A 72089-nucleotide genomic window follows, 5' to 3' on the forward strand; every position below is an offset into this window, starting at 1 on the left:
AAAAAATCTCATAAAACTCAGTATCAAAAAGACATCCCGCCCAAACCCAAAATAGAAGAGCTGAATAGACTTCTTCAAAGAGTACCTACCCATTAATAGTAGGCGTCATCATCATTATCATCATCATCATCATCATCATCATCATCATCATCATACTGTTTATCATCGAATTTCTTGAACGGTCTCAGTAATGTCTCCATTCATCCTAGCCCTGAGATTTTAGAAGCCTCTCTCTACTCGCCCTTCCCAATGGTGCCGCATTGGAGGCACTTTTAGGGTTAGGGGAATGAAACCCATCATTGTTACTGGTTTTGGCATATGAATACACCACGGGGAGCTTGCCAGGCTCTCTCTCATGAGGGCAGGAAACTCTCAGTAGCTTGCCATGTTCTCTGAGAGGGAGAACGAGGCTATAAGATGTCATGGGCTGCTTTGTAGGCATAGTAGACAATAAACTCTTCTTCACTTTTATTTGGAAGTTCAAATAAAAGTCAAAAGAGGGCTTGTTATAGCTCAGTGGAGGTAAAGAAGATGAGTTGTATAACAAGGAGCTCAGTTTAATTTTGTGTTCCACATCTATAAATACATAATATAATAACCTTACCATCACTTCACACTGAGAAGGTCGTATGTATCACAAAGATTAGAAATATCAAGGCTTCATAAATGTGCCATATAAAGGGAATTATTGTACAGTGTTGGTGGACTTAAAATTGACCCTCCATCTTTATAGATAATGTAATCATTTTTATATTATAGAAATAATCTAGGTGTTGAAAACAAAAGAGAGGATAATGATCTTTTGGTAATTCTGAAAGTTGGATTTAAATGTGAAGTGCCATGTATTTGTACCTGCTGTTCTATTTCCCCTATAGCCTTTTTATATTTTACTATAGAACAATGTTGTACGGGGGGCAGCCTATGTGTTCAATCTATAGTCTACTTTCAACACGCATCTCCCATCCCGAGCGGCTTCTCCAACCACATTTTACTTGGTGTTCCCTTCTCTATCTGAGCTGCCTTTTCCCCCAGCATGTGAGGCCGGCTTCCAAGGTATGGAGCCAACCTCCTGGTACATATCCTCCTGGTACATATTTCTACTATTCTTGGGTGTTAGTCTCCTATTCTGTTATTTTATATTCCACAGATGAATGCAATCTTTCTATGTCTGTCTCTCTCCTTCTGACTCATTTCACTTAACAAGATACTTTCCAGGTTAATCCACTTATATGCAAAGTTCATGACTTCATCTTTTCTAACAGCTGCATAGAATTCCACTGCATAGATGTACCGAAGTTTCTCTTTAACCAGTCATCTGTTCTCGGGAACTCGGGTTTTTCCCAGATTCTGGCTATTGTAAGCAGTGCTGCGATGAACAGAGAAAGCCCCAGAAACTACCTTCTGTGAGCACGCCAAAGAAGACTTCTCTGCCTTTGTCACTATACCATTTGCATATTCTCCATTGATTATGCATACAGGTGGATATAGCTCTGTGACTCAATAATGGATTCCCATTTCTGCTGACTCTGGTGCATCCAGGAAAATGAGAAGTGAAAATACTGTGAGGACAGCTATTTAAAATATTTTCTCCCTGTCCGGCTGTGAGTTTGCAGGGGACACAGGTAGGCAGAGAGCCAAGCAAAAACCCTACCTTCTCTATTTTCTCACTGGCCTCTGAATTTTGATCTTGCTGGACTCACGTGGCTGCCAGTTTGAATAACATGGATGTTGCCCTAGGACAAAAACACGGAAGTGGCTTTGGAAATAAACTTGATATACTTCTTTACTTTGTGTTCCTCTTTTAGGTGGAAAACTGACCTCTATTTTCAGGAAGAGTGTCTAGAGATTCAGCTTTGTTCTGAACTTTTCTCTGTCCCCTGCAGAAGGACCCTTGGAAGAAGTGCAGTCGGTGTGGAAGGTTGGCTTACTAAGTTTCCCACAATTTCCTGTGAGTTCTTGAATAGAGACCTGCTCTCAAATGAGACCACAATGTCTTTGGTGTCATGAGCACTCTGGGGATGTGTCTCAGAGTTAGATCTGATGAAACCTCCATCTCAGCTGTGCATATCCACCCCCATGTGGTTCACTTCCCTGCTTGTGGTTATTGTGGATTCTCTGACTGTCATCTACCAGGGCAGCAACAAAGCAATGGGAGTTAGCTCAGTGAAGATTTATAATTAGCAACAAAGTGTACATTACTGATCTGAGATTCGTTCTCACTCCAAGTTGTTAAATTTTGCATTATCATGGCAAAAGTAATTTTCTTTACAATTCTCCTTTTAATTTTCCACAGAAGTTTGTCATCTCATATGTAATAGGCTGATCCTAATTCCAGAATTTGCTGTTTGGTTCACTTTTGCATCAAAATTCTTTTGCTATGATTTCTGATTTAAATAAGATATACTCTTTTTTGCCACTTGAACTGGGGAATCATTTTCATTCATATATAAGATCTAAGTGTATGGCAGGAGATCTTGAGATTTTCAGATATTTAATTAAATTTTATTAAATGTCACACATTTTCTTCCAGTTTTGATGTAGTTTATTTACAGAGATGTTTGTGCCTGTGCCAAATCCATAATACAAAGTTTACACATGTAGAAATATTTGTAGTATTATCACCAGAAGTAAATGTGTCCAACACACTGAATAAAGTGCAATGCATATGAACAGTCAGCTCCTATGTAGCTGTATAAAAATTGTAATATATTGATTTGGAATAGTTTCTAATTTAATACTCTATTTTGTTAAAAGTGTGTGAACCACGCATATAAGGAATTGACAATCCAAAGATCTAAAACTATCATAAAACTGAAGGTCATAAACACATGAGTCCTATCTCAAATTTGAAGAGTTGAATAGACTCTTTCGAAGAGCACTAACAATTAAGAAAAAACTGAAAATAGTTCTATTTGTTTCTTTTTCTTATTTATTTTTTACTTCTTTTTTAATTTTTTGTTGTTACTGTTGTTGGCATATCGAATACGCGATGGGTAGCTTGCTAGGCTCTGCCATGTGGGCATGATACTCTTGGTAGCTTGCCGGGCTCTCCGAGAGAGATGGAGGCTTTGAGGGCAGCCTCCAATCACCCTTAGAGGTGTTATCATGGTTCACACCAAATTTGAAGCCTATCCAATATGCTGCGGGAATAATGGGTATTAAGTGTTTTATGGAGAGAGGCCTGGAGCATGGTGGTGGCTGGGTAGTGGATGTAGGGGGGGTTGGCTAGTGAGGTATTTATCTGGCCGGGTAGGGTGGGGGGCCGTTTGGGTTTGACCACTCTTTTAGATGGCAGAGACTGGAGGAGGCAGACAAAGTATCTTGTTTCCAGGTCTTCTTGAACCTGGAAGTTTCAAGGTCGCAAATTTCTGCTTACCTGGTTTTGCAGGGCTTCACTCGTGCATGAGGTTCGGCCCAAGTGTCCGGAGAGTGGCCTGGAGCATGGAGGTGGCTGGGTAGTGGTAGAAGAATCAAAAGAGCTATGCTAGGAATATCATGTCTCACACAAGTGAGAGAAATAATTTGGAGTTCTGACCTCCGTCAACGGTCAAAAATCAGGGACGCTGGCTTGTTTGCCAATCAGATGGGCTGGTCATGTAATGCGATTCAGAGACGACTGCTGGACTAGAGCTGTTACTGACTGGATTCTATGGGACATCAAAAGACCATGTGGCCGCCCACCAACTAGATGGTCATATTCTTTCGTCAAATCCCTGAATGAACGATTTGTGGCTCTTCCTTTTCCTGGAGCAAGCAGATATCATTGGGCTGCACTAGCTCACGACAGGGACAAATGGAGACATTACTGGTGCCCGCTCTAGTAAATCGAAGATCAACGGGACTACAAGTGATACAAGTGATTTTTATTTTTTAATTAAATTTTCATAAAGTTGTTCACCAAAATTTATTACATTAAATATTACAACACCATTTCCACCACTATTAGAACATCCACCACTATTATTTCATATTTTCTCACCAATACGCAGCCTGCCCCAGGCAGATCTGAAATAATTTATTTTGTATTGCTCGTTCTGATAATACTCAAAACATGATGCTAAAAGTTTTCCTTAGAGAAAAGAGGGTAAAATTATTGTATCTCACCTTGGATCCATTAAGCCCTTGTATAGCAGAGCGGCTAGCGCATTTACCTTGCATGCAGCTGAACCGGGTACGATTCTTCCACCTCTCTCGAAGAGATGGGCTAGATACTGAGTGTATCTCGTATGCAGGGCAGAGCTGGCAAGCTACCCATGGAGTATACGATATGCCAAAAACACTAACAACAAGTTTCACAATGGAGATATTATTGGTGCCCATTCGAGCAAATTTGTGAGCAGCAGGATGACAGTGATACAGTGATAAGAAATTATTAAAATGTTTTTACAGATAGAGTCTTCTGTGTTAGTATATGTATATATACATACAAGTATATTTATATACATATATAAACACCCCATATATTTACACAGACTTCATCAAAATTGGTAGCCTTATGCTTTGCACAACATCAAATATGGTGTGCTATTCTTGGTACATTAGTTGCTATAATTCTGAATTTGTGTTTGTTGTAGATTGAGTGTAATGTTGAAAATATTGGGGGTTTTGTTTTGTTTTTGCATGTGTGCGTGTTTGCCTGCGTGTGTACGTTTGTGTGTGCGTGCGTGCGTGTGTGTGTGTGTGTTTGCAGGTGTGGGTGTGTGTATGAGTGTGTGCATGAGCACACACTTCCCTTTAACTGACAAGCCATGTTGAGTGGTCTTGGACCATTGCTTTTCCCCTTTGTGAGTCAATACATAGTGCTGCTGTGTGTATTTTTTTTCGTGTGTTTTGCTAATTTTTATTAATTCTAGTTTCTCATTAAATAAAGTTTACTTTCTTTTCTGTAATTCAGTTTTTTCCTTTTTTTGTACCTTTTTAAAGTTAGTGTCTTTTTGATATGAATAATTGTTCATGGCAAAGTTTATACACGTTTTCGTACATATTTTCTTCCCATTAATCAGTTCGTTAGGAATATTACAAATTCAGCTATTTTATGAAGATACGCATTCCGTAAAGGAAAGGTGACATGGGAAGAATTACCAGACACTCAAAGCAACAATAAGATTGTCTTTTTGTTTTTTTCCTCCAGTTCAGAAACACTTTCAAACTTACTCTTTGAAAACTTAGGGAATACTATTAAAAAATAGTCAGGTGTTCCAACCCCCAGTATCTTGGGTAAATCACATGTTTTAAATTTGTTCTTGTATTGGTTCAAAAAAAGCATCATTTAACACAGTGTTTGTAATTAAAAGCAAATCAATTGTTATAAAAAAAAAAGGCAGTTGGCAAAAAAATGTTTTTGGTCTTTTATAATTCTCATTAAAAGAATATCTGGCAAAAAAAATAAAAAATAAAAAAAGCAGTGCAGGGCTGTTTTGCTTCAGAAATTCGAACATTTTAAATGAGTGATACAGCTGGAGTTAAATTTTTAATGGATGGTCACTTCGGGGTCTGGAAGCATCTCTACTATTGTTCTCTTCTGATATTCATTTGTGAGACTCTTGGTCAATGCCATTAATGATCTTATATTGCACCAAATGCAGTTCCTGGGCATGACTGCCAGGCTCCTGGAAGGAAAAGGAGATGGGGGAGAGTCACCCAATACTCACTCCAGGAGAGTCTGAGGATTTCAGCCACAAAATTCTCATACCTGGGTTTCTCAACAGAGTCATTTTCATGCGTGAGGTGCTTGTCCTGAGCCTGAGAAGATCAGCTGTGATCATTGCCTCAATTGGGTTCTGGAGGCTTTTGGCTGCCAGGACTCTCTTGAGGCAGATGGTGGGCTCAACAGCACCCTCTGAGGTGTCTTGGATGAACTCAGCCTGGCCTGGGTCCTTGAGGCACCTCTAATAGCTTGTTGTTCTCTTCTGAGATTTATTTGTGAGTTTTTGGATCATGCCCATTAATGACCTTATATGTTGCCAGACAGTTAGTGGGTGTTGTTTCTTTTTTTACACGAAAAGCTAAAGTATCTGTGTGACCAACATAATTCTGAGAGGAAGAAGAATAAGGAAGATGCATCATAATCTTTGACTTCAAGAAATAGTAAAAAAGTAGAAATTTAAACAATGGCATTGGAATAAAAACCCACACATAGACCAGTGGGTTAACATTAAGCCCCCAAAATATATTTTTATACAGCCTGAATGGCATGATTTCAGAAGCACACAACCCAATCTCAGAACACTGAGGCTGCTGGCAGAAATGCTCCTGGACTGTGAACTAAGCTATGGCCCCGTTCAGCTCCAGGAGACAAAGAGTTTTTTTTCCCTCGGCCTTTTCCCCTTTGCTGCATCATGGAGACTGCCTCCTTTCAGAGCCAATTGGACAGAGGTCGGAGCTTGCATTGATGGGGCGTGCTGGAATTCTCTTGATGGGAGTCGGGAACTGGCCCTGCTCCCTGCACAGGCGAGACCCCAAGTGGCCGCCCACAAATGGCTCCTCTGCTCCTGACAGGCCATGATCCCAGAGGCACACAAACCAATCTCAGAACACAGCGACTGCTGGCAAAAATACCTCTGGACTTAATTACTAAAATAACTGAATTGAAAAACAAACGACATCATATGCTCTTCATCATCAGCAATAGAAAACAAATTAATGATGCTTTTTCAGCAGGTCTGATTTTTTGGGGAAAATTCCAATAAATAATAGTGGGATTTCTGTCGAAAACTGAATGTAATCAAAGTAAAGAGAGAGTAAAGTGAAAATCATCTGCCACACAGGCAGGGTGGAGGGTGGGGGGTAGTGGTACCTAGTGTTCTTGCTGGTGGAACATGTGCACTGGTGAAGGGATGGGTGTTTGATCATTGTATGACTGAGAGTTAAACCTGAAAGCTTCGTAACTGTTCTCATGATAATTCAATGAAAAATAAAAATGAAAAGAAGAAATATATTTTTATGCAAATGTGAGTGACTAAATTTTGTTACTTTATTTGCTTATTATATTTCATTAGATATTGTGGTACTGTGATATACATAGTTCTACTGGGCAGTGTCAGGCATGCAATGTTTCAATACCACCCACCAGCAGTGCTGACTTCCCTCTGCTGATATCCCCAGGTATTTTTCCCAACCTCCAGTTTGCTATTTTGATGGGCACATTTCTAAATGTGATTGTTTGAGTCTTGATGAGAAATGTCCATACTGTTTTATTTAGAGTAGAACTAATTGAATGAGCCATAGATGAGAGTTCATTTTTCAACGAATCCCCAACCTCTGTCTATCTCCATCACAGAAGTACTTGTTCATTTTTCTTCAGATGTTTGGATAGGGCATTTGGAATATTTTCTGTTGTTAATCTGTGTGTTTATATATTTAAAATAAGAAAATTTAATCTGGTATTGTTTGAATACAGCTTGTTTTTTCCTGTTCATTTTTGGTCTATTAGTTTTAACCCACATATCCTTAGTTGTATAGAAGAAATCTTCAAGTATGATGAGGTTTCATACGTGTATTTTCATTTCTGTTGCTTTGAGTACTTAATTAATAAGAAATGGGGTTTGATTCAAGAGAGCAACATGTGGAAAACAGGAAGTCTGAGCACTGATACCATGTAGTAGCACTGTAGCACTGTCATCCCGTCGTTCATCAGTTTGCTCAAGCGGGCACAAGTAACATCTCCATTGTGATACTTGTTGTTACTGTTTTTCAGCATATCAAATACACCGTAGGTAGCTTGCCAGGCTCTTCTATGCAGTGGGGATTCTCTTGGTAGCTTGCCGGGCTCTCCTAGAGGGATGGAAGTATTGATCCCGGTGGGCCGCTTGCAAGGCAAACGCCCTATCCGCTATGATATCTCTCTGCCCCAACACCATGCAGTAGATGTAACAAACATATATAGAACCAAGCCCCTAGAAAAGACAATTGAAATTACTCCTAGAGTTCCATATGCCACTACTTTCATATTAACTTAATTTTCCTTCTGGTTGTTCATTTGTGAAAAATACAAACATGTCCTATAAACACTCAAAGACGTTTGTCAGTAGCAAGTTTATTCTGTGTGTACAGTAGAAAAAATAGACTATTTACCTAAATACACAGAACACAAAGTAAATAGTGACTCACTTATATAATGAAATACTATTCAGCTTTAAAAACTGAAAAATACCAGATATCTGAAAGTGCAGTGACAAAATTTCTGAAAATTATGACTACATTGTGATTGAGTTAAGACAAATGAGTATTTTCTGACATCTCCAGATGTCAGAAAAGGAGGAGGAGGGCTGCCTTACTTCCATTCTCATCAAGAACATCCCTCAAAATCCTCTGAAGGATTATTTTGAAGCTTCTTCTTTGCTGCCTTTTTCATCTGCCTATAGAGCAAACAAAAGAAGTAAATGATGGGATTAGCAATTTTTTTGACACAGGTTAATATCTTTGTAACTCGAAAAGATTTTAAAGTGTACAAAGTATAAGTAATAGTCATTAAGCCTAAGAGGAAGCCCTAAGGCAGTTCACAAGAGGAAGGCCAGCACAGTGAACCTGATGTGCACACACAGCCTGGTGAGCTTTAGTTTCTGGGAGCCACATGGCAATCTGATCATCTGTCCGATTCAAAGAGAAGCACAAAGGCACAAATCAACCACGAGGCAATGATGAAATCAATTCACTTGTATCACTTGACTTGTCATCCCCTTGTTCGAGCAGGCATCAGTAACGTTTCCATTCATCCTGTCACATACTAGTGTAGCCCAATGGCATCTCCTCGCTCCAGGAAAATAAAGAACCTCAAATCGTTTCATCAGGTTCTTGAGGAAGAATTCTGACCATCTCATGGGTGGGCGGTCATGCATTCTTTTGATGTCCCATGGAACCCAGTCAGTAATAGCTCTAGTCCAGCGGTCATCTCTAAATCGCTTTACATGTCCAGCCCATCTGATTTTGGATGCCTTGGCAAATGAGACAGAGTCCCTGATTCTTGATTGTTGATGGAGGTCGGAACTCCGGGATTCCTTCTCTCACTTGAGTGAAACATGATACTCCAAGTGTTGCTCTTTGATTCCTATTTGGGATACTGAATAGCGTTCTCATGCTATTTTTCTAGGACCCAGGTCTCTGATGCATATGTCAGTGCGGGAAGAATGGTAGAGTCAAAAAGATGTTTTTGACGGAGCTGGAGGTTCTTCATCCTCTTAATCAATTCTCGACGCTCTTGAAGGCATTCCATGCTGCTCTCTTTCTCCTGTGCAGTTTGGGTGCAAAATCAATTAACTTCCAGAAATGTATATTAGGTTCTCCAAACACAAAGCCACTGAATTCCATTCTCAGGATGCTCAGAAGCAGGGACAGGGACAAGAGCAGGGTTCACATGGCAGAGGACATGTGTTATGAGTGGTGGCAATGATACCATATGGGCTGTAGGACAGACAGGCAGTGCTCAGTGCTAATGGCAGTGAGAATGCTCAGGCCTGCAACATAGGGAAAGACAAACATTATCCAGAAAACTTGTAAATGGAGATGAAGTATAATTTGAACTTTGTGGCAAAGCATTTTATAGAGTACAACATCTGGATAGGTAGACAGACAAAATCAACTCCTGCCAAGTTGAGGATGCAGAATGTGAAAACATTCCTCTGCATGCAGAAACACAGCAGCCAGAGCACCACAGCATTTCCTGCCAGCCCCGTGGGGGAAGTGATAAATTTCACAAGGTCTGTGATCAAGAAGTCCATATGCATGTCACATGTTCTATCAAAGTCTAGCCAGTTACTTTAATTTATCATTTGTTTCTTTTATTTGTTAAAATTTTATTGAATCATCATGCAATACAGATACAATTCTTCATGCCTTCTCTTTCAGTTTATGAGGCAGTCTGCATTGGAGCAGTATTCCTACTCCTGTCTCTAAGAACCTGATTTTCCCACTAGTTTCCTAGCCATGTCCCATTGCACACTGTCTGGAGGGGAGTTTTCCCGGTAGGATATAAGGGCAGCAGCAGGAAATCTGAGCCCAGCCTTCTTCTGTTCTGGGCCTTCTTTTCTTCAGAAACATGAACTATGTGATATGTCAGTAACTGAAAATGGCCCACTGACATGCAAAGAGGCCACAAGGAGTTGAAGGAATATGACCCAGGAGTTCCTGGTCTGTGAGGGCTCATGGGCCAGCGATCTGAAAAGAGTGACCTCTAGCTCATATTCATTCACGTTTCCTAGAGGCTACCATTTGTCAGGCTGAAATGCTTTCCAACTAAAAGATGAAAGATGAGTGTTTAACATATTTTTTTAAAAATTTAGTGTTTATAAAAAAATTTATAATACTGTTATTTTAGGGCTTCACACTTAAAACATTCCCACTGTGATTCCACTTTCCATCGTCATTGTCCCAGTGTCCAACCCCCTCCATTTTATCCTCCCTTATCTCCTCAGCATCATGGGTTTCCTACTAGATACCAGTTTTCAGTTTTTGTTGGTTTTGGGCATTTTTTATTCCCTTATTATATTTCTTTATAAGACAGATTATTCTATATATGACCTTCTCCTTCTAACTTCACTTACTATAAGATCCATCCACATAGCAAGCAGTGAATTGAATGTTATACGAAGCCTCTCTAGAAAAATGCTCAAAAGCACAAGTCCCTTCCTGCTAGGAAAAGACAACCACTATTCTACAAAGCAGAATTGTCAAGTGGTTAGAAGTTATCCCCTTACCCAGAGCAGTGAAAAGAGGACTCATTTTCATAGAGATGCTATATATATATATATATATACTTTTTTGGTTTTTTGGGTCACACCCGGCGATGCACAGGGGTTACTCCTGGCTCTTCACTCAGGAATTACCCCTGATGGTGCTCAGGGGACCATATGGGATGCTGGGATTAGAACCCGGGTCGGCCGCGTGCAAGGCAAACGCCCTGCCCGCTGTGCTATCGCTCCAGCCCCAAGAGATGCTATATAAGCCACCAAATCACTCTTGGTTTCTGCATTCTTGATGGCCTGATGAGAAGAGGTAAAGTACAAATATACGGGGTACATATCCTATTCATTCATGTCACTGGACACCAATGTCAGTTGTCATAAGTGCTTGTCTAGTTTTGTTTTTTGAATCACCTGGGTCTAGAGCGATAGCCATCTCTCCAGTCCCCATTCTCCACCACCAATGTTTCCAGTATTCCATCCTCAACCCCACACATCTCCGTCCCATTCTGCCTGCCCCCACACATTTTTGGCAGGCACTTTCCTTTTACTCTCTCTCCTTTTGTGTCTTAATATTTGCAATAAAGGTACTAAGTGTCCATCATGTTTGTTCCATAGTGTACTTTCAGCACGCATCTCCAATCATGAGCAAGCCACCCAAGCATCATTCACTTAGTCATCCCTTCTCTATCCTAGCTGCCTTTTTGCCCAGCATTTGAGGCCAACTTCCAAGCTGTGGAGCTATCCTCCTTGCCCTTATCTCTACTATCCTTAGGTGTTAATCTCCCCCTTTGTTACTTTGTATTTCCAAATCATTAAAGTCATTCTTTGTCTGTCCCACACCTTTCAATTAGCATGAATCTCTCCATGTTGATCCACATGCAAATTTCATTTCATCTTTCTAACAGCTGCATAGTATCCATTAGATCTACACAATGGAAGCTTGTTTTTTTTTTTTGGGGGGGGGGTCAAACCCAGTGATGCTCAGGGGCTATTCCTGGCTCTGCACTCAGGAATTACTGCTGGCAGTGCTTGGAGGACCATATGCGATGCTTGCTGGAGACCATACTCGGGTAGGCTGCATGCAAAGCATATGTCCTATCCCCTGTGCAATTAAACAGGCTCAAGGCTTGTCTTTTTTTGTCCCTTGAAAAAAACCTTAGAAACATGAACCATCCTCATGTTTGTTGTGGTTTGTAATAATGTTGATTATTATAATCTTATGTAATACTATTCATTTGACTATTTATTGCAATATTCTTATAAACACAGAAGAAAATAAATTCAGGAGAATAAATGACTTGGGATCTGAGTAGGTGAACATAGGCCCTCACCAGGTGCAATGCCTTAGGAATTCCATGTTTTCTGCCACATCATATGTAATGAGATGAGCTTCCATAGAGACTGCAGTTACCCTCTATTTCTATTTTTCTCAGAAATAATATTGAGGATGTTGGTACAGGTCTGCCTTATTCTGAATGGTACCAAGCAACTGGACCCTGTCATTATTGAGCACCTGCTTTGAGGAGGGATGGATTAAGGAACCGACTCCTTGAGTTCTGCCTTTCTTTTCTTTCCTTGGCTGGTTGCTAAAAGCCACAGAGAACCACACAGTGTTAACACAGTTTGTTCTTTTTAAAGGGGGAATACACAAAAATCAGAGAGGTATGTGTTCTCAAGACTCAGATTACTTTTAGTAGTTGCAGTTCATTCAAAACATAATTGCTGGGGCTGGAGTGATAGCACAGCAGGTAGGGCAGTTGCTTTGCATGTTGCTGACTCAGGTTCAATTCCCAGCATTCCATATGGTGCCCCAAGCACTGCCAGGAATAATTTCTGAGTGCAGAGCAGAAGTCAACCCTGTCCATCACCGGATGTGATCCAAAAAGCAAACACTAAAAAGCCAACCAACCAACCAACCAAACAAACAAACAAACAAACAAAAACACAATTGCTATTCTTTCTTCACTGTATCACTATCATCACGGTCATCCCATTGTTTCTCTGTTTTTTTGAGAAAGACACCAGTAATGTTTCTACTCCTCCCAACCCTGATATTTTAGCAGCCTCTCCTTACTCATCTTTCCCAATGATTGGAGGGTCTTTCCTGGTCATGGAAATGAGACCTATTGTCACTGTTTTTGGCATATCGAATACATCACTGGTAGCTTGCCAGGCTCTGCGCGGAAAAGACCATACTTAGAAAAAACCCTGTTTTTAAAATGTGCTCTGGATGAGGGGCTGCAGTGACAGTACATGGGCAGGACACTTGCCTCCTTTGTAGCTGAGACAGGTTCATTACCCGAAACTCCATATGGTTCCCCTAAGCCCACCAGGAGTGATCATTGAGCACCACCAGGTATGGCCCAAACAAAACCAAAAACACCACAGATGTGATGAAGCAGAGGAAAAATCACAGAAGAAAGGTTCATAGATGTTTGACAAGGCAACAGAAGTGACTCAAAACTGAGGGGCAGAAAAGAGAGGACAGCAGGGATAATGTCTGCCATGCACGTGGCCAACCAGGTTCGATATCTGGCACTCCCTATAGTTCCCCAAGCCCACCAGGAGTACAAGAAGTTAGCCCTGAACACAGCTGGGTGTGGCTCCAAAACAAAAAACTGAGAAGAAAAGATATTTCTTGGAAAATACCCAGAGCACCAATGGGCCATATAAGCTCACACCACATTTACTGGGAATGATGCTGCCCTTAAGAATAGGGAGATTTTGGGGCTGTGACCTGATGCCTTCTAAGACTACAAGCACCTTGAGGGTGCTCTTATAATAGTTGAAGCAAAAACAGAGATAATTTTTAGTTCCTCCCAGATATAATTATAGCAGATTTATTTTGCATGAAGTCTAATGAATTCATCTACTGTATAGCCCTCTTTCTGCTTTTCCTTAATTTAATATGTACAATGTAGATTCTCTACCCATGATAGATGAACTACACAGCAATGACAAAACTATCTCATAAATTTCTCAATACTTAGAAATTAATACACTTAAGAGGAAAAAACATTGCCTGAATATTAGAAAATATTTTATAGTTTTCAGAAAGAAATTATTGATATTAATTGCTTTTTTTTAGGTTTTCTACAAATTCTCAAATCTATAACCTAAGTTGTTTTTTTTTTAGTTTATTTTTAATTAGAGAGTCATCGTGAGGGTACAGTTACCGATCCATACATCTTTGTGCTCATGCTTCCCCCATACAAAGTTCAATAACCCATCCCTTCACCAGTGCCCATTCTCCACCACCCGTAAACCCAACATCCCTTCCCCCCTCCCCAGTCCCTTCTACCCCCACCCCACCCTGCCACTATGGCAGGGAATTCCCTTTTGTTCTCTCTCTCTGATTAGGTGTTATGGTTTGCAATAAAGGTGTTGAGTGGCCATTGTGTTCAATCTCTAGTCTGTATTCCGCCCGCCTCACCCTTCCCCCACATGACCTCCAACCACATTTTACTTGGTGGTCCCTTCCCTGAGTTACCCAGAATGAGAGACCAGCCTCCAAGCCATGGAAACTATCTCCTGGTACTTATTTCTACTATTCTTGGGCGTTAGTCTTATAGTCTATTATTCTATATTCCACAGATGAGTGCAATCTTTCTATGTCTGTCTCTCTCTTTCTGACTCATTTCACTTAGCATGATACTTTCCATGTTGATCCACTTATATGCAAACGTCATTTTTTCTATCAGCTGCATAGTATTCCATTGTATAGATGTACCAGAGTTTCTTCAACCAGTCATCTGTTCTAGGGCACTCGGGTTTTTTCCAGATTCTGGCTATTGTAAACAGTGCTGCGGTGAACATATAAGTGCATATGTCACTTCGACTATACTTTTTGGCTTTTCTGGGATATATTCCCAGCAGTGGTATTGCTGGGTCAAATGGGAGCTCAACCTCTAGTTTTTTGAGAATCGTCCATACTGTTTTCCAAAAGGGCTGAACTAGCCGGCATTCCCACCAGCAGTGTAGAAGGGTCCCTTTCTCCCCACATCCTCTCCAACAGCGGTATAACCTAAGTTTTGGCCTCAAAACTTAGAAAAGAGAGAGGCCAGTATTCTGAGAATAATGCAATTGGTGGCATATATAATTATCATTCTTGAAATCAACAGCGAAGCATCTGAGCTGAAAGTCTCAAACACATCATATGAAGCCTGGGCCTGCCATCATGTCTCCAAGACTCCCCACCAAGAACCAAAGCTGGAGGAGAGAATGGCACTGTGTGACCATGCTCCTTCTTAATGTCATTGAGGTCACTTAAAAAGACATTTGAGGTTGTCCAGTTATGCCCGCACCATTTGTTAAAGAGGCTTTCCTTGCTCCACTTCACAATTCTTGCTTCCTTATCGAAGATTAGATGATCATACATTTGAGGTTGTGTGTAGGGATATTTCACCCTTTTCCACTGGTCTGTGGCTCTGCCTTTGTTCCAATACCATGCTGTTTTAATTGTTTCCGCTTTGTAGTAACATTTAAGATTGGGGAGGGTGATGCCTCCCATCATCTTTTTCCCAAGAATTGTTTTAGCTATCCATGGGCATTTGTTCTTCCATATGAATTTCCAGATTGCTTGACCCATTTCTTTGAAGAATGTCATGAGTATCCTTATAAGGATCGCGTTGAATCTGTATAATGCTTTAGGGAGTATTGCCATTTTGACAATGTTGATTCTCCCTATCCATGAGCAGGGGATATGTTTCCATTTCCTCATGTCCTCTTTTATTTCATGAAGTAGAGTTTTATAGTTTTCTTTGTAGAGGTCCTTTACTTCTTTAGTTAAGCTGATTCCAAGGTACTTGATTTTCTGGGGCACGATTGTGAATGGGATTTTTTTTTTAATTTCCCTTTCCTCTGTCTCATTGTTTGCAAATAGGAAGGCCATGGTTTTTGGGTATTGATTTTATAGCCTGCAACTTTACTGTACAGGTCAATTGCTTCTAAGAGTTTCTTAGTAGAGGTTTTAGGCTTTTCTAGTTATAGTATCATATCATCTGTGAATAATGAGAGTTTGATTTCTTTTTTTCCTACCTGGATGCCCTTAATATCTTTTTCATGCCTAACAGCTATTGCAAGTACTTCCAGTACTATATTGAACAGCAACGGTGAGAGTGGGTATCCTTGTCTTGTCCCTGACCTTAGAGGAAAGGCCCCTAGCTTTTCCCCGTTGAGGATAATACTTGCCATAGGTTTGTGGTAGATGGCTTTGACTATCTTGAGGAAAGCTCCTCCAAACCCCATTTTGATGTGAATTTTCATCATGAACAGATGTTGGTTCTTGTCAAATGCTCTCCTGCATCTATTGATATGATCATATGGTTTTTTATTTACTTTTGCTGATATGATGGATTATGTTGATTGATTTCCAAATGTTAAACCATCCTTGCATTCTTGGGATGAATCCCACTTGGTCATGGTGACATCGACCTGACACTGTGCATGAAAATCAGATCAAAATGGATTAAAGACCCTAACATCAGACCACAATCCATAAGATACATCTAGGACAAGGTCAGCAAAACCCTCCACGTTATTGAAGCTAAAGGTATCTTCAAATATGACATGCAATTGACCAACCAAGTGGAAACAGAGATAAACAAATGGGACTACATTAAACTAAGAAGCTTCTGCACCACAAAATATACAGTGACCAAAATAAAAAGACAATCTACAGAATGGGAAAGGATATTCACCCAACACCAATCCAATAAGGGGTTGATATCAAGGGTTTATAAAGCACTGGTTCAACTCTACAAGAAGAAAGTATCCAACCCTATCAGAAAATGGGGTGAAGATATGAACAGAAAATTTTCCAAGGAAGAGATATGAATGGCCAAAAGACACATGAAAAAATTCACTGTATCAATAATCATCAGGGAGATGCAGATCAAAACAACTATGAGATACCACCTCACACCACAGAGACTGGCACACATTCAAAAAAACAAAAGCAACTGCTCTTGGAGAGGATGTGGGGAGAAAGAAGATCTTCTATACTGCTGGTGGGATTGCCAACTGGTTCAGCCCCTTTAGAAAACAGTATGGACTCTACTAAAAATATTAGAAATTGAGCTTCCATTTTATCTAGCAATAGCACTTCTGGGAATATATCACAGAAAAACAAAAAGGTAAAGTCAAAATGAGATCTGCACTTATATGTTCATCGCAGCACTGTTAACAATAGCCAGAATCTGGAAAAAACCCGAGTGCATGAGAACAGATAACTGGTTAAAGAAACTTTGGTACATCTATACAATGGAATATTGTACAACTGTTAAAAAAGATATAGTCATGAATTTTGCATATAAGTGGATCAACATGGAACGTATCATGCTAAGTGAAATTAGTCAGAAAGAGAGGGACATAGAAAGATTGCACTCATCCATGGAATATAAAATATCAGAGTAGGAGACTAACACCCAAGAATAGCATTATATAATACCAGGCGGTTGGCTCCATGGCTTGGATGCTGGCCTCACATGCTAGAGGAAAGGCAGCTCAGATAGAGAAGGAAACACCAAGTAAAATGTGGTTAGAGATCTGCATGGAAAGGGAGATGCCTGCTGAAAGTAGACTAGAGCCTGAACACGATGGCTACTGAGTACCCCTATAGCAAACCAGCCACCCAAAAAGAGAGAGAAAAAAAAAATGGAATACCCTACCACAGAGGCGGGGCGGGGGGGGGGGACGGGATTAGAGGTTGGGAGGGATACTGGGTTCATTGGTGGTGGAGAATGGACAGTGGTGGATGGATGGGTTCTCGAATATTGTATGAGGAAAACACAAACACGAAAATGTGTAGATTTGTAACTGTACCCTCACGGTGACTCACTAATTAAAAAAATAAATTAAAAAAAAGACATTTGACATGGACTTTAATGCAGCACTTACTCATTAAATACCACTAGAGGGCCAGGCATAGTTGTAGGCTGTAAAAAATGTGACTTATGTTGGAATGGTCACCTCTACCTTAAACATTTTGCTCAACAATTATTATTTCGAGGCTTTAGAAAACAGATCAACTTTTTCTAATAAAGCAACTATGGAAAGAGAGCCATTTCCCATAAGCCTGATTTGTTTATAAAGATACTATTCATTTTCCTTAGATATTGTTCTGAACTTTACTCTCAAGGATACAATTCTTTCTTACAAATTCAAATATCATGGAACCCGAAGTTTTAAATATAAATATTTATAAATTATTATAAAAACCACTATGTTTTCAAATAAAAAGCAAATTATACTGGCAATGAAGTATCTTTAAGATATTGTTCCAGAGAAATTATACAGATATTGGTATGACAACAAGGAAGTAAAGCAAACAATTTGATGGGATGTATAGTAGAGTTCCATGACCCTGAAAAATCCCAGAAACTTCCTTATCTGAAACTGCAAAGGAAGATAGACTCTTCTGCCTTTATCATAAATCTATCTGCATATTCTCCATTGATTATGCATCCAGGAGGAAATGTCTCTGTGCCTCACAGAATGATTCCCATTTCCTCTAACACTGGTGCATCCAGGAAAATGAGACTGAAAAAATTTTGAGGACAGCCATTTGAAATACTTTCTCCATGCCAGGCTGTGAGTATGCCATGAGTGAGGCAAACATCCTATCTGCTGGACTATCTCACTGGCTCCTGAATCTCTGTCTTTTCTTGGTGCACCCAAGAGGCTCCCAGTTTGAGGTTTATGGATGTGCCTTAGGAAGAAAACACCGTTTGGCTTTGGAAATAAGCTCAATAAACTTATCTCTTTTGCATTCTTCCTTTAGGTGGCAAACTGACTCCCGTTGACAGGAACACTTTATAGAGATTCACCTTCATTTTGAATCCTTCTCTGGTCCAGAAGAAGACTCCTCAGAAGGAGTGGAAGTTGGTGAGAAGGAGGCTTATCAAGTTTCCCGTGAACATCTATGGTTTCCTTTTCAAAGACCTGCTGTCCAATGAGACCCCAATGTCCTTGGTATCATGACCCCTCTGGGGATGTCTCCGCATTAGATCTGATTAAAACTCTCTCTCAGTCTGTGCATCTCGACCCCCATGTGGTACACTTTCCTGCTAGTGGTTCTTGTGGATTCTCTCACTGACAATGTGCCTGGAGAGCACAAAAAACAATGGGATTTTAGTCTGTGAGGATTAGAAATATAGGACACTTTGCTTATCTGAGACTCAAACTCTACTTGACTCTTTTAAATTTTGTGGTATTATGGTAATAAGTCCTTTAAATTTCTATTTTCCTTACATATGCTACAGAAGCATATCAACTCATATAATTTACTGATCTCATTTCCAGAAGGAGTGGTTTTTCATGTTTGCATCTAAATTCTATTTCTATGACTATTGATTTGAATAACATTTAATATTTCTTTTCGTTTGTCAGTTGGAACTTGAGAATCATTTTTCTTCCCATATGAGATTATAGGATATGACAGGAAATTCAGAATTTTTAAGAGTTGTAATAAAATTTAATAGCACAGCGGTAGGGCATTTGCCTTGCACGTGGCTGACCCAGGTTCTATTCCTCTGCCACTCTCAGTGTGCCTGGCAAGCTACTGATTGTTTCTCGCCCATATGGCAGAGCCTGGCAAGCTACCAGTGGTGTATTCAATATGCAAAAAACATTAACAACAAGTTTCAAAATGGAAATGTTACTGGTGTCCGCTTGAGCAAATCAATGAGCAATGGGATGACAGTGACAGTGACAGTGAATAAAACTTAGTTGTCAATAATATGATAATGCTTTCAAGAATATTGAATAATATTCAAAATAAACTAAGTATGGACAATTCGAAGCAGTTCAATTTCACATTTTTCAATGACTTACTTGTTAATTTAAATTTTTCACAATTGTATTTTTTTCCACAAGAGAAAAAAAAGTGCAAAACATTTCTTCGTCAGCCATGGTGGCAGTGTGGGTTGAGACATTCTGTCACATTTTTGACAGAAGTAAAATTTGACTGAATCAACAAAAAGGGTCATTTAAAATATGTATAAAGACATATAAATGTGTATCAATATGTGTAATACATAAAATGTATAAGTATATACACATAACATATATATGTGTACACATGTATATATTTTACGTTTATTAATATGTATAATTACATACAAATATAAAGACCTAATCATAAAATAGAAAACTTTATCTGATTTTTAATGCACATATTTTTTCCCTCTTCATTTTGTTTCTATTAGTTTTAGCCCATGTTTCCTTAACTGTATAGGAATATTTGATATTGATTTGGTCTGATTTTTTTTGTTTGTTACTATTGTCTTGAGTACTAATTTATACGAATTAGTATTTTGTGAAAGAGAGCAACTCATGGATAAATAGTTAGTCAAATCACATACAGCACACAGAGATGTATAAAACAGATATAACCCTCCCTAAGAAAACGCATTGGAAATTTTTCCTAGAGTTTCACATGCAACTTCTTCCATATTATCCAGATTTACCTCTGATAGTTATATGTGAGAAACACAAACATGTCATGAAAACACTCAAACATTAATGTTAATAGCAAATTTATTCTTTGTCAACACTATACAAATATAGATTTTTACCTATATGCATTTTTGTATATATAGACCATGAAAACAAATGATGGTACAGTTACAATATTCAGCTGTAAAAATTGAGGATGTGGTATCTGAAGGCAATGGTAAAATTTCTGAAAACTATGTCTACATTTTTCAGTACAGGGTGGCCTGGGCCTGGATCGCCTGGACCCTCCCCACCTGACTGTGGTTGGGGCTCAGCTGTTCCGCCAGCCCAGTGCAAGCCGTGCTCTCCCGAGTGCCAGAAATGGGCTCCCCACTTTATTCCACGGAGGCAGCATGCCTGGGACTCCTGGGGGGCACCACTCCTCATCCCCGACCCAGACCAAGACTGAAACATCATTAATAAAGACCTCCCAGAGCCCAAAAGAAAAAAAAAAACTATGTCTACATTTTGATTGAGTTAGGCCACATGAGTATTTCCTGAAATCTGCAGGGTCTCCTGAGGAGGGCTGCCTTGGATTCTATCCTCCTCAGGAACATCCTGCAAAGCTCTCTGCAGAATTTCTTTGAGGCTCCTTCTTTGCTGTCTTTGCTGGTGTCTATAAGAGCCAACAAAGAAGTAAATGATGGGATTGGCACAGCTGTTGACGCAGGCTAATACATTCGTCACTACAATTATATTAAAGCTGACATAGAAAGAAACAGTTGGCATCCAGTATAAGAGAAAATAACTGATTCCCCAGGGCAGTCCACAGAGGAGGAAGACCAGCACTGTGAGCCCAATAGTCACATACAGCCTGGTCAGCTTCCTCTTCTGGGAGCCACACAGCAATCTGGTCAGCAGCACCAGGCTGGACCCGAAAAGAAGCACAAAGGAGAACACCAGCCATGTGACAATGCTGAAATCAATTCGTCTACACAAATCCTCATCATATTTTCCAAACAGTAAACCACAGAACTTAAGTTCTAGAATGGTCAGGAGAAGGGACAGTGCCCAGATGAGGGCACACATGACAGATGACATTTGTTTTGTGTGGTAGTAACGATACCATAATGGTTTTAGGACAGACAGGCAGCGTTCAGTGCTAATGGCAGTGAGAATGCTCAGGCCTGCAATATAGGGAAAGAAAAATGCTACAGAAAAATTTAATATCTCCTCCTTGGAGTATAGTTTGCTATATTTGACCAAAATCAACATGGAGACTACTATGTGGGTGCATAGACAGACAAAGTCAGCTCCTGCTAAGTTGAGGATATAGATGGAGAAAGCATTCCTCTGCATGCGGAAAGCCAGGAGCCAGAACACCACAGAATTTTCTACCAGCCCCGCCAGGGAAATGATAAATTCCACAATGCCTGAGATCAGGAAAGCCATGTCTGGTGGTCTGTCAAAATCCTCCCGATCACTTGTATATTGAGGTGTGCTTTCAGTCACCCAAGGTGTGGCAGTTACATCCATGCTCAGATATGCTCTGCTGGTGTTCCTGGAAACACAAATGGAAAGAATTTTCAGTATGACCATGGATTCTCATGGCCATACAGGTAACTGAGACCAGAGAGAAGCAGCTTAGACAGTTTAAGCAGGCCACACAGCTTCAACATACTATATTTATACTCTGCCTGATAAAAACTCTCTCTGGGTCTTCTAAGAACAGATTCAGTTAATAAAACAAAACTGGTGACTCAGTGAGGCTGACAGGAGTGCTGAGTAGATAGTCATTTTGGTCATGGGATGACACTGAGATCCAGGAGGTGGGTGGGGTGAGTGAGTAAACTATGTAAAGGTATAAAATTAACCCTTAAATGTCATATCTAAGTCACTGACACCATTCAAAACAATTGCAAGAAGAATTAAAATGCTAAGTATTAAATTAAATTAAAATGCTATCATTTCTATATAGTATCATTGAATTACTGTCATCCCATTGCTCATCCTTTGCTTGAGTGGGCACCAATAACATCTCCATTGTGAGACTTGTTGTTACTTTTTTTGACATATCGAATACACCACAGGTACCTTGCCAGGCTATGCTGTGTAGGCGAGATACTCTCAGTAGCTTGCCAGTCTCTCTAAGAGGGATAGAGGAATTGAACCGGGTCAGCCATGTGCAAGGTCCTACCTGCTGTGCTATCGACCCAGCCCCATTTCTATATAAAGAAAATGAGAGCACAAAGGGTTTGCGTGGTAGGTACCTAATTCCATGCATACAACTGGTATAGTGCTGTCCTGAATATCGAGGTCTGAGTCAGCTACTTTTCCTTTACCAACTCTAGAGAGCCACTTGTAGAATGGAATGGCACCTACTTAAAGAAAAGGGAGAGGGCTGGAGAGATAGCACAGCGGGTAGGGCGTTTGCCTTGCACACGGCCGACCCAGGTTCGATTCCCAGCATCCCTATGGTCCCCCGAGCACCGCCAGGAGGAATTCCTGAGCACAGAGCCAGGAGTAACCCCTGAGCATTGCCAGGTGTGACCCAAAAAGCAAAAAAAAAAGGGGGGGGAGAGAAAAATACCAGTAACACTTCTACAGATCCAGGAGGAATATATTGATTTGGGGTATTTTTTGCATATCCTGGATTATATAATTTCAAATGTTAAAGATATTTTGTAAGAAATAAAGAAAAAGTGTTTAACATTTAAAACAATCTTTTTTTGCTTTTTGGGACACACCTAGCGATGCACAGGGGTTACTCCTGACTCTGCACTCAGGAATTACTCCTGGCAGTGCTCAGGGGACCATATGAAATGCTGGAAATTGAACCCGGGTCAGCTACGTGCAAGGCAAATGCACTACCTGCAGTGCTATTGCTCCAGCCCCTTAAAACAATTTTTAACATTCCAACATCACACATGCGCAGAAGTTTCACTTCCCTCCATCATTGTTCCAGTGTCCCAACCCCTCTATCTTCTTCCTCCCTTATCTCTTCAGTTTAATACATTTTTGTACGAAAGTCCAGTTCTCAGTTTCTGTTGGTCTTGTGCATTTATATTGCCTGACATTATTTTGTTATATGATACAGATTATTCTATATATGCCCTTCTCCTCACTTCCTTCCAATCAGATCCATCCACATAGCAAGTGATGAATTGAATGTTATTCAAAGCCTCCCAAGAACAATGCTCAAAGGCTCAGGTCCCTTGCTACTAGGAAACACAAAAACACAACATTGCTTTGGAAATAAGCTTGAGAAACTTACCTGCTTTGTCTTCTTCCTTCAAGTAGAAAGCTGACATCTGTTGACAGAAAGAGTTTGTAGAGATTCACCTTTGTTTTGAACTCTTCTCTGCCGTACAGAAGATGCCTTAGAGAGAGGGGAAGTTGATGAGAAGGAGGCTTATCAAATTTACCAGGAGCTCATGTGAGTTCCTGTTCAGAGACCTGCTGTCAAACGAGAGCACAATGTGTTTGGTGTCATGCCCTCTCTGGGGATGTGTCTCAACATTATATATGAAAAAAAACTCTATTTCAGTCTGTGCATCTTCATCCCTATATGGTATAATGCCTTGCAAGTATTTCTTGTGGATTCTCTCACTGTCAGCCGTGTGCCTGGGCAGCAACAGAAAGCAATATGAGTTGGCTCTGTGAAGATTTATAAGTAGTAATAAAATGCACTTTCCTCATCTGGGACCTATTCTATATCTGGATCCTTTAAATTTTGTGTTATCATGGTAAAAATTCATATAGTTTCTAGTTTTCCTTACAATTAGCTATAGAAATAGATCAACATATATATAATCTTCTAATTATATTTCCAGAGCAGCAGGTTGGTTATCTTTTGTATCTAAATTATTTTTCTATGATTACTGATTCAAAGAACACGTATGTTTCCTTTTATTTGTCAACTGAACCAGGGAATACTTTTTTTTCACATGTAAGATTTTGGGGTATGAGAGGAAATTCAGAATTTTTCAGGTTGGAAATTAAATTTATTTGTAAATACTATGTCACTAATTTCAAGGAAAACTGAATAATATGCAAAATAAACCAATTATGGACAACGAGAAATGATACAAAATCACAGTTTGCAATGACTTAAATGCAAATTAAGATGACTAAGAATTGTATTTTTTACCCCTGAAGAATAAGAGTGCAAAACATTCCTTTGTCAACTGTGGTAACAGTTCAGAATGAGAATACTTACATATTTTTTATGAATGTGAAATTGGACAGACTCTCAAAAGTAAGGCTAGTCAAAATATGTGCAATGACATATAAATGTCATACATTTTCCTCCCTTAGTTTCTTATGTAATATTTGATTTACAGTGATGTTTGTGCATGTGCCCGACATAATATAGATGGATTATTTTACACATGTAATTTACACATGTAGTTCACTACATCACTGGAGCAATAGCACAGTGGGAAGGGCGTTTGCTTGCTTGTGGCTGACCCAGGTTCGATTCCCAGCATCCCGTATTGTTCCCTGAGCACGCTAGGAGTAATTACTGAGTGCAAAGCTTGCTAAGCATCACCAGATGTGACACCAAAAGCCAAAAATATAGATAAATAAAAATAAAAATATAATAAATCTCAATGTCAAAAAGATATCCAACCCAATCTCAAAATAGAAGAGCTGAATTAATTTCTTCAATATTCACTGACAATTTTCAAGAAAACAGAAAATAGCACTGTTTGTTAGTTTGTTTTTCAATGAACAGTTCATTTTGTGTTGATGACGTAGTTCTGAGAGTAAGAATAAAGAAGATTCATGATAATCTTCAACTTAGGCTGTAGTATAAAAGTAGCAGTAAATTATAAGGGTGTTCAAAAGGAAAGAGAGTATCAAATTGGAATGCCCTGCTACAGAGGCAGGGTGTGGTGGCAGGGGTGGGACTGGGGTGTGTGTGGGAGGGATACTGGGTTCATGGGTGGTGGAGAATTGACACTGGTGGAGGGATGGGCTCTTAAACATTGCATGAGGGAAAAACAAGCATGAAAATGTGTGAATCTGTAACTGTACCCTCACTGTGACTCACTAATTAAAAAATAAATAAATTAAAAATAAATAAATTATAAGGGTATTGGAACAAAACTCCAAACACAGACCAAAGGGTTAAAATTAAGTCTAACAGAAATAAACTTATACACATATGCGACTGACAAACTTTTGTTATTTTATTATATTTCATTAGACATGATACCATGATGTACACAGTTATTTTTCGCAGAGTTTAGGCATGCAGGGCTTCAATGCAGTCCCACCAGCAGTGCTGACTTCCTCAACTGTTGTTCCCAGGTTTTCTCAAAACCCCAGTCTGTGATTTTGACAGGTACATTTCTAAATTTGATTGTTGGAGTTTTAATTTCACATTATAATATTGTTGGCTCTGAAGTATAAATTCATATCTCCCATTTCAACACTAAAAATGTGCTCAAAGCCCCAAACCTTACTCCTTTTCCCTCCCATTCCTGTAGACTTACGCCCCTCATTTTCTCCCTTTCCTGTCCTTGTCATTTCTATATTCAGTAGCCAAGGGTAGAATGGGTATCCCCACTGTAGACCAGGCATTCTCTCTTCCTGGTATTCTTCTATAGACCACAGATAAGTGATATCATCTGGTATTTGTCCTCCTGAAGATTCACTTCCTTTACGTGGTATGCTCCAGTTCTGTCCAAGTTGTGGTAAAATGCATGATTGCTTTATTCCTTTCAGCTTGAGTGTATAAGTTTTTTATGTAATCTATCACACTTTCATTATTCACTCATCTGTTCTTGGACACCTAGGTTTATTTCACATCGCAGTGTATTATCACCTCTGCCCATGGTAACTCTATATTTACTTCTCTGAAAAATTCCCATACTATTTTCCTTGGGGTTGGAGTAGTTGAATCAGCCATGGATGAGAGTTCATTTTTCAATGACTCCCCACCCACTCTCTATCTACTTCAAAGAAGTAGCTGCTCATTTTCATTCCATAATTTTCTATAGGGCTTTTACATTATTTTCAATTTTTAATGTATGTGCTTTATACATCTAAAATAGAAAGACTTTATCTGATGTTGTTGTATGCACATGCTTTTTCCTGTTCATTTAGTGCCTAGTACTTTTAGCCCCTATTTCCTTAGCTGTATAGAAATCTTTGAATATGAAAGGTCCCATAGGTTTAGTTTTGTTTCTGTTGTCTTGAGAACTTAATTTATAAGAAATGGGCTGTGCTGCAAAAGAGCAACATATGGAAAACAGGACTACAAAGCACTGAGACCATATAGTAGATGTAACAAATAGATATAGAACTACCACTCTAGAAAGACTTTTGAAATTACTCCTAGAGTTTCACATGCAACTTCTTTTTTTTAATTAGTGAATCACCATGAAGTACAGTTACAGACTTACAAACTTTTGTGCTTACATTTCAGTCATACAGTTGTCGAGTGCCTCCATATCAAATTCTTTCATATTAATCAGATTTATCTTCTGGTTGCTTATCTGTGAGAAATACAAACATGTCCTAAAACACTCAAAGATGTATATTAGTAGTAAATTTATTCTGCATGAACACTAGACAAAAATAGCCTTTTTCTATATATACAGACCAGAAAAATAGTGACTCACTTATAGAATGAAATAAAATTTAGCTTTAAAAAGTGAGAAATGCCAGATACCTCAAATGCAATGGCATTGATGAACTTTATGAAAAAAATCCTACATTGTGATTAAGTTAGGACACATGAGTATTTCCTGATATCTCCAGAGTCTCCTGGGGAGGGCTGCCTTGACTTCCATTCTCTTCAGGAACATCCTGCAAAGCTCTCTGAAGAATTAATTTGAAGCTTCTACTTTCTGTGTTTGCTTCTGCTTATAAGGACCAACAAAGAAGTAAATGACAGGATTGGCAGGACTGTTGACACAGGTTAATATCTCTGCAACTAGATAAAATTTAAAACTGTACGTAGTATAACTAATTGGCATTAAATCTAACAGGATTCTTCAAGACAGTCCACAGAGGAGGGAGGCCAGCACAGTGAGCCTGATGGTCACTCATAGTCTGGTCAGCTTCTTCTTCTGGGAGCCACAAAGCAATCAGGTCATCAGGACCAGGCTGGATCCAAGGAGAAGCTCAAAGGAGAAAATCTGTCACATGGCAATACTTTATCAATTAACTTCCACAAATGTATTTAGGCTCTCAAAACAGAAAGCCACTTAATTCTAGTCACAGAATGCTCAGGAGCAGGGTCAAGATCAGGGCACACGTGACAGATAACATGTGTTTTGGGTGATGGCAACCATACGAGATTGGTTTTAGAGCATACAGGCAGTGCTCAGTGCTAATGGCAGTGAGAATGCTCAGACCTGCAACATATTGAAAGACAAATATTATTTAAAAATTTTTGTAAACAAAGATGGGAGCAATTTTATATCTGTGACAAAACTAACTATGGAGAATACCATGTCAGTGGTTAGACAGACAAAATTGCCTCCTGCCAAGTTGAGGATGTAGATGGAGAAAGCATTCCTCTGCATGAGGAAAGCCAGGTGCCAGAGCACCACAGCATTTCCTGCCAGTCCCACTAGGGAAATGATGAATTCCACAATGCCTGAGATCAGCAAAGCCATGTCAAGTGGTCTGTCAAAGTCCTCCCAGTCACTTGCATACTGCAGTGTGCTTTCAGTCACCCAAGCTGTGGCAGTTACATCCATGCTCAGTTACTCTCTGCTGATGTTTCTGGAAACACAGATGAGAAAGAATTTTCAGTTTCATCATGGCCATAAGTGAGACCAGAGAGAAGCAACTAAGACAGTTTAAGCAGCCCACACACTTTGCCATTCTATATTTGGGTTCTCTCTTTTCTTTCTTTTTGTTTTTCTTTTTTTCTTAACCCTGGTGATGCACAGGGGTTACTCCTGAATCTGCATTCAACTATTACCCCTGGCAGTGCTCAGGGAACCATATTAAATTCTGGAAATCGAACCCTGGTCAGCCGAATGCAAGGCAAATGCCCTACCTGCTGTGCTATTGCTCTAGTCCCAAGTCTGATCTTTATTATTAAGGCCTGTCTTTTATCTATTGAATCGCAGCTTTTCACAAATATGAACTCTTGCAAGGTCCTGATTTTCCCACTATTTTCATAGGCCATGTCCCATTGTACAGTGTCTGGAGGGGAGATTTCCTGGAAGAATGCAAAGACAGGAGTGACACTCTGAAGTTAGCCTTCTTCTGTTCTGGGCCTTCAGAGGCATGAACTATGTGACATTTCAATGACTGAGAATGACCCACTCAAAAGGAAAAGGACACCAGGATTTGAAGTGTAGGATAACATAGCCTCAGTAGTTTAGGTTTATTGGGTTACTCCTGTTACAGTGCTCCTATTCCTCTTTGTTTATTTGTAGCTTCTTTCTTAGTGTTCTGTTGACTTGTAAATAATGTTTTTCTCTTCTCCTTGAGTCCTTTGCATAGTTTATTCATAGCAAGTCCTTTTTGTATGGACACAGGAAGACTTAACAAATGTTATGCTTTTGTAACCTGGGAGTCATTTGACTCTACATGATATTTTCCTCCAGGGCATCTGTTCTCTTGACTTAAGCCTCAGCTGCCCTTACTTCCTAGCACCCCCAAAGCATGGTCCCGATGTGGGACAAGAAGGACCCAGGGCAAGTGGTGAGTTGTGTGCTACCCTGGCATCGAGATGGGCCTGGCCAAAGTGCCTAATGCTTAACTCTAAGTTAAGAGCTTGATCATGGACAAATGTTGTCATGATCCAAACAGTGATAACTAGATTTGGACCCTGCTAGGGTGAGGAATGATTAATCTGGCCTGAGTGCTGTGGTCTGAGCCTGTGGCAAGATGTTGCCAGGAGAGCTGCCTTGCAAGCCTCAATGTATCCCTTGCTATGTCCATACAAAAATAACTAGTATTAAGATGTTAATAAGTTCCTGGACTAAGGAAAAGAAAAAAACCTTTAGAGTGAGGAAGGGCTTTGGAGTGCCCTGCCCTCAGGAAGGCTTTCTTATGTTGATTTGGCTACCTGGCTTGTTGTAGCCTAGAGGGCAAGGTTGGGAGAGACAAGTAGGAGGAGAGAGAGAAGCCAGGGAGAGGCAGCAGTTGAGCAGTGGATCCAGAGAGAGGCCTGAACAGGGAGTGCGGGAGATGAGAAAGATGGAAGATTGAATAAACTGTAACTAATCAGCAACTAGCTTGGTCCTCGTTCTTCTTTTGCCTGTCCTTGACCACCGGCCGTCCCGATCCAGCCCACACACTGCGGTTCCAGGGCACCGAACGCGGGCGGTGAGACAGAGCCGCCCGGAGAGCCCGCGAGTGCACTCGCCCCTCCGCTAGCTTTAGTTTTTTACATTGAAGGAATATGACCCTCAAGTGCATGGTCATTTATGTCAGCTCTCTGAAAACAGTGAGTTCTTACTCATGTTCATTCCTGTGTCCCAATGGCTAACGTTTGTCAGGGTCACATGGATCATTACTAAAATAGATAACAAATGAGTGGAGGATGGTTGGAACTAACCACACGTGTGTGTGGGTGAGGGTGGATAAGATAGAGAAGATACAACAAGGATAATGATAGCTGGGAATGATCACACTGGAAAAGATCTCGGGGTTAAAACTAGGTCAGGCATATTCTTGATAATATTTCGGTTTCAATATTACAACCACAAGGAGAGAGAGAGAAAGAGAGAGATAGAGAGAGAAAAAGAGAGAGAGGAAGAATGAGAGAAAGTAGAAAAGTGTCTGCCATAGAGGCAGACAGGGAGCCATGAGATGTGTGTGGGCATGATGTGAAAGAACCTGGAGACACTGGTTCTGTGAATTCTACACTGGTGGGCTGACGGATGTAGGAATACTGCATGACGGAAATCCATTCATGAGCGGCTTTGTAATGGTCTAAAAAATAAATAAAAGAAAAAAAAACCCAAATGAGTGAGGGGAAATTTTAATAGCAAGGAAAATGGAATGACATGCATAAAAACTGCAGAATGGAACTGTCACCAGAGTAAGCATGCCAAAAATGAAATATCTTTACTTATCCTTCTTCGTAAAGATTTTACACGTGAGAGTACTCATTATACATGTACAATGACTAGCTCTGCCTTCTTGTGAGCTTTAGAGATAAGAAACTCTAGAGAGGAATGTAGCTACCAGTAGATTAACCTATACCTGTGGGGAGAGTACATCAGCATCCTGATAGTGCCTTTAGAATTCCTGATACCCCAAAATTGCCAAAGTGTTTTTGCCAGACCCCGACAATGTGGAACCAAGTTTACCAAGAAATTAAATGGAGAAAAGCTAGGTATGGGGGAGCCACACCCATAAACAACCTCTGGCTCAGCTATTCAAGTTCATTTATTGACTTATTTCAGAGGCCTATAGATTAATCTTGAAAGCAATGAAAAGTCGCAGTTAAGTTCGAACTCGCACATGGTTGAACAGATTGGGTTAAATCGGAGAGGTGACTTGGTGACCCGCCCGAGCAAAGCCCCCCGCAAACACTTACTTCCACTATCCAAAATCAGCACCATACCCGTGGCCTGAATTCACCATCTCAGGACAAACCTCACCAAGATATAATCTGCTGAAAATTCTGGTATGTGGTTTTGTGACTTAAATTTCCAGGCTTTCTCAGAGTTGGGGTGGGCTACCTCCCCCCAAATCCCAATACATATATATGGAAACATTGGCAATCACTCCCACGAACCAACTCCAGAGCTACCGTGTAAGCTCTACTACCACCTTGCTTCAGAGACCCCTAAATATTTCTCGAAAGAGATCAAAAGCTGCAGTTAAGCTCAGATCCGTAAAGGGCTGAAGAGACCAGGGTAAACAGGAGGGGGGCAGGTTGGCCTATGCCCGCGAAAGCAAAGCCACCGTCAGCCACTTCCAAAAATCACAATCCAAAATCACCGCCATACCCCTAGCCTGGCTCCACCATCTCAGGATGGACATCACCAAGATATAATCTGCTGAAAATTTTGTAATGTAGATCCTAGCACACCAACAGCCCTAGCCCAGAGACACAGCAGTAGTGAGTCCTGGAGGACACTGCAGAGCTGGAAATCTCTCTGGACCCCATACCGAGCCAATTTCTCCAGGGTACCCCAGATGGAGCAGGTGCAGTCCGCTGCCTACTCCAGATGGAAACCTCTGTGACCAAGAGCTTCCACAAGCAAGGCCCAGACATGCCGGTTCCAGGACCATTTGCCTCCCCGCACCCTCTTAGCACACCAACAACCCTGGCCCAGTGATACAACTGCAAGTCCCTGAAGAAACAGCAGCTAGAGATCGCTCTGGGCCCCATAGGGAGTCAATTTCACCAGGGCACCCCAGATAGAGCAGGTGCAGCCTCCTAGCCTACTCCAGATGAAATCCTGGTGACCACAAGCTTCCACAAACAAGGCCCCCACTATGCGGGTTCCAGGACTAAATCTCCAGGCAGCATTGTTGCAGAGAACTGGTGCTGTCTTTTCCCCGGATCCCTGCCTGCCCATTAGACTGGCTGTCAAGCCCATAATTTGCTCTGGGTGCCCTCTTAGCACACCAACAACTCTGTCCCAGATACTCCCAATTGAATCCCAAAATGGATTAGTGCCATACAGAGATGTCTCTGGAACCCAACCATATGCACCCTAGAAATTGACATTTACAATCATGGCCATGCAAGTTATCATGATATTCAAAATGAGCAACAGAAAAAAAATTATCTAGCATCTGCCCCTGGAAGGTTGGCTGAAATGGTAGTGGGAAAATTGGAGCAAGACATTATGCCCCAATTTAGATAAGAGAGAATTTGGGAAATTATCTGCCATAGAGGCAGGTGATGACTGGGATTTGTAGGCGGGGTGGGGATATATAGGACATTGGCAGTGGAAAATATGCTGGTGGAGGGATGGGTGTTTTATCATTATATGGCTGAATCTCAAACATGAAAGCTTTATAACTATCTCACAGTGACACAATAAAATAAACAAAAAGTAATGTGGACTTCATGTCTAATTCAATCAGATTAATCAATAGCTGAACGAAGAGCAGTACTCCTACATGATTGAAAAAAGGTAAGAGACTCCAGTAGGTATCTGCTAATTCTAAAGGATATTGTTTATCATGATAAATAAACACTCAATGAAATTTTAATATTTCAGTATGGGAAAAGGCATGTAATTAATGGAGAGAGGAAGCAGTGGGGGGCTGAATTAGTGACTTCATTATTTATTTAATACTGGTGCATATGAAAGTTTAGAAGAGGGATGAAATTTGCAGTTTTTTAGTATGCATTTCTATAGAGGATTCTTTGAGGAACCGGTTAGAATATTAATTTTTTGTTTTGTTTTATGTCTCTGGCATCCTTGGTGATTTTCATGGGTTATAACCGGTTATATATGCAGAAATGACTCCTCTACATGCTTGGGGGATCATATGGGATCCTGAGAATAGAGCCCAGGCTGGCCCCATGCAAGGTGAATTACCGACTGCTGTACTATCACTGGGCCCCATGGAGACTGGTTATGGGTAACATGCCTTTTACCAGAGTGACTTGTGATGTAAGCACAAATGCTCATTTGAACTTCAATTTGGGAAAAGCTGAAAAATCAAGTGAAGAAGAGCTGCTGGTTTAGTTCTAGTCAAGAAAAAATTCTCTCTTTGGGTTTTCTCAAAAATAAATTGAGTTAACAGATCAAAACTGGTGACTCTGAGAGGCTGACAGGAGGCAGAGTAGAGGGCCTTTTTGGTCATGGGATGACACTGAAATCCAGCAGTGGGTGTGCTGAGTGAGTGACCTATGTAAAGGTATAAAATTAAGCCTTGAATTTTATATCTAAGTAACTGAATCCATTCAAAACTAATGTAAAAAGAATGAAAATGTTAAGAAAGTACTATCATTTCCATATAGAGAAAAGAGAATGGAAGCACAAAGGGTTTGAGTGGTAGATACCTGATTGCTCAAATACAATTGGTGTAGCGCTGTTCTGAATATACAGGTCTGGGTCAGTTGTTTTTCCTTTCCCAACTGTACCGATCCACTTGTAGAATGGAATGGTGCCTACTTAAAGAGAAGGGAGAGAAAGATGCCAGTAATTTTATATAGATCCCAGGAGGAATATAATGATTTGGGAGGTTTATTTTATACCCTGAGTTATACAATTTCAAATGTTAAAGATATTTTGAAAACTACTGAGAAAGTGTTTACCATTTAAAATAAATAAAGTTTTTTTTCTAGCTTGATAATAAAATTACTGTCTGATTTCATGGATTAAATATTCTAGCACCACACATGCACTGTGGTCTCACTTTTCTCCATCTTTGTTCCAGTGTCCCAATCCCTCTGTTTTTCCTTCCATTATCTTCTCAGCATCATAGTTTTTCCACTGATGTCCAGTTATCAGCTTCTGACAGTCTTGGAGATTTGTTATTCCCTTACATTATTTCTTTATAAGAGACTCTCTATTCTATATATGTCTTTTATTTTTAATGTCATTACAAAAATATCAATCCACATAGCAAGCAATGAATTGGATGTTTTTTGAAGCCCCCCAAGAACAATGCTCAGAGGCACAAATCCCTTGCTACTAGGAAAGGAGAACCATGTTCTAAAAAGCAGAAAGCGTAAATAGTTTGAGGACAACCTCCCCTGAACAAGTCATACAATGAACGGAGGACGTGATTTCTCATAAAAATGAGACGTGAAAAAATCAAAGGACAGCCATTTGAAATACTTTCTCCCTGACAGTCTGTGAGTTTGAAGTGACACAGGTAGGCAGTGAGCAAGACAAAACATCCTACCTGCTGGAATATCTCATTGTCTCCTGACTTTCTGTTTTTTTCTTGGAGTATTCACAGTGCTCTGATTTTGAGGTTCATAGATGTGTCTTACAATTAGAAAACAGCAGTGACTTTGGAAATAAGTTTGATAAATTTACCTGCTTTGCATTCTTCCTTTATGTGGCAAGCTGACTTCTGTTGGCAGAAGAGTCTAAAAATTCACCTTTGTTTGAAACCCTTCTCTGACCAACAAAAGACCCTTTGAAAAAAGTGGATGTTAGTGAGAAGGAGGCTTATCAAATATCCCAGGTTCTTCTTTGAGTTCCTGTTCCAAGACCTGCTGTCAACTGTGAGCACAGTTTATTTGGTGTCATGACCACTCTGGGGATATGACATTAGATCTAACCCCTATCTCAGCTGTATTTCTCCACTGAAGTTCATGTCCCTGATAGTCCTTCTTGTGGATTCTCTCACTGATAGCTCTGTGCCTGGGAAGCACACAGAGCAATGTCAGTTGAGTTTGTGAAGATTTTTAATTAGGTATAAAGTGCAAATTCCTTATCTGAGACTCAGACTCTACCTGGCTCACTTAAATTTTTTTTGTTATTATGGCAATAAATTACTAGCTTCAATTTTTCTTACAATTGGCTGCAGAAGTTTATCAACTCATATAATATCTACTGATCTCATCTTTGGTAGCACCATTCTGTTTCATCTTTGCATCTAAATCCTTTTGCCATGATTATTGATTTGAATAATTGGCATATGTGTTTTCACCTGTCAGTTTGAACTAGAGAAACATTTTATTGATATAAGTTTTTAGAATATGACAGTAAATTTAGAGTTTTTCAGATTTATAATTAAACTTAGTTGTTGATAATTTGCTAATACTCTAAAGAAAAATTGAATAATATGCAAAATCAACCAAATATGGCTAATTAGAAACAGTGCAAAGTCATCATTTTCAATGGCTTAAATGTCAATTTAAATCACTCACAATTACCAGGAGGTTGTCTCCATGGCTTGGAGGCTGGTCTCTCATTCTGGGCAACTCAGAGAAGGGAACACCAAGTAAAATGTGGTTGGAGGTCATGTGGGGGCAAGATGATGCAGGCCGAATATAGACTAGAGACTGAACACAATGGCCACTCAACACCTTTACTGCAAACCACAACACCTAATCAGAGAGAGAGAGAACAAAAGGGAATACCCTGCCATAGTGGCAGTGTGGGGTGGGGGGAGACGGGACTGGGGAGGGGGGGAGGGATGTTGGGTTTATTGGTGGTGGAGAATGGGCACTGGTGAAGGGATGGGTTATCGAACTTTGTAAGGGAGAAACATGAGCACAAAAATGTATAAATCTGTAACTGTACCCTCACGTTGACTCACTAATTAAAAATAAACTATTATTTAAAAAAATAAATAAATCACTCACAACTGTATTTTTCCCCTGAAGAATAAAAATGCAAAACATTTTTTGTCAGATGTGGTGAAAGTGTGGGTTGAAACATTCTCTCACATTTTTGACAGAAGTAAAATTTCACAGAATCTGCAAGCAGGGCCATTTAAAATATGTATAAGGACATATAAATATCATTCATTTTGCTCCCTTACTTTCTTACGTAGTAAATGATTTACAGTGATGTTTGTGCACATGCTATACATAATGCTGAGTTTACATATATAGAATTCTTTGCTGTATTATCACCAAAAGTCAAAGTGCTCAATACACAGAATCAATTGCAATGTATATGAAAACCAGCACTTCTGTAGCTGTATAAAAATTGTAATATTTTGATTTGGAATGGTTTCTAAGTTAGCACTCTTTTTTTAAACATCTGTGAATCATGCACATTAAGGAATATCATAACTGCAACATCAAAAAAACTCATAAAACTCAGTACCATAAAGACATTTAACCCAATGCCCAAGACGAGGAGCTGAATAGACTTCTTCAAAGAGTACCTACCCATTACTAGTAGGAATAGCAGACAAGAAACTCTCTTCACTCTTACCTGTAACACCATAGCTCATAGTACCATAGTCTGGTTGTTCATTGATTTGCTCCAGTGGGCACCAGTAACGTCTTCATTGTGAGACTTGTTACTGTTTTTGACATTTAGAATATGACATGAGTAGCTTGTCAGACTCTGCCATGTGGGTGGGATACTCCTGCTAGCTTACTGGCTCTCCAAGAGGGACAGAGGAATGGAATACAGGTCAGCCGTGTGCAAGGCAAACACCCTACCCGCTGTGCTATCGCTCCAGCCCTCACAACAAGCAATAAAAAGTGAATTATCTATAATCTGCCCTTTTCACAGGTTTGAGTTGTTGCAGGAAAATTCAAAAAATTGTTTGTGAGAAGGGGAAGGTATAATGGTAATGTAATTACAATATTGAATGTAATCCATTATTGTGAACAAGTTTATGAAAATTTAAAGACAGAAGAAGGAGACAGAGAAACACAAGAAGACAGGAAAGACAGAGTAGGAGACACACAAGAGGACACAGAAGAACAGAGAAGACACAGAAGCAGAGACAGAGAGAGGTCAGAAGAGACCAGAGGAGAGAGTACAGAGACAGAGACAGACAGACAGACAGAAGAGAGCACAGCGGCACACACAGAAGCAGAGCAGAGGAGCCATTCGGATCTAGTCCTTACACAGCGGCTCAAGAACACCGAATGTGAGCGGCACGTGCGAGAGAGAGCTGCCCCTAGTGCCCGCGAACAACAGAACAACACGACACATCATTGTATTTCCCCATCCTGCGCATGCCGCCATTGTGATTTTTTACAGCGTACCAATGATAATTTTTAAGTAAACTAGAAATAGATAAAAGTTTTTTTAATCAAATGTTAAAGTTTCTATGTGAACAATATAGCTCTGAGAACAAAAAGAAAAGAGCAGACATACCGTAGTCTGACTTCAGACTACAGTACAAAGGTAGCAATTAAAACATAATGGTACTGGAGCAAAATAACACACAGACCAATAAAATAAAATTAAGCCCCAGAAGATACATATTTATGCACTTGTGTAGCAACTAATTTTTACTAATAGATTTTAAAAATTAGATATTATGGTACTAGATATACATAGTTATTCTTAGCTGAGTTTTAGGCATGCACTGTTTTAACAATTCCACCACCAGGGCTGACTTTCCTCCACCAATGAACCTAGGTGTTCTCCCAACCCCATGTCTGCCTTTTTGATGCGCACATTTCTAAAGTTGATTGTGGAGTTTCAATTTCATACTTAAAGTATTGTTGGCTCTGTAATATAGACATATACTTATATCCATTCCATCTCTACACTACCATTGTTCTCAAAGCTCCTGAACCTTGCTCCTATAACTTCCTTTAGACTTAGCTTTTTAATTTCTTCCTTTTCCTATCCTCATTTCTATATTCAGTGTTTGGAGTGGTCTGGGTATCCATGCTGAGAGAACAGATATCCCTTCTATTTTGTTATGTAGATCACAGATAAGTGATTGAATCTTGTATTTGTCCTGCTATCACTCACTTCACTTACATGATATTCTCCGGTTCTACCCAAGTTGCAAAAAAGATGAATTTTTTCATCCCTTGCAGCTGCTGTATATAAGTTGTATGTATAATATATCTTATTTTCATTAAACTTTCTTCTGTTTTTGGACAGTTGGGTAATTCCTCATTCTAATTATTGTGCTGAGACTGTTATGAATAATGGTGAGCATATGTCCTCTTGAATGAATGTTTTGTCCTGGGGATAGATAGATAGATAGATAGATAGATAGATAGATAGATAGATAGATAGATAGATAGATACCAAGAAGTGGAGCTGTTTGATCCTATGGCAACTCTTTCTCCCTCTCTTTATTTTAGGCCATACTTAATTGTTTTCAGGGCTTCCTCTTGCTCTGTCCTCATAGATCACTCCTGCCAGGATTGGGGGAGCATATAGGATACCAGAAATTGAACCCAAATTGTCTGGCTCTCTACCCACTGCACTATTGTTTCTATCCCATGCTAACTCTATATGTAATTCTCTTAGAAATCTCCATATTGTTTTCTCATATGCTTGCACTAGCTGAAACCACAGAAGAGAGTTAATTTTTCACCAGATACCCACCAGCAGAAGCAGATATTGTTTCCAGCTTTTGTTTAATTTTGGTTTTTGTTACTGATGTGTGCTAGTCACATGGGTTTCAGATGATATCTCATTGCCATATTCATTTGTATTTCTCTGATATTAAGTGATGATCAACAGTTTTTTTCTTGTCTACTGCCTGTTTCCTTCACAAAACTGCCTGATCGAAAAACTTCTCTCTCCATTTTTAGATAGAGCTTTTGAATTATCTTCTGTTGTTGATCTTTGTGTTGTATCTCAGATAGGAATTCTTTATCTGATGTGTTGAATGCAAATATTTCCCCTTTTTCTGTTGATATCTATTTGTTTTAGCCTGTGTTTCCTTAGATGTGCATAAGTGTTTGAGAATGATGAAGTCCCAGTTAGGCATTAAATCTCTCCTTGTTCTTGAGGCCTTGGTGGTCAGGTGAGAAGAGGAAAAGTACAAATACATTTAGATGTATCAGGTGATGTCCTGTCTATTAATGTCACTGAAAATTAATGTCAGATAGATGATCGGCAACTACACCAACTCTGCTTCACTGATGACATCGTTCTAATAACACCAATCATTAGCCAAGTGGCATGAATGCCGACCATCTTCGACATTGAGTGTGGAAAGGTCAGGCTGCAGGTGAATCTCACAAAGACATTGTTCATGAAAAATGGACTAGTTCCTGATGTTCCATTTTCCCTCAATGGAACGAACATCTCTAAATGCAACAGTTACTCAAAAGATACTCAACAGTGTATCTAGTTTGAGAACTCAACATGACAAACTATCTGGCATCTGAACTACACAGAAGGAAGAGCGGTGTGGAACACTTTCAAGAGAGTCAAAGAAATAGTTAAGAGCACGAATAACCTTCGGCTCCAGGCATATCTTTTTGGCTACAGCATTCTTCCTGCACTGACATTTGCCTTAGACACCTGGGCCTTACACAAACAGGATGAGAACGCTATTCGGGTATCCCAAAGAGGATTCAAAAGAGCTATGCTTGGAGCATCATGCTTGACTCAAGTGAGAGAAAGAATCTGGAGTTCTGTCCTCCACCGACTATTGAGAATCAGGGACATTGTATCATTTGCCAAGGAGTAGAAAATCAGATGGGCCGGACACATAATGCAATCTGAAGACAACCACTGGACTAGAGTCATCACCAACTGGATTCCACAGAGCATCAAAAGACAGCATGGCCATGCACCTTCGAGATGGTCAGACTTCTTCGTCAAGAACCTGAACAAATGGTTTGATGCTCTTTGTGTTTCTGGAGCGAGCAGACGCCATTGAGCTACACTACCACACAACAGGGAAGAATGGAGACGTTACTGGTGCCCAGTTAAGCAAATCGATGAGTAACAGGATGTCAAGTGATCAAGTGATCAAGTGAAAAGTACTTGTCTTGGTGTCTCCTGAAAAATTCTTAGAAACTGGAACCTAATTCATGTTTATTGTAGCATTTAATGTGCATAACTGTAATATCCACACGTACCACTAATTTCTATTCATGTAATGGCCTCATAAGCATGAAGAAGATAAATGTTAATGAGAATAAATGATTCTCCTGGGATACAGGTTGGCCAGTTTAGGCCCTGATCCTGGCTCTCTCTATATACAATTTTCACTGTTTTCTGCCACATAATTTATCAGGAGAGGAGCTCCCATCAAATATCTCTGAAAGGGGCTATTTCTGAGGAAGTATCAGGGTTGTGGAGACTGCAGTTACTCACTATTTACAATCTCGTCAGAACTATATTTTTCTGAGGTTTGGGAACAGGTTTTCTTGATTCTGGATTATATCAGGCAATTGGGCCCTCTCATAATTGGATGCCTGCTCTGAGGAGGTCAGATAAGTCACCGAGTCATGAGTTCTGCCTTTCTTTACTTCCAATGGGCTAACTGCTACATGCCAGAGAGGACCATGTAGTGTTAATGCAATTCTTTTGATATTTTTATAGGAAAATTCACGATGGAAGGCAAGTGGCATGTCATGTTTCATGTCATTTTTTATTGTAGTTCTTATAAAACACATTTGTTATTCTATGTTCTAAAATCAAAATAATGAACACAAAGTAATTCTAAATATCTGCCTATCATCATCGAATAAATTTCAGGTTATACTGACAATGAGTTATCATAAAAGTCAGAAATCATTCCAAAGAAGTTATACTTATGGTGATATGACAATCAGAAGAGGAAAGCAAACAATTTGATGGAATGTAGTGAATAAGAGATTTATCACCCAGAGAAAGTCCCAGAAACTACCTTCTGTGAGCATGCTAAAGATTTCTCTGCCTTTGTCACTATATCTCATTTGCATATTCTCCATTGATTATGCATCTAGGAGGAAATATATCTGGGATCAATGATAAAATCCCATTTCCTTTGACTCTAGTGCATTCAGGAAAATGAGAAGTGAAAAAACTGTGAGGACAGCCATTGGAAGTACTGTCTCCCTGCCAGTCTGTGAGTTTGCAGGGACACAGGTAGGCAGAGAGCCTGGCAAAAACCCTACACACTGTACTTTCTCCCTTGCCCCTGAACATCTGTGTTGCTGCACACATGTGACTCCCAGTTGTATGTGCCTTAGCACAAAAACACAGCAGTTGCTTTGAAGTAAACTTGATACATTTACTTTGCGTTCTTCTTTTAGGTTGCAAGCTGACTTCTGTTGACTGGAAGTGTCTACAGATTCTCCTTTGTTTTGATCCCTTCTCTGTCCCCTGCAGAAGAACACTTGGAAGGAATGGAAATTGGTGGGGATGTTGGCTCCTTAAGTTTCCCACAATTTCCTGTGAGTTCCTGTTCAGAGACCTGCTGTCAAACGAGACCACATGTCTTTGGTGTCATGAGCACTCTGGGGATGGCTTAAAGTTAGGTCTGAGGAAACCTCCATCTCAGTCTGTGCATCTCCATCCCCACAGGGTATACTTACCTGCTAGTGGTTCTTGTGGATTCTCTCATTGACAGTCATGTGCCAGGGCAGCAACAAATTAAAGGAAGTTGGTTGTGAAGATTTTCAATTAGCAATAAAGCACACATTCTTTATCTGATATTCAGTCTCTCTCTGGGTTGTTAAATTTTGCATTATCAGAACAACAATTCATGTATTTTCTTTACAATTTTCCTTTTAATTCAACACCGACGTTTGTCATCTCATATGTAATCTAATGGTCATTATTACATAATTTGCAGTTTGGTTCACTTTTGCACCTAAATACTTTTGCTATGATTTCCCATGATTTAAGTAACATATTCTTCTTTTTGTTTGCCACTAGAACCAGGGAATCATTTTTATTCATGTATAAGATCTTAATGTATGGCAGGAGATTTTGAATTTTTCAGATTTGTAATTACATTTAATTTTAAATATTATACGAATATTCTCAAGGAAAGTTGAATATGCAGAACAAACCAAGTGTGGGCACCAGAAATGGTACACAAATCTCAATTTTTAATGATTTAAATATAAATTAAAATCACTTATGTATACATATTCACTGAGATAAAAGTGCAGATCATATCTTCATGAGCTATGGTAACACCGTGGGAGAAGGCATTCCCAGATATTTTTGATGGATGTGAAATTTCAAAAAATCAGCAAGCAGGGCCATTTCAAATATTTATAATGATATATCAATGTCATACATTTTCCTATATTTTTTGATGTAGTATTTATTTACAGAGATGCTAGCGCCTGTGCCAAGTAAATAATACAAAGTTCAACATATAGAAATATTTGTATTCTTATCACCAAAGGTAAATCTGTCCAACACACTGAATAAATTGCAATCCATAATAACAGTAAGCTCCAGTCCAACTATGTGAAAATTATAATACATTGATTTGGAAAGGTTTCTAAGTAAATTCTCTACTTAGTTAAAAGTGTGTCAACCATACAAATAAGAAGTTGATAAAAAAAAGATGTACAAATTTTATAAAACTCAATATAAAAAACACAGTGAGTCCAATCCCAAATTTGAAGAGTTGAATAGACTCTTTCAAAGAGTAATAACAATTTTCGAAAAAACAGAAAATAGTTCTTTTTGTTTATGTTTTATTCATATAATTTTTAGTTTTTTAAATTGTATTTTCATAACGTTGTTCACAAAAATTTTTTACACTCGATATTCCAACACCAGTCCCTCCACTATTTGTACTTCCCAACACCATTATTTCGAATTTTCTCACCAACATCCAGCCTGCCCCAAAGGCAGATCTAAAATAATGTATTTAGTAGCGCTTGCTATGAATAATACTAAGAACATGATCTAAAAATGTTTCCTTATACAAAAGAGTGTGAAAATTGTTGTATCTCAATTTGAAGCCATTAAACAAACCCTTATATAAAAAATTACTAACAAGTTTTTAGATTTTGAGCCTCTGTGCAATATATATATGCATATATATGTATGCTTGATCAAGATTGGTTGACTTCAACTTTACAAACAGTCAAATATGGTGTGCTACTCTTGGCACATCAGTGGCTTAGAAAATTAGATGTTGCTTCAGAAATTCTAAAATTTGAAGTAGAGTGATATAGCTGGAGTAGTTTTTAATTGGATGGTTACTTTGGCGTCCAGGAGCATCTATCTCTGCAGCTTGTTGTTCTCTTCTGATATTTATTTGTGAGTGTCTGGGTCATGGCCATTAATGACTTTATATGGCACAAGTGGCAGTTTCTGGGCATGACTGCCAGGCTCCAAGAAGAATCAGGAGATGGGGATATGTTGCCCATTCCCCACTCCATGAGAGTCTGAGGATTTCAGTCACAAAATCCTCATACCTGGGTTTCTCAGCAGATTCATTCTTACGCATAAGGGGCTTGTCCTGAGCCTGTGTAGATTGGCTGTGAGCATGGCGATAACTGGGTTCTAGAGGTTTATGGCTGTTGGGGATCTCTTGGGGTAGATGGGGGACTCACCAGCCCCTCTCTGAGGTGTCTTGGATGAACTCAGCCTGGCATGGGTCGTTGAGGCACCTCTGCAGCTTCTTGCTCTCTTCCAAGATTTATCTGTGAGATTCTGGATCATGATCCTTAATGAGCTTATTTGATACCAGAGGCATTTAAGGCTGTTGTTTCTTTTTTACCTGAGAAGCTCAAGTTACTATGTGGGTGATGTAGTTCTAAGAGCAGGAAGAATAAAGAAGATGTATATTTGACTTCAAGAGAGAGTTAAAAAGCTGTAATTAAAACAATGTTCACTGTCACTGTCATCCCATTGCTCATCTATTTGCTCGAGTGGGCACCAGTAACGTCTCCATTGTGATACTTGCTGTTATTGTTTTTGGCATATTGAATACGCCACAGGCAGCTTGTCGGGCTCTCCGAGACCAGTGGAGGAATTGAACCCGAGTCGGCTGCATTCAAAGCAAATGCCCTACCGCTGTGCTATTGCTCCAGCCTTAAAACAATGGCATTGGACAAAAACCCACACACAGACCAGTGGGTTAAAATTAAGCCTCAGAAATATATTTAAACGCAATGTGAACAACTAACTTTTGTTACTTTGTTTTTAAATTATATTTCATTAGATATTGTGGTACTATGATATACATAGTTATTCTTTTTTTTAAAGTTTTTATTTTATTGAATCACCGTGAAAAAATACAAAGTTTTCAGGTTTAAGTCTCAGTCATATAATGACTGAAATCTCATCCCTTCACCAGTGTACATGTTCCACCACCAAGAACCCCAATACACCCCCCTCCCACCCAGCCTCCACCTAAGTAGCTAATGATCTTCACTTTATTATCTCTATACTTTGAATACATTCAATACTTTAATAGAGAACTCACTATTATTGTTTGGAATTTTCCACAACAATCAGGCCTGCTGAAAAGGCATCATTTAATAATTTCTTTTCATTACTGAGAATAAAGACTCTATGAGCTTACTGTGTGGGTGATGTAGTTACAGTGGCAGGTTTTGGATTTCTGATATTTTAATTCAGTTCACAGTCTAGATGCATTTCTGTAAGAAGCCACTCTGGGTGCCAAAATAGGTTAGAATACCTCCGGGGTCATAGTCTTTAGGAGCAGAGGGTCCGTGTGGCGCACAACAGCTTCAGATCTTATCTGGGCCGAGGACTTGCCGGTAATGCCCCCTTCCTATGATTGCCTATGAGCCACATTACTGCAAAATTCATACCCCTGGGTGGGAGTCTTAGGAGGTGGCTCTTGCCACGTGGATGATGCTGCCGCCACCATATTCCGAGCAGAAAAACAGGGTGGCGAGGGAAAATCCCTCCCTGGGTGGCACGAAGTTGTAGCACATCTCACAGTCTAGATGCATTTCTGTAAGAAGCTGCTTTGGGTGCCAAAGTGGGTTAGAAGAACTCCTGGATCATAGTCTTTAGGATCAGAGGGTCCCTACATAGTTATTCTTATCAGAGTTTGAGGCATGTAATGTTTCAATGCAATCCACCATCAGTGCTGACTTTCCTTTGCTGATGTCTCTAGGTATTTTCCCAACACCCAGTCTGCCTTTTGACAGGCACATTTCTAAATTTGATTATTGAAGTTTTGATTTTATACTTATAGTATGGTTGGTTCTGAAGTATAGATATATACATATATCCCATGTCTGCACTAAGAATATGATCAAAGTCCCTGAACCTTACTCTTGTTTCCTCCCCTCCCTCTAGACTTATCCCTTTCACTTTTCCTGTCCTTGTCATTTCTACATTCAGCAGTCAAGGATAGTCTGGGTATTCCTGCTGTGAGACCAGGCATTTTCTCCTCCTGTTATTCTTCTATAGAACACAGATAAGTGATATAATCTCATATTTGTCCCCTTTGTGACTTACTTCATTTGCCAGATATTCTCCAGTTCTATCCAAGTTGTGGAAAAATGCATAATTTCCTAAATTCTTGCAACTGCAATGTATAAGTTGCATTTATAATATATCATACTTTCATCATTTGTTCATCTATTCTTGGACACCTAGGTTGATTTCATTCCCCACGGAACTATCACTCCAGCCCCAAGGTAACCTTATGTTTACTTCTCTGAGAGATCTCCATACTGTTTTCTTTAAGGGTTGAATTAGTTGAACTAGACACTAGACGGGCTGGAGCAATAACACAACGAGTAGGGCGTTTGCCTTGCATGTGGCCACCCCTCTCAGAGACCCGGCAAGCTACTGAGAGTATCTCACCTGCATGGCAGAGCCTGGCAAGCTACCCGTGGTATATTTGATATGCCAAAAACAATAACAACAAGTTTCACAATGGAGATGTTACTGGTGCCCGCTCAAGCAAATCAGTGAAAAATGAGATGACAGTGACAGTGGCAGTGACAGACACTAGACGCCAACATAGACACTTTTTAGTATAGTTTAATTTTGATTTTTGTTTTGATGTGTGCTAGTATGACTGGTCTCAAATGACAGATCATTGTTGTCTCAATTGTATTTCCCTGATAATAAGTGGTGATAAGCTTTTTGTTATTGTTGTTCATGAGAAACAAACTTGTTTCTGACGTTCCATTTTCTCTCAACAGAACGAACATCTCTGAATGCAACAGTTATGTGTACCTGGGTGGAGAAATCAACATGACAAACGACTTGGTGCCAGAACTGTGCAGGAGGAAGAGAGCAGCTTGGAATGCCTTCAAGAGCGTGAAGAAGTGGTTAAGACAATGAAGAATCTCTGGCTCTGGGAACATCTTTAAGAGTCCACCATTCTTCCTGAACTAACAGAGGCCTCAGAGACCTGGGCCCTATGAAAATAGGATGAGAATGCTATTTGGGTCTCCCAAATATGAATGAAAGAATTATGCATGGAGTATCACATTTCACTCAAGTAAGAGAAGGAATTCAGAGTTCCGACCTCCATCAACCATCAAGAATCAGGGACGCTGCCTCGTTTGCCAAGGCACCCAAAAGTCAAATGGGCAGGACTCATAATGCAATTTAGAGATGACTGCTGGACTAGAGCCGTTACTGACCAGATTCTACAGGACATCAAAAGAACATCTGTCCACCTACCTACCAGATGTACAGACTTTTTCAAGACCCTGAATGAATGGTTTGAGGCTCTTCGTGTGCCTGGAGTGAGCAAAAGCCATTGGGATAAACTAACATGTGATAGGGATGAATGGAGATGTTACTGGTGTTTGCTTGAGCAAGTTGATGAGCAATGGAAGATAAGTGAAGTGAAGAGTGAAACTTTTATTAAGTCTAATTGTCTTCTATCCATCTCCTTCAGAAGAGTGCCTATTTATTTTCTATTCAGATTTTAGATAGGGCTTTTGATTATATTCTGCTGTCATCTCTATGCTTTATATATCTCATAGGAAACCTTTATTTGATGTTGTTGAATGCATATACTTTCTCCCTTTTCATTAAGTTTCTATTAGTTTATGCCCAAGTTTTCTAAGATTTACAGTATTGTTTGAGTTTTTTTTAATAATAAATTTATTTGTTTTTAATTAATGAATCACCATGAGGGTACAGTTATGGATTTATACACATCTGTGCTTATGCTTCCCCCATACAAAGTTCGGGAACCCATCCCTTCACCAGGGCCCATACTCCACCACCAGTAAACCCAGCATCCCTCCCATACTCCCCAATCCCATCTCTCCCCACCCCACCCTGTCACTGTGGCAGGGCATTCCCTTCTGTTCTCTCCCTCTAATTAGCTGTTGTGGTTTGCAATAAAGGTGTTGAGTGGCCACTGTGCTCAGTCTCTAGCCCTCATTCAGCCCGTAACTCCCTTCTCCCACATGGCCTTCGACTACATTATAGTTGGTGATCCCTTCTCTGAGTTGCCCTTTCCCCAGAATGTGAGGCCAGCCTCCTAACCATGGAGTCAACCTCCTGGTAGTTGTTTCTACAATTCTTGGGTGTTAGTCTCCCACTCTGTTATTCTATATGTCATAGATGAGTGCAATCTTTCTATGTCTGTCTCTCTCTTTCTGACTCATTTCACTTAGCATGAAACTTTTCATGCCGATCCACTTAAATAAAAAATTTGTGACCTCCTTTTTTCTAACAGCTGCATAGTATTCCATTGTATAGATGTACCAAAGTTTCCTCAACCAGTCATCCGTTCTAGGGCATTCGGGTTTTTTCCAGATTCTGGCTATTGTAAACAGTGCTGCGATGAACATACATGTGTAGATGCCATTTCGATTATACTTTTTTGCCTCTCTGAGATATATTCCCAGCAGTGGTATTGCTGGGTCAAATGGGAGCTCAACCTCTAGTTTTTTGAGAATCGTCCATATTGTTTTCCAGAAGGGCTGAACCAGTCGGCATTCCCACCAGCAGTGTAGAAGGGTCCCTTTCTCCCCACATCCTCTCCAACAGCAGTTGCTTTTGTTCTTTTGGATGTGCTCTAGTCTCTGTGGTGTGAGGTGGTATCTTGTGGTTGTTTTGATCTGCATCTCTCTGATGATTAGTGATGTAGAGCACTTTTTCATGTGCCTTTTGGCATTCATATTTCTTCTTTGGTAAAGTTTCTGTTCATTTCTTCAGCCCATTTTTTTGATGGGGTTGGATGTTTTCTTCTTGTAGAGTTCAACCAGTGCTTTATATACCATTGATATCAACCCCTTATCTGATGGGTATTGTGTAAATATCCTTTCCCATTCTGTACATAGTCTTTGTATTCTGGTTACTGTATCTTTTGCGCTGCAGAAGCTTTTTAGTTTAATGTAGTCCCATTTGTTGATCTCTGTTTTTACTAGATTGCTTAGTTCTGTGTCACCTTTGAAGATACCTTTATCTTCAATATCGTGGAGGGTTTTGCCGACCTTGTCTTCAATATACCTTATGGTTTGTGGTCTAATGTTGAGGTCTTTAATCCATTTTGATCTGACTTTTGTGCATGGTGTCAGGTCAAGGTCTACGCCCATTTTTTTGCATGTGGTTGTCCAGTTGTGCCAGCACCATTTGTTAAAGAGGCTTTCTTTGCTCCACTTCACATCTCCTGCTCCCTTATCAAAGATTAGATGATCATACATTTGGGGTTGTGTGTAAGGGTATTCCACCCTGTTCCATTGGTCTACGGCTCTGCCTTTGTTCCAGTACCATGCTGTTTTAATTGTTACTGCTTTGTAGTAAAGATTGAGATTGGGGAGGGTGATGCCTCCCATCGTCTTTTTCCCAAGAATTCTTTTAGCTATCCTTGGACGTTTGTTGTTCCATATGAATTTTAAGATTGCTTGATCCATTTCTTTGAAGAATGTCATGGGTATACTTATAGGGATCGCGTTAAATCTGTATAATGCTTTGGGGAGTATTGCCATTTTGACAACATTGATTCTCCCTATCCACGAGCAGGGTATATGTTTCCATTTCCCCATGTCCTCTTTGATTTCATGGAGTAGCGTTTTGTAGTTTTCTTTGTAAAGGTCTTTTACTTCCTTGGTTAAGCTGATTCCGAGGTACTTGATTTTCTGGGGCACGATTGTGAATGGGATTGCTTTTTTTTATGTCCCTTTCCTCTGCCTCATTGTTTGCATATATGAAGGCCATGGATTTTTGGGTATTGATTTTGTAGCCTGCAACTTTACTGTATAAGTCTATTGTTTCTAAGAGTTTCTTAGTAGAGGTTTTAGGCTTCTCTATATATAGTATCATATCGTCTGCAAATAGTGAGAGTTTGATTTCTTCCTTTCCTATCTGGATGCCCTTAATCTCTTTTTCTTGTCTAATAGCTATCGCAAGTACTTCCAGTACTATATTGAAGAGGAGTGGTGAGAGTGGGCATCCTTGTCTTGTGACTGATCTCAGAGGAAAGGCCCTTAGTTTTTCCCCGTTGAGGATAATGCTTGCCGTAGGCTTGTGATAGATGGCTTCGACTATCTTGAGGAAAGTTCCTCCAAACCCCATTTTGGCGAGGGTTTTCATCATAAAAGGATGTTGGATCTTGTCAAATGCTTTCTCTGCATCTATTGATATGATCATATGGTTTTTATCTTTGCTTTTATTGATATGGTGGATTATGTTGATTGATTTCCGAATGTTAAACCATCCTTACTTCCCCAGGATGAATCCCACTTGGTCGTGATGTATGATCTTTTTGATGAGTTGTTGGATCCTATTTGCCAGTATTTTGTTGAGGATCTTCGCATCGGTGTTCATCAGGGATATTGGTCTGTAATTTTCTTTCTTAGTGGTGTCTTTGTTTGCTTTTGGTATTAGGGAGATGTGTGCTTCATAGAAACTGTTTGGGAGATTTCCTGTTTTTTCAATTTCCTGGAAAAATTTGAGGAAAACAGGCAGCAGATCTTCTTTAAATGTTTGGAAGAATTCGCCAGTGAAACCATCTGGGCCTGGGCTTTTGTTTTTGGGGAGGTTTTTGATCACAGTTTCAATTTCCTTAACATTGATGGGTCTATTCAGGTATTCCAAGTCTTCTTTGTTCAGTCTTGGGAGATTGTAGGAATCGAGGAATCCATCCATTTCTTTTAGGTTCTCCTGTTTTGTGGCATATAGACTTTCGAAGTAGTCTCTAGTGATCTTTTGAATCTCACTGGTTTCTGTTATGATGTCCCCCTTTTCATTTCTGATTCGATTTATTAGGGTTCTTTCTCTTTCTTTCTTTGTGAGTCTTGCTAGCGGTTTATCAATCTTGTTTATTTTCTCAAAGAACCAGCTCTTTGTTTCATTGATCTTTCGGATTGTCTTTTTGGTTTCCATGCCATTAATTTCTGCTCTAATTTTTATTATTTCTTTCCTTCGATCTGGTTTGGGTTCCTTTTTCTGGTCCTTTTCTAAGGTCTTGAGTCGTGAAGTCAGGCTGTCTATGTGGTGGGCCCTTTCTTCCTTCCTGAGGAATGCTTGGAGAGCTATAAATTTTCCCCTTAACACGGCTTTAGCTGCGTCCCATAGGTTTTGGCAGCTCGTGTCTTCATTCTCATTCGTTTCTAAGTATTTTTTGATTTCTTCCTTGATTTCCTTCCTGACCCACTCATTGTTCAACATTGAATTGTTTAATTTCCAAGTGTTTGACTTGATTCTCCGTGTCAGTGAGTGGTTAGCTTCTATCTTCAGCACATCGTGGTCTGAAAAGATGGTTGATACAATTTCTATTTTTCCGATTCTATTGAGGTATGTTCTGGGGCCCAGTACATGGTCTCTTTTAGAAAATGTTCCATGTGCACTGGAAAAGAATGTGTATTCTTTCTTTTGGGGGTGTAAGGCCCTGTATAGGTCTATTAGGCCTCTCTCTTCAATTTCTTCTTTCAGAGTCAGTGTTTCCTTGTTGAGTTTTGTTCTTGTTTATCTATCTAGAGGTGATAAGGCCATATTGAAGTCTCCGACTACTATTGTGCTGTTAGTGATGTCCTCTTTGAAGTCTGCTAGGAGTTGTTTTAAATATTTAGCCGGTCGTTCGTTAGGAGCATATACGTTTAAGAGTATGATTTCTTCCTGTTGTACATATCCCTTGATAAACAGAAAATGACCTTCGCTGTCCCTTTTAATCTTTTTCAACCTGAAATCTATGTTCTCGGATATTAGGATGGCCACTCCAGCTTTTTTAAGGGGGTTGTTTGCTTGGAGGATTGTTTTCCATCCTTTGACTTTGAGTCTATGTTTACTCTGTTTGTTCAGGTGTGTTTCTTGCAGGCAGCAGAATGTTGGGTTTAATTTCTGGATCCATTTTGCCACTCTGTGTCTCTTGATGGGTGCATTTAGGCCATTGACATTGAGAGAGATTATTGTGATAGGATTTTGTGTCATATTTCTGTGGTATTTGTTGTTTTTATGTGGCTCCACCTTGTCTTTCAGTAGCCCCTTTAGACCTTCTTTCAAGATTGGTTTTGAGTCTATGAAGGACCTGAGCTGTTGTTTATCCGAGAAGTAGTGTATGGTTCCTTCGAGTTTGAGTGAGAGTTTAGCCGGATAAAGTATTCTTGGTGAGGCATTCATTTTGTTGAGTCTTTTCACTATGTCCCACCATTGTCTTCGGGCTCGGAGGGTTTCCTCTGACAGGTCTGCTGTAAATCTGAGGGGTGCTCCTTTGTATGTAATTTCCTTCTTTGACCTTGCTGCTTGCAGAATTGTGTCTCTATCCATAGCATCCGTCATTCTGACTATGATATGCCTTGGAGTCTTTTTATTCGGGTCTCTTTTTGCTGGTACTCTTCGGACTCCTTGTATCTGGATGCCTGCCTTCTCCAGCTCTGGGAATTTCTTAGCAATGATGTCTTTGACTGTGTTTTTTTCATTGGGGTTACTTCCCTGTGGTTCTGGTACTCCAATGATTCTTATGTTGTTTCTCTTGAAGTCATCCCTCAGGGCTCTGATTCGCTCTATAGCCATTTTGAGGTCTTTGGCCATGATTTGTTGTTGTCTATAAGCTTTCTGCAGCTCATCTTCCAGGTCGCTGATTCTTTCTTCGGCTGTAGTCATTCTACTGTTGAGGGCATCTAGAGAGATTTTTAATTCGTCTACCGATTCCTTTATTTGTGTGACTTCCATTCGTATGTTTGAAATTTCTGTTCTCATTTCTTCCTGTATTTTCTTGGTGGACCGTTCCAGTGCTTCATTCATCTCCTCCCTTAGTTTATTGGATGTCTGTTCCATGGTTGCTTGGAGTAGGTCGACTCTCCTACAGATCTCCTCTCTGAATTGTTTATCTGAGAGGTCGTAGATGTGAGTAGCCCCCATTGATGTTTCTGGAATTTTTTCTTCTCCCTCTCTTGGTGGAGGGGATTTTCGCTGCTTCCTCATATTGTTACGAAAGTATGGAGTTTGAACTTTGTAGTTATTTATTCCTTTTTCTTCTTGTGGAAAGAAGGTTTTCTGATCGTGCTAAACTTCCCTTATTAACTGACAGCTTTTATAGTGTCAGACTAAGCTAATGGGTATTTTGCGTGTTTGAGATCGCAAAAGTGAATTTTCAAAAAAATACAAGTACCGATTGAGCTGAGGTAACAAAGAATAACTGAGGCCGCGTTAGTGGCCGACGCTCTGAGAGTAGTGCACGCCCACTTTAGACCACGCCCACTAAGATACGGGGCACGCCCCCAGTGTCTTCCTGTGAGGGCAGGCCGCAGTTAGGGGGCCAGGTCAGGAGCCGGGGCGCAGAGGACACAGGCTGGGGCAGCTGGAGGGTCTCCGGGAGTCCAGGCGGCGGGAAGCGGGGCCGGGAGGGCGTGGCCGAGGGTCTGGGACGGTACCTGCAAGGGCGGGCCGTAGTTAGGGGACCAGGTCAGGAGCCGGGGCGCGGAGGACACGGGCTGGGGCGGCTGCAGGGTCTCGGGGAGTCCAGGCGGCGGGGATTGTTTGAGTTTTATGAGCTCCATTTTGTATTTTTTTGATTCTGCTTTCTTAAACACTAATTTTCAAGAATTAGTATTTGATTGAATAGAAAAGCTCATGGAGAAATAGTAAGTCCATATCACTGACAGAACACAGAGATGTATAAAACAAATATAGAACCACTCATCTAGAAAATGAATTGGAAATTATTCCTAGAGTTTCATGTGTAACTTCTTTCCTATTATCCAGATTTACCTTCAGATTATTCTATGTGAGAAATACAAACAAGTCATGGAAACACTCAGAGACTAATGGTAACAGCAAATTTATTCTGTGTGAACACTGTATAGATATACATAAGTAGCCTTTTTACCTATGTAGAGAGAGCATGAAAATAAATGGTGGATCAGTTATAATATTCAGCATTAAACGGTGAGAATATAGTATATGAAAAAGATGTCTACATGTTGATTGAGTTAGGTCATATGAGTATCTCCTGACATCTCCAGGGTCTCCTGAGGAGGGCTGCCTTGGCTTCCATCCTCCTCAGGAACATCCTGCAAAGCTCTCTGCAGAATTACTCTGAGGCTCCTTCTTTGCTGTCTCTTCTGCTGTTTATAAGAGCCAACAAAGAAGTAAATGAAGGGATTGGCACAGCTGTTCACACAGGTCAATAAATCTGTCACTGCATGTACTATAATGATGTCTCTGTAAGAAACAGTTGGCATCCAGTGTAAGAGTATATAACTGATTCCCCAGGGCAGGGCACAGAGGAGGAAGACCAGCACTGTGAGCCCGATGGTCACATAAAGCCTCGTCAGCTTCATCTTCCGGGAGCTGCACAGCAATTTGGTCAGCAGCACCAGGCTGGACCCAAACAGAAGCCCAAAGGAGAAAATCGGCCACAGGACAATGCTGAAATCAATTAACATACAAAAATTTCTATTAGGATATCCAAACAATAAGCCATTGCACTCCATGTACAGGATGGTCAGGAGCAGAGACAGAGCCCAGAGCAAGGCACACATGACAGATGACATGTGTTTTGGACGGTGGCAACGATACCAGATGGGCTTTAGGACCGACAGACAACGCTCAGTACTAATGGCACTGAGAATGCTCAGGCCTGCAACATATGGAAAGACAAACATTACAATATAAGCTTGGGACACGTTGCTGGAGTCTAGTCTGCTATCTTCCACAATATCTAGTATGGAGAATATCATGTGGGTGGATAGAAAGGCAAAATCAGCTCCTGCCAAGTTGAGGATGTAGACGGAGAAAGCATTCCTCTGCATGCAGAAAGCCAGGAGCCAGAGCACCACAGAATTTCCTGCCAGTCCCACCAGAGAAATGATAATTTTCACAAGATTAAATATCAGCAAATTCATTTTAAATGGTCTTCTCAAAACCACCAAGTCACTTGTATTCTGTAGTGTCCTTTTAGTCACCCAAGGTGTGGCAGTTTACATTCATGCTCAGATATTCTTTGCTGATGTTCTTGGAAACACAAATGAGAAAGAATTTTCAGTATTATCATGGATTCTCATGGTCCCAAAAGTACCTGAGAGTAGAGAGAAAAAACTTAGACATTTTAAGCAGGCCACACAGCTTTGACATCCTATATTTGGACTCTGCCTGATCTTTCTGATTAAAGTCTCATATTTCTATACAGAATCACTTTTCACAAACATGAACTCTACTAGGATCATGATTTTCCCACTAATTTCCTAGACATGTCCCATTGCACAGTTTCTGTAGGGAAGTTTTTCTGGGCAGGATGTAAGGATGGCAGTAGGACTCTGAGCCCAGCCTTATTCTGCTCTAGGCCTTCTGTTCTTCAGAGGCACAAACTGTATGACATCTCAGTGACTGAGAGTGACCCACTCACAGAAAAGAGGACACCAGTATTTGAAGGAATATGACCCTGAAGTGCATGGTCAGTTATGTCAGCTCTCTGAAAAGAGTTAACCCTTACTCATGTTCATTAGTCATCCCAATGGCTCACATTTGTCAGGATTATATGGATCATCAAGAAATAGATAGCAAATGAGTGACAGATTGTTGTAGGTAACCACAAGTGTGTGGGGTTGAGGGTGAATAAGATAGAGAAGAGACGGCTAGAATAATGAGAGCTGGGTATGATCACACTGGACAGGATCTGAGAGTTAAAAGTACATATGGGATATTCTTTAAAAACTTTCAGTTTCAATATTGCAAATCACAATGCCAAAAAGGAGAGAGTGGCAGAGAGAGAAAGAGAATGAAAGAGAGAAGGAGAGAGAGAATGAAAGAAAGAGAGAGATAGATTGATATAGATAGAGAGAGAGAGAGAGAGAGAGAGAGAGAGAGAGAGAGAGAGAGAGAGAGAAGGAAAGTGCCTGCCAAGGAGGCAGGCGGGGTGGAGGGTAGGGAGTAATGGGAGGGAACCTGGGGACACTAGTGCTGGGAAATATACACTGTGGAAGGGAGGGATGTTGGAATAGTGTATGACTTAAATCTAATCTTGAACAGCTTTGTAATGCTCTAAAAATACGAAGAAAAACACGAATGAGGGGAAAGTTTAAAACAAAAAAAATAGAATGACAAAAAAAAAAACTGCAAAAACGAAACTGTCACCAGAAAAAGCATGTATAAAAAAAGAGTATTTTTATCTTTACTTATCTTTATTTGGAAAGTTTTTGTGTCTGAGATTATTCATTAAACATGCAAAATTATTATTTCTGTCCTTTGTGAGCTTTAAAGATAAGAAACTCTAGTAGACACCTGCTAATAATAAAGGACATTATTCATCATGATAAATAAAAACTCAATGAAATTTTAATATTTTAGTATGGGAAAGACATGCAATTAATGGAGAGAGGTGGCAGTGGGATTGAATGAGAGACTTCATTATTTATTTAACCTACTACATAAGAAAGTATAGGAAGATAATATTTGTAGGTTTTTCAGTATGCAATTCTAGAGAGGATTCTTAGGAGAACCAGCTTGGATATTAATTTTTTGTTTTGTTTTATGTTGGTGGTACACCTGATGATGATGCTCAGTGGCTATTCCTGGCTATGTATACAGAAATTACTGCTGGAAAAGCTCGAGAGACCATATGGAATGAAGGGGATTGAACCTAGGCTGACTATGCAAAGCAAATACCCTGCTACAGTATTTTCACTTGGCTCCATGGAGATTGATTATTGGTAGGGTGTCTTTTGCCAGAGTGACTTGTGATTTTAGCACAAATGTTCACTTGAACTTTTATTTGGGAATAGCTGGCAAATCAGGATTCAGAAGAGGTCCTGGTTTAGTGCTATTCAAGAAAAAACCTCTTGCTGGGTTTTCTTTAGAAAAAAGAATGAGTTAATAGAACAAAACTGGTGACTCTGAGAAGCTGACAGGGGGGCTGTGTAAAGAGCCTGTGTGGTGATGACACAGAAATCCAGCAGGTGGGTGTGGTGAGTGAGTGACCTATGTAAAGGTATAAAATGAAGTCTTGAATTTCATATCTAAGTAATTGAAACCATTCAAAACGAATGTGAAATGAATGAAAATGTTAAGTAAACACTAATATTTCCTTACAGACAAAAGAAAATGGAAGCACAAAGGATATGAGTGGTCGGTACCTGATTACATGCATTCAATTGGTATAGTGCTATTCTGAATATCCAGGTCTGAGTCAGTTGCTTTTCCTTTCCCAACTGTACAGATCTACTTATAGAATGGAATGGCTCCTACTTAGAGAGAAGGGAGTGAAAGATGCAAGTAATTCTTCTACAGATTGGAGGAACCTATTAATTTTGAATTTTATGTGTGGCTTGGATCATACAATTTCAAATGTTAAAGATATTTTGTTAAAAATACTGAGAAAGTGTTTACAATTTTAAATTCGTCCCATTGTTCATCGATTTGCTTGAGCAAGTACCAGTAACATTTCCATTGTGAGACTTGTTCTTAATGTTTTTGGCATATCGAATACACCAGGGTATCTTGCCATGCTCTGCCGTGAGGATGGGACACTCTGGGTAGATTGCCGGGCTCTCCGGCAGGGACGGAGGAATCGAACACAGGTCGGCCTCATGCAAGGCAAATGCCCTACCTACTGTGCTACAATTTAAAATAAATAAAAAAATTTTTTCTTTGATAATAATGTTACTGTCGGGTGATGTATAAAACTTTCAAGCATCCCACATGCACTGCGGTCTCACTTCTCTCCATAATTTTTGCAGTGTCTCAACTTCTCCATTTTTTAACTCCCTTATCTCCTCACTATCATAGGTTTTCTACTGAAGTCCAGATCTCAGATTCTGTTAGTCTGGGACATTTGTTATTCCCTGACACTATTTATTTATGTGAGACAGATCACTCTACACATATCTTTCTCCAAACTTCACTTACAATAAGATCCATCCACATAGCAAGGAAGTAAACAAAAAAAATTGATGTTTTTTGTAGCCTCCCAAGAGCATTGTTCTATGGCACAAGGCCCTTGCTACTAGAAAAAAACAACTATTGTTTTACCAAGCAGAAGACTCAAGTAGTAAGAGGATATCCTCCCTCGAGCAAATCCCACAATGAAAGGACGACTCATTTTCTTTTCCTTTTTTATTGAATCACCATGAGGTACAGCTACAAAGCTTTCATATTTAAGTTTCAGTCATACAGTGATGAAACACCCATCCCTCCACCAGTGCACATTTTCAACCACTAATGAGGAGGACTTATTTTACTAGAAATGATAAAGAAGCCATCATCTCTCTCTTGGGTTTTGTACTCTTGGTGGTCTAAATGAGAAGAAGTAAATTACAGACATATTTCCATCCGTCAGGGCACATGTCCTATTCACTCATGGCACTGAACACAAATATCAGCTGTAATAAGTACTTGTCTTTCGTGTCTCAAAAAAAAATCTTAGACAACCTTTCTCATGTTTGTTGTGGTTGATAATAATCCTCATTATTAAATTCTCCTCAAGTAATTCTATTAACCTTGACTACTTATTGGTATAGCCTTATTAACAAAGAGGAAGAAAAGCTAAGGATTATAAATGACTTGATATCTGGGTAGGTCAACATAAAAGCTGATGTAGGAGCTATGCAAAGGAATCCTAGGTTTTCTGCCACAACATTTATAATGAGAAGAATTTCCATCAAATGTCTCTAAGAGGGGAAGTTCCTGAGGAAGAATCAGCGTTGCTAGACTGCAGTTACCCACTCTCCCAGTCACCCATTTCTCTCAGAAATATTATTGAGGTTGTGGGAACAGGGTTGCCAGATACTGTCTGGTACCAAGCAAATGGACCTTGTCATCATTGGGTCCTGCTTTGAGGGGTGCATCAATAAAGCACTGACTCTTTGCATTCTGCCTTTCTTTTCTTTCTTTGGCTGGTTGCTACATGTCACAGAACACTAGAGAGTGTTAGCACATTAAAAAATTATTTTAAGGGAAATACACAAAAATAGGAGAGGCATGGGTCCTCAAACTCAGGTCAGTTTTAGATATTGTAGTTCATTTAAATCACAATTGCTATTCTTTCTTCCAAAATAAAAATTATGAGCATGAAATAATTCAAAATATCTGCCTATCACCATGTATTCTAATGAATATCAAAATATGCTTAACTGACTTATTATAGTAGTGAGAAATCATTCCAAAGAAGTTATACCGGCGAAGATATCACAACCAAAATGTAAGGCAAACAACTCAAAGGAATATGGTTATTCATCCAGGAAGAAATATCTCTGTGCCTCACAGACGGGTTCTAATTTCCTCTGACTCTGGTGCATCCATAAAAATAAGACATGAAAAATAGTAGGACAGTCATTTGAAATACTTTCTCCCTGCCAGACTGTGAGTTTACAGTGACACAGGTAGGCAGTGAGCAAGACAAACATGCTACCTGCTGCACTACCTCACTGCCTCTTGACTTTCTGCCTATTCTTGGTGCATGCACGTGGCTCCCAGTTTGAGGTTCATGGATGTGCCTTAAGACAAAAACACAGCAGTGACTCTGGAAATAAGTGATAAACTTACCTGCTTTGCATTCTTCCTTTTGATGGCAAGTTGACTCCTGTTGATGGGAAGAGTCTGTAGAGATCACCTTTGTTTTGAATCCTTTTCTGCCCCACAAAAGACTCCTCAGAAGGAGTGGAAGTTGGTGAGAAGGAGGCTTACCAAATTTCCCAGGTTCTTCTGTGAATTCTTGTTCAGAGACCTGCAGTCAAATGTGCGCACAATGTCTTTGGCGTCATGATCACTCTGGGGTGAGTCATTAGATCTAACCCCTATCTCAGCTGTATTTCTCCACTGAAGTAAATGTCCCTGCTAGTGGTTCTTGTGGATTCTCTCACCGATAGCTCTGTGCCTGGACAGCACACAGAGCGATGTCAGTTGAGTCTGTGAAGATTTTCAATTAGATATAAATTTCACAGTCCTTATTTGAGACTCAGTATCAACCTGGCTCATTTAAATTTTGTTTTATTATGGCAATAAATAGGTTGTTTCTATTTTCCTTACAATTGGCCACAGAAGTCTATCAACTCACATAAAATCTACTGATCTCATGTCCAGCAGAGGCATATTGCTTCATCTTTGCATGTAAATTCTTTTGCTATGATTGTTAATTTGAACAACATTTATATTTCATATTTCTTGTCACTTTGAAACAGAATTATTTTTATTCACATAGAAAACTTTATGGTAAGGCAAGAAGTATAGAGTTTTTCAGATTTGTAATTAAACTTAGTTTTTAGTAATGTACTCTCAAGAAAATTTCAATAATTTGCAAAATAAACCAAGTATGGACAATTAGAAACTGTGCAAAGTCACCTTTTTCAATGACTTAAGTGTTAATTTAAATTACTTACAATTATATTTTTCCCCTGAAGAATAAAAGTGCAAAACATTTCTTTGTCAACTGTGGTGACAGTGTGGATTGAAATATTCTCTCACATTTTTGACAGAAGGAAAATTTGACAAATTGGTAAGGAGGGCTATTTAAAATTTGTATAATGACATGTAAATATCATACATTTCTTCCCTTATATTCTTATGCAGTAATTGATTTATAGTGATGTTTGTGTACATGCCAAATACATAATACAGAGTTTACACATATAGAATTATTTTTCATATCACGAAAACATAAAGTGTTCAATTCACTGAATCAATGGCAATGTATATGAACAAGTATCACCTATGTAGCCGTATAAAAATAGTAATATATTGATTTGGAATGGTTTTGCTTTTTTTATTGAATCACCATGCGGAAAGTTACAAAGCTTTCAGTCTTAAGTCTCAGTTATACAATGCTTGAATATCCATCCCTTCCCCAGTGCACATATTCCACCACCAAGAACCACAGTAAACCTCTCCCCCAACCCCCCTACCCACCCAGTCCCCCATCCCGCCTGCATAGCTGATAAATTTCACTTTACTTTCTCTTTGATTTGATTACATTAAATTTTTCAACAAACAACTCACTATTATTGTTTGGACTCCCCCCCTCGCCCAAAGTCGGACCTGGTGGAAAAGAAGTATTTGATAATTTGTTTTCCATTGATGAGAATGAAGAGATACGAGGTCGTGTGGCCACAATAGCGGCCACGTGATTTTGGATTTCTGTATTTTAGTATTTTAGTAACAAAGTCCAGAGAAATTTCTGCCAGAAGTTGCATCATTGCAAGTTCATACCTCTCTATACTTTATAATCCACATAGGAGTGCAATCTTTCTATGTCTGTCTCTTTCTATCTGAATCATTTCACTCAACATGATATTTCACATGTTAATGCACTTATATGCACATATCATGACTTCATCTTTTCTAACAGCTGCATAGTATTCCACTGTGTAGGTGTACCAAAGTTTCTTTAACCAGTAGTCTGTTTTGGGGCACTCTGTTTTTTCCAGATTGTGGCTATTGTAAACAGTGCTTCAAAGAACATAGAAATGCAGATGTCATTTCTACTATACCTTTTTGCCTCTCTGGGATATATCCCCAGGAGTGGTATTGCTGGGTCAAATGGAAGCTTAATTTCTAATTTTTTGAGAATCGTCCATATTGTTTTCCAAAAGGGTTGAACAAGTAAGCATTCCCACCAGCAGTGAAGAAGAGTCCCTTTCTCCCCACATCCGCACCAACACTGGTTGCTTTTGTTTTTAGGGATGTGGGCCAGCCTCTGTGGTGTGAGATTATATCTCATTGTTGTTTTGATCCACATCTCCCTGATGATTAGTGATGTAGATCATTTTCTCATGTGCTCTCAGTCATTCGGATTTTTTCTTTGGGGAAGTTTCTGTTCATTTCATCACCACATTTTTTGATCGGGTCAGCAGTTTTCTTCTTGTGGAGTTCAACCAGTGCCTTGTATATCTTTGATATCAACCCCTTATTGGATGGGTATTGAGTAAATATCCTTTCCCATTCTGTAGGCTGTCTTTGTACTTTGGTCACTGCATCTTTTGAGGTGCAGAAGCTTCTTAGTTTAAGGTAGAGATTTATTTATCTCTGTTTTCACTTGCTTGGCCAGTGGCGTGTCATCTTTGAAGATACCGTTTGTTACAATGTCGTGGAGGGTTTTGCCAACCTTTTCTTCAATATACCTTAGGGATTCTGGTCTGATATTGAGGTCTTTAACCTATTTTGATCTGACTTTTGTACATGGTGATAGGTGGAGATATGAGTTCATTTTTTGCACATAACTCTCCACTTTTGCCAACACCATTTGTTAAACATGTTTTCCTTGTTCCACTTCATATTTCTTGCTCCCTTATCAAATATTAGATGATAATATATTGGGGGGGTCAGAATATTCAACAGTGTTCCATTGGTCTGAGGCTCTGCCTTTGTTCCAGTACCATGCTGTTTTAATTTCTACCGCTTTGTAGTAGAGTTTGAAGTTGGGGAGGTTGATTCCTCCCATTTTCTATTTTCTTTTTCCCAAGAATTGCTTTAGCTATTCGTGGGGGCTTATTGTTCCATATGAATTTCAGGAGTGCTTGCTCCATTTCTTTGAAGAATGTCAAGAGTATCCTTATAGGGATCGCATTGAATTTGTACAATGCTTTGGGGAGTATTGCCATTTTGATGATATTAATTCTTCCAATCCATGAGCAGGGGATATCTTTCCATTTACTCACTATACAAGTCTATTGTTTGTAGGAGTTTCTTGGTAGAGGTTTTAGGGTTCTCTAAGTATAGTGTCATATCCTCTGCAAATAGTGAGAGCTTGATTTCTTCCATTCCTACCTGAATGCCCTTAATACCTTTTGCTTGCCTAACCACTATTGCAAGTACTTTCAGTACTATATTGAACAGGAGTGAAGGGAGTGATTATCCTTGTCTTGTCCCTGATCTCAGAGTGAAGACTCTTAGTTTTTCCCCGTTGAGGATGATGCTTGTCATAGGCATGTGGTAGATGGCTTTAACTATATTGAGGAAAGCCCCTTCTATACCCATTTTGGCAAGAGTTTTCATCATAAATGGGTGTTGGATCTTGTCAAATGCTTTCTCTGCATCAATTGGTATGATCATATGGTTCTTTTCTTTTGTTGATATGATGGATTTTGTTGATTGATTTCCGAATGTTTAACTATCCTTGCATCCCCAAGATGAATCCCACTTGGTCATAGTGTATGATCTTTTTGATGAGTTGTTGAACTCTGTTTGCTAACATATTGTTGAGAATCTTTGCATCCGTGTTCATCAGAGACATTGGCCTGCAGTTTTTTTTCTTTTTTTGTGGTATCTTTGTTTTCTTTTGGTATTAGGGAGATATTAGCCTCATAGAAACTGTTTGGGACAGTTTCTGTTTTTTCAATTTCCTGGAAAAGCTTGAGAAGAACTGGCAACAGGTCCTCTTTAAATGTTTGGAAGAATTCGCTAGTGAATCCATCTGGACCTGGGCTTTTGTTTTTGGGACGACTTTTGATTACAGTTCTAATTTCCTTGATATTAATAGGACCGTTCAGGTATTCCTGGTCTTCTTCGTTCAGCCTTGGGAGATTGTAGGAATCCAGGAATTTATCCAGTTCTTTTAGCTTCTCTTGTTTGGTAGCGTATAGATTTTCAAAATAGTCTCTGATGATCTTTTGAATTTCTTTGGTTTCTGTTGTGATGTCCCCTTTTCATTTCTGATTCAGTTTATATGGGTTCTCTCTCTCTTTTTTTGTGAATTTTTCTAGTGGTTTATCAATCTTATTTATTTTCTCGAAGAACCACCTCTTGGTTTCATTGATCTTTCCGATTATTTTTTGGGTTTCCATGTCATTAATTTCTGCTCTAAGTTTTATTATCTCTTTCCTTCTTCCTGGTTTGGGCTCCTTTTTTTGTTCTTTTCTAAAAATCTCTTCTGGCCCAGGTGTGTGACATTCCCAACACGCCCTTCCAGCATCCCACCTGTATCTTGGACCCAGACCTTCCCTGCCACCCCCTCCCTGCCCCGGATGGCTGCCCCAGCTGGCGCACGCCTATCCCTAGCAATGAAGCCATTTTCTCTTCCAGCTCAGGTGTATGACGTCCCCTAACTTGCCCTTCCCGAGTCCCAGCCTGCCTCTCGGACCAGGACTCAGCTACAGTACAACAAAGTGTGTGGCCTAATCCTGAAGGGCTTGGCCTCAGTAAAAGTGGCCGCTTTTCGAGCCGGTGGGCGCTAACGAGGCTGCAGATATTCTCATGAAACCCATCAATCTGTTGTTTCATCTCAGCTTTCATTAACTATGACACTTCCAAGAGTAATAGCTATCCATAAACAGTAGGACAGTAAAATACAAACTTCACATAAGGATTAGAGGAACATTTGGGAGGGAAGACGTGTTCTGGAAGGAGAAAATAAAAAGGCAACCACCATAGACTGAGCTCAGCCAGAAACCTTCTTTACAACAAGAGAGAGCAGGGATACTTATCTTGAAGTATCTGAACTCAATGTTTTGCTGCCTGCAAGAAATGCATCTGAAAATCAGAACAAACACAGACTCAAAGTCAAAGAGTGGAAAACAATCCTGCAAGCAAACAACTCCTTCAAAAAAGCTGGGCTGGCCTTACTAGTATCGGACAACATAGATTTCAGGTTGAAAAAGATTAGAAAGGATAGAGAAGGTCATTTTTTATTAATCAAGGGATATGTACAGCAGGAAGAAATCACACTCTTAAACGTGTATGCACCTAATGAGGGACCAGCTAAATACCTACAACAACTGCTTACAGATCTTAAGAAGGACATCTGGAGCAACACAATAGTAATTGGAGATTTCAACATCGCCCTATCACCCCTGGATAGATCAAGAAGATTAAAACCCACCAAGAAAACACTGGCTTTGAAGGAAGAAATAGAAGAGAGAAGGCTGATAGATTATACAGGGCTTTATATCCCCCCTAAAAGGGAATACACATTCTTTTCCTGTTCACATGAAATGTTTTCCAGAATAGACCATGTGCTGGGCCACACAACATACTTCAACAGAATCAGGAAGCTAGACATTGTATCAGGTATCTTTTTAGACCATGATGCACTCAAGATAGAAGTTAATCACACACAGACACAGAAAACCAAATCAAACACCTGGAAATTAAACAACTCGATGTTGAACAATGAGTGGATCAGGAAGGAAATCAAGGAAGAAATCAAAAGGTACCTGGAAACAAATGAGAATGAAGACACGAGCTACCAGAACCTGTGGGACGCAGCTAAAGCCGTGTTAAGGGGAATATTTATAGCTCTGCAAGCATTCCTCAGGAAGGAAGAAAGGGCCCACATAAATAACTTGACTTCAAAGCTTAAGATTTTAGAAAAGGACCAACAAAAAGTAGTCAGGCAGAACAAAAGAGATAATTAAACTTAGAGCAGAAATCAACGACATGGAAAACCAAAAGAAAATCCGAAAGATCAATGAAACTAAGACCTTGTTCTTTGAGAAAGTAAACAAGATGGATAAACCATTAACAAGACTCACAAAGAAAGAAAGAGAACCTCTATAAACAGAATCAGAAATGAAAAGGGGGACATCACAACAGAAACCAAAGACATTCAAAAGATTATCAGAGACTACTTTGAAATTCTGTATGTCAAGAAACAAGAGAACCTAGAAGAAATGGATGGAATGGTTTCTGAGTTAATACTCTTCTCTTTTTAAAAGTGTGTGAATCATGCACATAAGGACTTGATAACCTCAACATCAAAAATATCTCATAAAATTTAGTACCAAAAATACATCCAGCCCAAACTCAAAATACAAGTGCTGAATAGACTTCTTCAAAAAGTACCTACCCATTATTAGTAGGCATAGTAGACAATAAACTCTTCTTCACTTTTATTTTGAAGCTCAAATAAAAGTCAAAGGAGGGCTTGTTGTGGCTCAGCAGAGGTAGAGGATATGACTTGCATAAAGAAGAACTTAGTTTAATTTCCTGTTCCACATCTATATACATAATATAATAACCTCACTATCACTTCACACTGAGAAGGTAGTATGTATCACAAAGATTAGAAACATCAAAGCTTCATAAATATGTCACATAATGGGAATTATTATACAGCGTTGGTGGACTTAAAATTGGCTCTTTATCTTTATCTACAATGTAATTGTTTTTATAATATAGAAATAATCTATGTGTCCAACAAAAGAAGTGAGGATAATGACCTTGTGGTACATATATTATATATACACATATTATTCCACTGTCTATTATATATACATTGCATTCTACTATATATTATATATAGTATATATGCATATAGCATTCACCATGATATATATACATGATGGAATATTATTCATGAAGCTACAAGGAACAATAAAATTATGCAATTTATTGTAAGTAGGGTGGAACCAGAGAAACTCTTGCTTAGTGAAGTAAGCCATGAAAACAAGGAAAATATCTGATGTTCCTCAAAAGTGGGAGAAATCCTGGCTACCAGATTTAGCAATACTCATCTTAAGATGGGGTGCATATTCCTGGGTCAGGCCATGTGTCATAGGCTGCCATCAGCATTTCCTGAATAGGCTCAAATGTGTCATACCTCCGCACAAGAAGCTTTTCAGAGTCCCAGAAATGTGAAATGAAGAAAATCTCTCAAATTTATAAGAACCAAGTTGGCTTTGGAGGCAACATCTATGTATTGAAGCAGAAGCTCTGTATCAGAACAGCTATGTGTACCTGTTGGATATCAACCCTAAGTGTTTTAGGCTTCATCAGTGAATTTCCCCTTTTCTTCTTCTCAGAGAAGCTTCCCATGCTCTTGCTAGTATCCCTAATTTAGTTAAAGTTTATATCAACCTTTCCTTTGTATTTTATATCTCATTGTCACAGTTCGCCAAGTCAATCTTGATTACTTATAAGCCAAAACTTTCCGGTAATTCTGAACCTTGGATTTGCATGTGAAGTGCTCTGTACTTGTACATGCTTTTCTATTTCCCCTATAGCCTTTTTAATTTTACTATATTTTACTATAGAGCAATATTCTTCATTTAAACACAGAAAGACGAATAGTGTCATGCTCCTAATATTTGGGAGTTGATTGACTCTGAAATATATCTACTCCTGGGAATTGGCCATAATTACTTGACTCAGGCTTCAGCTACTGTAGTTCTTAATACCCAAAAAGCATGTACTGCTGTGGGACTGGGATCGACCCGGAGTAAGTGGTAAAGCTCTCCAAGCATCGAAATGGGACAGTCTAGAAAACATAAACGCATGGTCTTGATGCAAGCTGTTTTGGGTTAAGAGACAGGGGAAGGTCAAGCTGAGCTGACCTGAGGACACTTAGTTAGGGATTTATGGTAATAGTCTGTTTTACTCTCAGATTCCAGAGAACTGAGTGTTGGGATATTTGTCTCTTACTGTGTTTATCCAAATAACTGCAAGTATTGATAACATATACAACTAGAGGGAAAGGTAAAAGCAATGTAGCTTTCCCTGGGAGACACAGTGTCTCCTTGCACATTAATCTACTCCAAAGAAAATTTCTTATGTATTATCTATATAAGGGATATATGTAAATTTCCAGATGTCTTACCTATGTAAATGATCAATCACACCTAAGAACATTACCTCAACTTTCCTCAGATGTTCTATAAGTATGCTAGCAGCTCTGCAATTAAATGGGCTATTTTCACCACCAGGATGTTGTCCCTTGTCTCTTTGTCTCTCTGCTGTGGAGGCCTGGGGAGGATGGGAGGCCGCTCTGGGCCACTGAATGGAGGTGTAATGCCAGCAGCACTTGCACATTATTTTGTGAATACACACGCATCCCAACATCTGAAAGGGCTTGGGGAAGGCTGTCTTCACTTTCACTCTGTCATCTCAGGAGATTCTTGCACGGCCCTCAGGTTGTGGCTACTGTGAGGTCAAACAAAGTAGCTAAACAGAGATGAGGTGCACAGACCATCGCACACAAGACAAACATAAATGGATAAGGTTAACAGGACAAGCATCAATTTATTTCAGAATACAATTTGTTTCAGGAACCAGTGGATTTCCTGGGCAGTTCTTAGGGTGGTTAGACCAGCACACTGTGAACCTGATGGTCAGATAAAGCCTGGTCAACTCTTTGTTCTGAGATCCAGTCATCAATCTGACCAGCAGGGCCAGAGAAGTTACACCAAGAAGTAAAATGTAAAAATATTGAATATCCAGGAGTAATGGGACCCTTTTCAGTCATTATTTCCAAAATGGAAGCCACTGTCCTTTCCTTCTAGGACACTCAGCAGCAGGGTCAAGGCCTGGGACAGGACATGCATGTCTTTCACATGTGTTTCAGATGGTGACTGCAGCACGTTGTGGGGCACATGGCTGTGCAGCCCTCAGTGCTGATAGCAAGGCCTGAGACTTAGGTGAGTACAGACACATGCCGAAAATTTGGGCATATAGGTGAAGATGGAATGGCAGGAGTTGACCAGCCTCTCTTGAGGCTTCTGGAAGGAGTAGGAGAGAAGATCAGAATACATTGAGGTTACAGAGAAAGTATTCCTCCATCTGTGAAAGTCCAGGCAATATTTTCTACTGTTCAACTAGGACAATACCATAAAGAATAAGTCCAGTATCAGCATCTGTATGTGAAGAAGTTCATGGATGGCATGGTTAGTTCTACAGATCATTGTGAGTTCAGTATTCCAGGCTGTGGTGGGTGGATCCATGTTCAAATATTCTCAACTTATGCCCCTTAGATGAGAATTAGAGCCACGAGCATCTGCTATCTGATCACCGATACTCATGACCACCCCACGGCTAGGAAATTACTAATTAATTTTTCTGATGGAAGAAATAGAGCCTTGAAGATATTATACATCTTACTAAAACTTTAGCTGTGCTTTAACACCCACTCAAACCTAAGTCTCTTTAGTTTTTTAGCTGTAGCTTTCATTACTGCTACATGGATCTCATATTAGCGTACCAATGACAATTTTTAAGTAAACTTGAAATAGATATAAGATTATATTATCTTTTAAATCAAAAGATAATTTTCTGTTGACTAATATAGCTCTGAGTGCAAGGAGATAAAAGATACATCATAATCTTTGAGTTCAGGCTGCAGTACAAAGGTAGTAATTAAAACATGCTGACTTTCCTCCACCAATGAAAGAAGGTGTTGTCCCAACCCCTCATCTGCTTTTTTGATGGGCAAATTTCTAAATTTTATTGGTGGATTTTTGACTTCATACTTAGACTATTATTGGCTCTGAAGTATAGATATATACATACATATACCCATCTCTACTCTACCATTGTACTCAAAGCTCCTGAACCTTGCTCCTGTAACTTCCCCTTCCACTAGACTTAGCTTTCCATTTCTTTTTTATCCTGTCGTACATTCTATATTCAGTGGTTGGGATGGTCTGGGTATCATTGCTGAGAGAACACACATTTTCTCCTCCTATTTTTCTTATATGAACCAAAGATAAGTGATCTAATCTGGTATTTTTCCTTCTATGGTTCACTTCACTTACATGATATTCTCCACTTCTACCCAAATTCCAGAAAAGAATTGCATTTCTTCATCCCTTGCAGCTGCCATGTATAAGTTGTGCATATAATGTATCTTATTTTGATTATTCATTCCTCTGTGTTTGGACACATGGATTGATTACGCATTCTAATTATTGTGCGTATTGTGCTGAGAGTTACTATGAATACTGGTGAGCATATGTTCTCTTGAATGAACGGTTTTGGCCTGGCAATAGATAGATACCAATACATGGAATTGTTGGATCCTGTGGTAACTCTCTCTCTCTCTATTTATTTTAGGTCACATTTAATGGTTCTCAGGGCTTACACTTGCCCTGTCCTCAGGAATCACTCCTGCAGACTTTATATAAGATACCTGGAATAGAACCCTAATTGGCTGCATGCCAGGCAAGCTCTCTACTTACTGTACTATTACTTCTATCCCTTGCTAACTCTATATTTAATTCTCTGAGGAACCTCCATATTTTTTTTATAGGCTTGCTCCAGCTGATACCATCAATGAGTGTTCATTTTTCACCAGGTACCCAAAAATAGATAGTTTCCAGTTTTGTTTCATTTTGGTTTCTGTTTATGATGTGTGTTAGTCACATTGGTTTCAGATGATATCTCATTGTCAGCTTCATTTGCATTTCCCTGATAGTAAGTGAAGATCAACAGTTTTTCTTTTTCTTTTTTTTAAATTTTTAAAAAAAATTTATTGAATCACCGTGAGATACTTACAAGCTTTCATGTTTGGGTTACAATTTCACAATGATCAAACACCCATCCCTCCACCAGTGCAGATTCCCAACCATCAATATCCCGGGTATGTCTCCCCTTTCCCACCCTCCCCCTGCCTCTATGCAGACAATATTCCACATACTCTCTCTCTACTTTTGGGCATTATACCTTGCAACACAGGCAAGGTCATCATGTTTGGTCCATTATCTACTTTCAGCATGCATCTCCCATCCCAAATGGTTCCTTCAGCCATCATTTTCTTAGTGATCCCTTCTCTATTCCATCTGCCTTCTCCCCTCCACTCATGAAGCAGCCTTCCAGCTATGGGGCAATCCTCATGGCCCTTGTTTCTACTGTCCTTGGATGTCAGCTTCATGTTATGTTATTTTATACTCCACAAATGAGTGCAGTCCCTCTATGTCTTTCATTCTCTACTTGTGATCAGTCTAACTCCCTCAGGAAAGTGCCTGATCTAAATATTTTTCCAATCTGTTTTTGGACAGGGCTTTTTAATTGTCTCTGTTCTAATCTCTGTGCTCTATTTATCTCAGATATAAATTCCTTCTCTGGTGTGTTAAATGCAAATATGTTCTCCTATTCTGTTGATATCTTTCCATTTTAGCTCATGTTTACTTAGCTGTACAAAGTGTTAGAGTTGATGAAGTTCGAGTTAGACATTAAATCTCTCCTTGTTCTTCAGATCTTGTTGGTTTGGTGAAAAGAGGAAAAGTACAAACATATATAGCTGTAGAAGGACAATGATCTATTCATTCATGTCACTGAAAAGTAATATAAGTTGTGATAAGTCCTGTCTTTGTTTTCTCCTGAAAATAATCTTAGAACCTGGAACACAAAAAATGTTGGTTGTAGCATTTAATTTGCATCATTGTAATATCCACACGTATCACTTATTTCTATTCATGTTGTTGCCTCAATAGTATGAAGAAGATAAATGTTAATGAGAATAAAGACTTTCCTGAGATTAAGGTTGGCCAGCTTAGGCCCTGAACCCAGCTCTATGTCTATGTAATGGTCACTGTTTTCTGCCAAAAAATTTATCAGGAGAGGAGCTCCAATCAACTACCTCTAAAAGGGACAGTTTCTGAGTAAGTATCAGGGTTGTAGAGACTGCAGTTTCCCACTATTTATATTCTTCTCCAAACTACTTGTTCTGAAGTTTTGTGACAGGGTTTCCTGATTCTAGATGTACCAGGTAATTGGGCCCTGTTGTGATTGGACACCTACTCTGAGGAGGGCAGAAAAGGCACTGAGTTATGATCTCTGTCTTTATTTTATTCCAATGGGTAACTGATATATACCAGAGAAAACCAGGTAGTGTTATTGCAATTTTGTTTCTATTGTTACAGGGAAATGAACAATGGAAGGCACATGATGTGTCTTTTTGCAGGTCAGATTTAGTTACTATAGTTCATTTAAACCACATTTGCTTTTCTATATTCTAAAATCAAAATAATGGATAAAAATATTTCTAAATATCTGCTTATCATCATATATTCAAATAAAAATCAGATTATACTGGCAATGAGTTATCATAACAGTGAGAAATCTTTCCAAAAAAGTTATACAGATGGAGATATGACAATCAAAAGATTAAAGGAAACAATTTGATGGAATGTAGTGAATAAGAGATCTATCACCCAGAGAAAGTCCCAGAAATTACCTTCTGTGAGCCTGCTAAAGAAGACTTCTCTGCCTTTGTCACTATATTTCATTTGCATATTCTCCATTGATTATGCATCCAGGAGGAAATATCTCTGTGCTCAACGATGGATTCCCATTTCTGCTGACTCAGGTGCATCCAGCAAAGTGAGAAGTGAAAAAACTGTGAGGACAGTCATTTGAAATAGTTTCTCCCTGCCAGGCTGTGAATTTGCAGGGACATAGGTAGCCAGTGAGCCTGGCAAAAACCCTACCTACTCTACTCTCTCACTGGCCCCTGAATTTTGGTCTTGCTGAACTCATGTGCTGCCAGTTTGAGTACCATGGATGTGCATGGATGTGCCCTAGGACAAAAACACAGCAGTGGCTTTGGAAATAAACTTGATAAACTTACTTAATTTTCGTTCTTTTAGGTGGGAAGCTGACTTCTGTTGCCAGGAAGAGTGTCTAGAGATTCACCTTTGTTTTGAACCCTTCTCTTTCCCCTGCAGAAGGACCCTTGGAAGGAGTGGAAGTTGGTGGGGAAGGTTGGCTTCTTAAATCTCCCACAATTTCCTGTGAGTTCCTCTACAGAGACCTGCTGTCAAATGAGACCACAATGTCTTTAGTGCCATGAGTACTATGGGAATGTGACTCAAATTCAGATCTAATGAAACCTCCATCTTTGTCTGTGCATCTCAACCCCCACTTGGTACATTTCCTGCTAGTGGGTTTTGTGGATTCTCTCACTGATAGTCATGTACTAGTGCAGCAACAAAGCAATGGGCGTTGGCTCTGTGAAGATTTATAATTAGCAATAAAGTACACATTCCTTATCTGAGATTCAGTCTCTTTCTGAGTTGTTAAATTTTGCATTATCATGATCACAAGTCATGTGTTTTCTTTACTATTTTCCTTTTAATTCAACACCGATGTTCATCATCTCTTATGCAATCTGTTGGTCCTAATTCCAGAATTTGCAGTTTGGTTCACTTTTGCATCTGAATTCTTTTGCTATGATTTCCCATGATTTAAATAACATATACTTCTTTTTATTTGCCACTAGAACCAGGGAATCGTTTTCATTCATATATAAGAACTTAATGTATGGCAGGAGAAGTTTTATTTTTCAGATTTGTAATTACATTTATTATTTTTTTTTTGCTTTTTGGGTCACACCCGGCGATGCACAGGGGGTTATTCCTGGCTCTGCACTCAGGAATCACCCCTGGCAGTGCTCAGGGGACCATATGTGATGCTTGGAATCGAACCCGGATCGGCCGCATGCAAGGCAAATGCCCTACCCGCTGTGCTATCACTCTATCCCCACATTTAATTTTAAATATTATACAAATACTGTCAAGGAAAGTTGAATAATATGCAAAACTAAGTGTGGGCACCAGAAATGGTGCAAAATCTCAATTTTAATGATTTAAATATAAATTAAAATCACTCACATATATATATATATTCACTGAGATAAAAGTGCAAAACATATCTTCGTCAGGTGTGGTAACACTGTGGGATA

General features: G+C 39.5%; 2 protein-coding genes across 2 annotated transcripts; both read right to left on the reverse strand.

Annotated features, from left to right (window-relative positions):
* Positions 1–20651: 20651 nt before the first annotated feature.
* Positions 20652–27832, reverse strand: LOC101551826 (mas-related G-protein coupled receptor member X2-like). The gene is made up of 5 exons (XM_055143671.1): positions 27581–27832; positions 27114–27233; positions 26544–26620; positions 23389–23493; positions 20652–21675 (listed from the first exon to the last, which is right to left on the reverse strand). The coding sequence occupies exons 1-5, from the start codon at positions 27830–27832 to the stop codon at positions 20652–20654; spliced, it is 1578 nt and encodes a 525-aa protein (XP_054999646.1).
* Positions 27833–52704: 24872 nt separating this feature from the next.
* Positions 52705–53619, reverse strand: LOC101552364 (mas-related G-protein coupled receptor member X1-like). The gene has a single exon (XM_004607943.2). It carries the CDS (start codon positions 53617–53619, stop codon positions 52705–52707), a length of 915 nt encoding a protein of 304 aa, XP_004608000.2.
* Between the last annotated feature and the right edge of the window lie 18470 nt (positions 53620–72089).

This window comes from Sorex araneus, chromosome 6, assembly GCF_027595985.1.
Source record: "Sorex araneus isolate mSorAra2 chromosome 6, mSorAra2.pri, whole genome shotgun sequence".
NCBI classification, from domain to species: Eukaryota; Metazoa; Chordata; class Mammalia; order Eulipotyphla; family Soricidae; genus Sorex; species Sorex araneus.

Bases quoted from the DNA above. Each gene is read 5' to 3' on its own strand.
- LOC101551826 (XM_055143671.1), bottom strand. From the start codon at position 27,832: ATGGATGTAACTGCCACAGCTTGGGTGACTGAAAGCACACTGCAGTAT. The intron at 27,234-27,580 runs GTATTCTCCATA...CCTTGGATCCAG, and splicing joins TCTGTCTAACCACTGACATG to CCTGGTCCTGATGACCTGAT. The intron at 26,621-27,113 runs GTTAGATTTAAT...TATTTCTCACAG, and splicing joins GGACTGTCTTGAAGAATCCT to ATAAGCAACCAGAAGATAAA.
- LOC101552364 (XM_004607943.2), bottom strand. From the start codon at position 53,619: ATGAATTTGCTGATATTTAATCTTGTGAAAATTATCATTTCTCTGGTG.